Source organism: Cupressus sempervirens, chromosome 2 (assembly GCF_028749045.1).
Source record: "Cupressus sempervirens isolate cs-2001-9-10 chromosome 2, ASM2874904v1, whole genome shotgun sequence".
Lineage (NCBI taxonomy): Eukaryota > Viridiplantae > Streptophyta > Pinopsida > Cupressales > Cupressaceae > Cupressus > Cupressus sempervirens.
Window position 1 is genome coordinate 398,838,840 of NC_143119.1, and position 72,089 is coordinate 398,910,928.

Here is a 72,089-nt window from a genome sequence, read left to right on the forward strand (position 1 = left end):
TTTGAGGGTATTTGTTAACTCTAAAAGATTTTCCTTCATTGTGCTTCCTATAGATGTAGGGTTTTCTTCTTTAACCTCGTGTGCGTCATCCCCATCGTTGCGAATCTTCTCATTTTGCTCTTGAAATGGAGCAGTGAGGGATCGAACCAACCAGCACAACAACAAGCGTGATGCAATTTTTTTCTTCTTTTTCATCTGTTTCATTAATGATGCAATAGGATTCAAAATGAAAATTTGTATTAATTGTGTGTGGAGTTTGTGCAGTTTGATGAATTCAGCAAAATGGAGTATCTGGATGCCGACATTGAAGGCTTCGACAACATAGACAATCTATTTGACATGCCGCATGGGGATTCCTATGCTGTCATGGATTACTTTTGTGAGAAGACGTGGAGTCACACCACCCAATATAAGATTGGATACTGCCAGCAATACCCTAATAAGGTGACATGGCCTGCTTAGCTGGAGGATGAGAGCCCTGCTCTGTATTTCAATGCTAGAACGTTTGTGTTTGAGCCCAGCAAATGGAAACTCTAATGTCTACCACTCCAACACCATTTGAAGAGCAGGTATTGCATATCTTTTTTTTACTCAATCTTTGCCAAATAGTTTTGATTTTCCATGATTTGATACTCACCACAGAAAACCCTATTTTGTTGCAGGATTTCTTGAACATGTATTTCCAAAAGTAATACAAACCAATCCCTTTGGCCTAGAATTTGGTGCTGGCAATGCTATGGCGTCATCCAGAGAATGTAGATCAGGATTTTGTCAAAGTAGTTTACTATTGTGCAGTTGTGAACTATTGTGCAGCTGTAAGTCTTTGTTCATGCCATATTATGGACGAAATCAGGGTTTCTTTTGTACATTTCTAAAAAACTAATTTAAACTGAAAATTGATGGATGTGTGCAGGGTTCAAAAGCATGGAGGTTTACTGGGAAGGAGGAAAACATAGATAGGGGAGATATAAAGAGATTAGGCACGAGGAGCTTGTCACAAACATAGTCATTAGCTGGTTTATTTAGCTATTTCATTCATTAATAATTAAATTGTGCTTTTTCTTTAATTTGGATCAACACTATACATAGTAAATCTTGAAGAATTACATATTGAATGCTTTTCTCTGCATTAGCTAAACATTGTTTAACCCTTTTTTAATGCTACATAGGGTATTGTACGAGACATGAAGCCTCCATTTTTAAGTACAAATTTTCCCAGCTTAATATAAATAAATAGTTTAAGGTATTTTCTAGTGAGGGGGAAGGATTTGGTTTAATTTATCTATGGTTATCTTGATAAGTAGCAATATCACAATATGGTTATCTTTTTAACCATTCCTCATGGTGTTGATAAAATAATAATTTGACATTATTTTAATTTATTATGAACAAAATCACACTATTTGCTTTCATAATGCCTTCCATTTATTGCACATGGGTTTTCATTCTTTTGGGCCAACATGCCTCAGCTTGTGTTGTAAGTGACTGAAATGGGAAGGAAGACAAAATGGCATCCTAATGTAGCATGTCTGTGGAAATGGAAATGACGATGGCAGAGCAGAATTATGATGATGGTTGATGTTGATGGTAGCTGCTATTGCTATGTTGGTAGGACACAACGCTCCTATGGCATTTGAGACCAAATATAGAGGAACCCACATGGGTCATGCATATGACTTCTATAAGCCCAATCTTGCTAGCAAGTATCTGGTTAGTTCCTCCTTTCCTTTTAGTTTTGAGGCTATAATCCATGCATTTCTACTTTTTATAATATTCTTTGTTGTATTTAGTCTCTGGATGGGATGGAGCATTAGAGTTTTGATTTGAAATTATATCTTGCTCTATTTTTGGTCCTTATCAACAAGGAAATAGCTAGATTGTCTGGGGCATTAGTTATAGGCATTCCTTTAGAAATCCTATTCGGTTTCATATTTTTAGTGCATATTTAGACCATGGTAGATTATATATACAGACTCTTGTATGAGAGAAATACTGATACAACAAAAAAATTGCACCTGATTTGACTGTTTATGCAATTATGTTGTAGGCATCTCCTCTATGAAGTTGAGAGGCTCCTTTTGACATCCAACAGTTGACAGTCGTGGAGAGCAAATGACTGCCATTGAGATGCTTTCAACCGTTGATCTTTTTTAAACCAATCTTTGGTGCACCTTTTCTCTACTTCACACATCAAATTCGTACTCTTTTTTCCCATGTTCTTCATTGCATTTACTAAATGAGATGGAAGCGCTAACTTTGCAGATCAACGGTTTCTAGCATTGCACGAGAGTGGACAACCATTGGAAGCTTAAGCATTGTCCGATGCTGAAATCGTATTTTTATCTCCGAGCTCAATGTTTTCATTTGTATGACATTTGGTTTAGGTAAGGCATTGAAGCCTGCTTTCATTTCACTGTTGATGTCATGCTCTTTGTCTTTTCAGTTGTCACTTCCTCCGTATATAGAGTCACGTTTTCTCTCGACCCACACTTTGACCTGTTTGGGAAAAAGTGGATTACCAGGACAAGCAGGGTGGGTGATTAAGGTTGAAGGCTTGCCAAGAGGAGTGGAGTGGAGGATAATGAGTTTTGGCATTCTTCCTGCAAACACTCGATCCATTTCTCTGCTCAGGCGAGCTGCAGCCGATGGCGGAAGGAAGTAAGTGATTTCTAGAAGATCCAACGGCTTCCACCATTTCTATCTTCTTACATTGAATTCAGTAAATATTAATATAGTTTTATTTAATATGAATATAATATGTTAAATTATTATTTAAAATTTAGTTTTGTAATTATGATAATTAAAAAAGGTTATTTTTTTTCCCTGACATCCTATTTTGCTATGTTCTTAATTTAGTCCCTTTTTTGATTTTCTAAAAGTGCTTTATTCTCCAATTTCCATTGGCTCGTACATTGAACAGTAGGGATCCCCTCTTTTCTTATGGCAGCAATATTAATGTGTTCAATGTTTTTTTTAAACTTCGAAATAGATTGAAAATAATTTTTCCTCCATGGTTGAATTGTCTGACCTCTAGTCTTTAGAACAGTTGCCACTTGTCTTAATTGCAGCTACTTCACATTTGGTATAAATTAATTTCTAACATGCTTAGACAGTGCATACAGTGTATGCTCGGACAATTAATTTAGAAATAAATTAATTATATCACCTACTTGTTCAGTCGCTCGCAGCCGTCTATAATTGTCCACTACTGACTAAAGCCATTTTTCTCACCTAAAACCATAAATGCTTATCCTAGAATGTACCTAAATTTTTCTTATAAATTCAATGGCTTGGGCTAGGTTTTTCAGCGCTCAAGTTTGGAGTGTTCAAGTTTGGAGTTCTTTTGTGCTTTAGTTATATTTTTTCTCATGGTATCAGAGCATACACAACTACAACATTTGAATAATAACCATTTTCAATCATCTTTTGATGAACCTGTTTACCAAATCCCAAATCTTTCATTTTTGCATAGGCTGAAAGTGTACAGGCGAAGGTTGTTGGGTTTGACTTTACAAAAGCCAATTGCATTAGCTTGAAGATCTTTACAGCTACTTCAACAAGCCTATTTTGTACATATCTAGCAATCATTGTTGTCCATGAGATTACATTTCTCTATGGCGATGGCTGAGAATTTGGCATTACGCTTGCCAATTTTTGAAAATTATTAAGCCTTTTCAACAAAACCACTTTTGTATTTATCACATTATCTTATATTCCAATGTTCTGTCTATGTGCCCACATTCTGCATGAGTGGATTCAAAGCAAGGTTGCAGTTTTACAACTGCCAATTGCATGTGTATAAAGGTTTCTTTAATAAAACCATTTTGTACATAGCTTGCAATCATGGTTTCTATTGATGCACATTCTGCCAAACAGTTTATTAAGCACTGACTATATTTTGACATTTGTATATATTTAATGTGTAGCTATTGTGTACTAAATCTTTAATGATTGATGGATGTCCATTCCCATTCCTAGGCCATGAGGAAACTCCAAAGTTGCAAAATTTGGTTTTATAATTGCCAATATCGTTTGCTTGTGAGTGTCCACGGTATTTTTTACTTTCTCTATTGATTTTAAGCTTATTATTTGAATTGGAAAATCAATATATGTTTCACTTTGTGGTGGATAAACATTATTAAGCAATACTATCTTAGTATGGATAGTTGTAGTGACTTTGTTTTTTTGTTAATGTTTTTAATAATGTTAACTTAAGGTATTCTTTGCCATATGTGATATACAAAAGAGTTGTAAAAATTAAAAGGAAGCTTCCAAAATAAAATAAGGAGTCTTTTGATTCACTTAGAAATCCAAATTTTGTTAAACATTAGAAACTATATATTGCTTATGAAAATTTAGTTTTCAACTTTTCTAATTGAATAACAATTACTAAATTGAATGATTATATTTGTCATATCTAAAGTTTTATTACCAAAAGTTTTATTATTAAATTAATAATTGAACTATTGAAAGAAATTGTAATTTTTAGTATGTCAAATATTACAGTAACTTATGTTAGTTAAAATTGACAACAGAAGGCACTAAAATTAAAGAAAAACATTCAAATCTCTTCTCTCACTCTTAATCATATGAACTAACAAACATATAATTTTTTTTTAAAATAACACACTATAAATAACAATAATTGAAAACAACTTAGGCAGGAACTAGATGCTTTGCGTCCTTGTTTTTTTAAGTAATGGGTCAAAACCTAGATTAATTATTATTATTTCTTGAGATTAATTATTATCATTATTATGTGTTAATTCGAGTGGATTTGAACCCAAGACCCATCTGACGAGAGGCTCACAAATTACCATTGTGTTGTGGGCTCTTACCCATTATTAGATTAAATATTAATATCAATTTTATTTCTAAAATATTAATTTGACTTCTATTTAAGTTCAATATTATTATTTACTTTTCTTTTAATTCATAATGCAACTAGAAGTAGTTCAAACTTGAAATTATAATTTTAATTAAGTTATTTATAATTTCTTTCATAATATTATTAAATATTCACTACTAAATGATTATATAGTAAACTCTACTATAACTTCTCTTAAAATATAACTAAGTCACAATTATATATTTATTAATTTATAACTCCACTTGCATTAATAAATATATAACAAGCTATAACCCACTAAGAGTTTTTAAAGTAATTAATATTAAAATATCACTTAAAAGAAAATAAATAGTATTTATTTATTTAATTTTAAAAATAAATAAATAATATTATTTGTAAATTTTTGAAATTAGTATTTTTTTTTTATAGGTAAGAGGTCGAAGCCAAGATTACTTTTTATGTTATTTGATTAATTGTTATTATTTATTTAATTCAAATAGGTTTGAACCCAAGACCTCCCAGATAAGAAGCTCACAATTTACCATTGTGTTGTAGGCTCTTGCCTAAAATTAATAATTAATCATTAATTTAATTTTTTTAAATAAATTTAAAAATTATATTATATTTGTTATAAAATAAAAATAAACATGCAATTAGTATTTTCACATACCTTTGATCTCTCAATTCATGCAACCATAATATAATTAGTTTTCTCTCTTTAGTATATTTGTTATCACATGTACGTGTAAGTTTAGTTACGTCATGCTTTCCTCTCAATTAATCTTTTGTTTTTCCAATAAATTTAGCAATTAAATTACTTTAGATATAAAAAGAAAATTTATCTTTATTGAGAAGATTCATGATAATCACATGGTTCTAATAGAAAATTTTAAATTGAAACCCTACTTGTTCAATTTGTTGTTTTCTTCCAATTTTCTATAATCAAATTTCCTTATATTAGAAACGGTTTTAAAAGAGTACAATTATAATAATTTTCTAATTTTTTCTACAATTTTTCTCAGTCAAGTTTTCTTGATTAATAGGTTTTCCTTTTTCAAAATCTACAACATAATTCTTTATCCAAAAATTAATACAATAAATTAATAAGCAATTATGCATGCACCCAAGAAGACACAAAGTAGATAGATCTTTCAATAAAATTCTATGATGAATTTCAAACCCTACCTCAAAATCACAACTAAAATAAAAAATAATTTCTGAACACATGCAAATTCAAACCCTCTGAAACTTTCAACAATTCTTTTGCTCCAATTCTAAATTTTTCTCTCCAATACCTTTGTGTCCCAAATGAACTACAAACCTTATAATAAAAAACCATAACCCTAACTAGGGTTTCTATTCTCCAATTACTAAAAGTCACAAACTTTATTACATAATAATTACTTTAATTATTTAATCCTTTCATGCACACTTAAAGAACTTTTTAATTAAAATATTTTTAAATTTATTTTTCTCCACTTTATTAACTACTACAAGCACCATTTAAAGCATAGTTTATTATTTAAATTAATAACAATAATTAAGGCTCATTATTTAAATGCAACTCTAATTTAATTATTACTAATTAAATAATTATATTAAATTAATATTAAATCTTTAATCTTTTAATATTTTAATTTTTTTTTATCTAACGTCTTAAATTAGACCTTAAATTAAATCTTTTAAACTGAAGCACATATTTAATTAATTTATAATTAATTAAATATTCTAATTTTTTTTTTTTTTTTAATCAAATGATATTTGATAATTTATATGATTAACCCAAATATTATAATAAAAGCATTTACCAAATAAATCACCTAGTCAAATCTACATAAAAACAACATTACCAAAACTGACCAAAACTCAAAATTAAACATTACAAACAAATATAAAGTCATGGGTTTAAAAATGGTGGAAAGTCAGATACATTTCCTCCTCAAGACAAGTAATTAGTAAATGGTTGGGATTGGACCTTAGCATTATCTCCTCATTCTTACAATTGAGTTATTGCGATAGGACACACTTAATCTAACAATTCAAAGAAGTCGATGCTTGGTACCTACAAATTTGTATAAAAGATGAGCATGTACTTGTGCATATATATCTAAGCAAAACAGACAATGATGGGGAGTGGTACATCATGTAGATTCTGATTAGCAAGTGACTATGACACCCTCCCTCAACCATATCAGGCACCTCAAACATAAATATAAAATAGACACACACACCATACACATGCAAGTATGGGTTAAGTATTATAGTAAATCTTAAATATAAATAACATTATATTCTAAAATGAACATCTCATCATTATGAAGATATAATAAACATCTTTCTAAGACACATCATTAAAGTAATTTCATTAACTAACTAATAGCAATTAAAACATCATCACTACAAGTAGGAAATTATTACAACCTGACATAATTAGCTAATCAACATATCAAAGTATTGCATTTCAAATATCAAATAAGGGTTAACACATATATAGAAGAGTCATATAAAAATTTAACAACTAAGTCTATAATGATAGCAAAGGAGGGGTATTACAATTAAACAACTTTTACAAAAAAACTTAGTAGTGTTTGTGGACCCTCAATTGAAACAATGAGAAGGGATAGGAACAAGTTTAAGCGGGCTAAATCGTGCATAAATTTTTTGAGTTGTTGAAACAAAAAGTTAAAGAACAACTTGTTTTAGCACTTTCATATTTTAATAAGGTGTTTCAAGTAGATTATGATGTTAGTGGTGTTGCAATAAGAGTTGTTTATAGCTAAGAAGATAGACTTATTGATTACTTCAATGAGAAGTTAATGATTCCAGGAGAAAATATTTTGTTTATGATAAGGAGTTTTATGCTATAGTTCAAGCATTGAATAAGTGGAGACATTACCTTCTACCTAAGGAGTTTGTTTTATATACTTATCATCAAACTTTGTAATATTTGAATAAACAAGAAAAATTAAATTAGAGACATTTGAAAGGGGTTGACGTTTTGTAGAGTTACACATTTATTTTGAGACACAGGAGTGAGAAGTCTAACTAGGTTGCAAATACTCTTAGTAGGAGACAAATATTTTTGATAGAGATGCAGACTAAGGTTGTTGGCTTCAAGGAACTCAAGAGTTTGTATCTAGAGGATATTAATTTTGGAAAAACTTGAAAAGCTTAGCTTGTGTAGAACTTGTTACTCTAGATAGAACCAAGTGATTATATTTTATCATCCAAGATGGTATGGTATTCAAAAGAAGTTAATTGTGCATTTGAAGGAATTATAGGAGGGAATATATCATCAAGGAGAATCATAATGCAGGGTTCGCTAGACATTTTGGTCAAGATAAAGCTATTTCTCTGGTTAGTGAGAATTATTACTAGCTAGAGTTGCAGCAAGATGTTAAGAAATTTGTATAGAGTTGTCGAGTATGTTAGATGGAAAAATAAGAAAAATATAATACATGGTTATATCAGTCATTACCTATCCCAAATAAACCATGGGAGGATATTAGTATGGAAGTTGTTATTGATTTACCAATGGCTTAGTGATGCCATGATTCAATTTTGTGGTAGCTAATAGTTCTTCAAAGATGACACATTTCATTTGGTTGAATTATTTTTTAGAGAAGTGGTAAGGCTACATGGTCTACAAAAGAGCATAGTTTTATATTGAGATGTAGTGCCTGCCCCTAAGTCGCATTCCTGATATCATTGCCAAACTCTTTTAGGCCAATTTATGTTTGATGATTAGTATTATTATTTTAGAGATTATCAGATGTTGTTTTACACTCAGTTTATTATATGATGAGATTACTTGGTACTCTATATTTCATGCATGTATGATGATTATTCAATGTTTTCAGTTATCGATGATGATAAGTTAGATGGTTTATTATCACATGTGCTTTCTTATGGATACTTACCCCATACTGCATGTGTATGGTGTGTGTGTTTGTTTTATTTATGTATGGTGTTTCTGATGTGGTTAAGGAAGGGAGTCGTAGTCACCTGCTAGTCGAGATCTACACGATGCACCACTTCCTGCCATTGTCTGTTTAGCTTAGAATATTGTGTTGGTACATGCGTGGATTTTATGCAGGTTGCAGGTATCGGGTATCGACTTCTCTGAATTGTCAGGATAAGCGTACCCTATCGCATTGTCTCAATGGTAAGAGAGGGGAGATAAACTCTTAAGTCCAATTCCTAAACCCTTTAGCCAATTGTTCTAATTGATAATTAGGACAAGTATCTGAGTTAAGTACCCTCCGAATGCATCAAATGATGTAATTTCTTGATTTAACACTTTTTGTTTTGATTTAGTATGTGTTTTTCTATATAGGGTTTTCGTATGTTGTTATATGGTTCCTTGATGTGTTTTCTATTAATTAAGTCTAATTAAAAGATTAATTAATGATTTAATTTAATGGAGAATTAATATGGTATCTTTAATATTTAATTAATTGAGAAATTAATTAAATAAAAGAATTAAATTTGGAAATTAAAGTTCAAAGATAAATTTAGAACAGGATAATATTTATTTAATTTAATAATAATATATTTGGAGTTCATTTTTAAATAAATGCTAAATATTATCGTTATTTAAATTAATTAAATATGTTATCAATTAAGTTTCTAAAACAAATTAAAAGTTGAAAGATATTAAATTATTAGGATTTTAGATCGCATGATCTAAGCATGAGTTTAAATTTGAGTAATAAATTAAAAGATTAAATTATAAAAATTAATAATGTTATTTTAATTTCATAAAGTGCATATGAGATTAAAGTAATAAATTAATTTAAAATAGAAGTCAAGTAGAATTTTAAATAAAGTTATTTAATAAATCAACTTAATGTGCATAAAAGATGAATGCAAATTAAAAGAAAAGATAAGAAAGGTTAATTTGGAGTTAACTCAGTTGTGCAAAGAGTCTTCTTGGGTGAACGCACAATTAGTGCCCCGATTTGAGGAGAAAATTGCTTATCACAACTTTGGGGGTTCATTCCTGAAGGGAGGATTTGGGACACGAATTTGGACAGGAATTTTTGGGAGACTACTTTTGGAAGCAAATTTCAGAAGGCTGATACCAAGAAAGTTTTCCAGAGGAAGGTTATTGAGAGAAGCGAATTCTCTTACAGTTCCTCGAGATTGCATAATAGCATCAGGATCAGGTAGGGTCTTGTGTTTTTGATTATCGATTTATTACGCAATTATCCTTTCCTGTCTTCTTCGTGTCTGGGGTTTGTAAATCTGAATTCTCTGTGATGAATATTTAAACATTGCAATATTGGAATTTATCAGATGCTTGTTTATAAACTTCTGTATACATGAGATTTAAATGGAAAAGGGTTGAATCTAATACCGAAATTCTAGATTAGAAGTTCGGATGGTTGATTATATTTCTATACCAATATATAAAAAAAAGAGGCAATTCTTTAATATATTTATATATTAAAGAGGAATTGAATTAGTATATTTATAAATATATATATATTTATTTATATATATATTTATATTTTAGCGAAATTAAATCTCAATAAAAATAAAAATAAAAATTGTTTAAAACAAATTCGTTGTTTTTAAAATTAAATTATATATAAAACTAAAAATATAAATTTAGTGGCGGGGAGGGATTTACCCCGTGCCCACCCCCATGGTCGGCCTAGCCGACAGTACCTGCGTCGCAGGTACTGCGATCATAGGTACAATGTACCTGCTGTCGTAGGCCCTATGTCCGCAGGACTGCGACAGGCCGTCGACTGGAATAGCCGACAGTATATACTTGTACGTTTTTTGTGTTATAAATATTTTTTTTAAAATTCTCTTTTTAAAAAAATTATATTATTTACAAAAAAAATAATGTATATTATTAATTAAAATTTTTAATTAATAAAATTATAATATATTTTAATTAATAATATTTTAATCTTTATTAATATTTAATAAATATTAAATGCTTTTAACATAGTTTGTAAATGTTAATTTATTAATAATTTTGGTTTAATATTAATAAATTAACAATTAATGAATAGATTAAGATAAGTAAGTAGAACAAGCAATTATTGATTAATTTAATTAAAATTAGTTTAATTAAAGTTTTTAATAATGAATATTATTTGACTAAATTATAGATTTGGATTAATGTTTTAATGGAAGTTATTATAGAAATGGGTTAATCGTAAGGGGTAGTTATGAAAACTTAGATACTTGAATTTGACATTAAATTGAAACATAAACTTTACCTTAACTCAATTATATACTTTCAAATCCAATCTCTGAGACTTTGATGTTTTCTATGTGTTCTCTGTATTTTAGGGTTGTTCTAGTATTGACCAGTTTAGGTTGTTACCAGAGGCTCGGGGTTGTGAGTGTGATGTCATGATGATTTGGTCTCGATCTTTCTTAACCCAACCATGGTAATGTGATGAAGTGCTCTATGACATGATTGTATTTACTATTTGTTATTGTTTTCCAGTTTCCTTGTGTGAAGCTGAGGTGTATGTATTTGAGATACCTGACTTAACCATTTTCAAGTCTCGATCAATTATATTTGATAACCATTTTTGAGTCTCGATCAGTTATACTTGGATTGCTTTTCGGTCGCTTGAGAGGACTGAAGTGTTTGTTATGTTCTTGATGATGTCATATTTTGACTTGACCATTTTGGAGTCTTCGATCAGTAGTGTAATTTACTATTGGGATACTTTCTGGTTGCTCATTGGAGGACCATTGGATTTTGTGATTTATCATTGATGCCTTCAGTTGCTGATAGAGAACTGTCGTGATCATATGATATTTATTTGATGCTTATCTATTGCTCATGAAGAACTGATGTAATTTTGTGGCTTATCTTTTATGATATTTTTCAGTTGCTTGTATAAGACTGAGGTGATTTTATTATGATTCTTTGATTTGTGAGTTCATGAGCCTAGGGTAGGTTATCTATGTGTAGTGTCGGGAAGTGGCTTGCAATGGGGATCGGGGCCCTAAGAGGCTGCCTGGAGAAACCCATTGTAAGTTGTTTTAATAAGTGAAAACATTTACACTAAATGAGAGAAAATGAACCTAACAAGATAATTGTATGTTCTCTCCCATACCTTGAGTGCTAGTACAGGCTAGGATGGGGTAGAGAGAATGCTTGGTTACGACCTTGCATTCCATAGTATGCCTCGTTAGTACGAGAGGATACTAGTGGCCGCAGGGATTAGTAGGGACCCGAGATTCCTAAGGGATTGCTCGGGTAACTTCTACGTGACTTTTGCGATGACACTTTCCCGCTTGCATATTAGGTTTCCTATGTGTCTTGTGGTACCTCTGGGTTTAGATGTCGATCTTTTTAGGAACCCTTGACCTAGCATACTTATAGGATTTCTTGGACTTAGAGAGTATTTATGATTATAGGTTTTGTTATCCTATTTGGGACTTGAGACTATCTCCTCAGCGCGGTGGGAGTGGACCATTTAGGTTCCACGCGGTCGGGTGGTAGTGCTTTTTACTCTTACCATTGAGATCCGTTCCGTGGTCACCGTGGCTGGAGTGTTCGTGATTGGCATTTACCTTCACTATGTTCTTAGATTATTATGATGGATAGTTAGATTTTATGATAGATGTTTTATCATTATGGATGTATGGATCTATCATGTATAGTGAATAGTTTCATATATTTTTACTATACTTTGTATTGATGGATTCGTAGAGGTTGATGCATTTCTATTTTTAAATATGTATATTCTTTTTAAGCCTTTCATACCCTGTGACTTGTATAGTGGATGATTGAGCATTCCGAATTAATTTGCCAAGAGGCATTCAGAACAAATGTATAATATGGACATGGGACTTTCTGTTTATTCTTTCATATGTATGTGATAGTTGTTAAACTTAGAATTAATTAAATTTAAACGTGACTCAACGTCTTGGGATCTTTAAGAAATGTAACTTGCAATGTATGTTTGTCGATGATTACATGTTATTGCTTCCGCTACTATGTGATTGATGTGTATGTTATATTTTCTTACTTTAAAAAAAAAAATGTTTAGCAAACTTAATGAAACTTTAGATTAATTCTTTTGGATCCCTTGGCGGGGCATTACATGAGACACTATTTTTGTTGGGTTCTTTTGGCTCACATTGTGGAAGAAGTTAAACATGAATTTGAAGTTCATCTCATTGCATTATCCATAGATTGATGAATAGACAAAAGTAGTAAATAGAAGTTTGGGAAATTTCCTGAGATGTTTGGTTTGAGATAAGACAAAAGGATGAATTTGATTTTATTGTAGGCATAATTTTTATATAATAATTTTATCAATAGGAGCACCGGTAAATCATCATTTTAGATAGTATATGGAAGTAGTCTTAGGAATGATTCTTAATTAAGGAAGTTAGATATAGAGGAGATAGGTAGTCTTGAATCTAAAGATTTTGTAGAAAACTTAAAGAATTTTCGTGAGGAATTGAGGAAGCATATCACTGAAATGAATACATAGTACAAGGCTAAGAAAAATGAGAAAATGAGGCATAAGGAATTTCAAATTAGAGATGAAGTCATGGTTCAATTGATAAAGGAAAAAAATTCTAACAAGAATATAGATTAAGTTAAAGATGAATAAGTTGGACAATGTAAGATACCAAAGGAGCATGATTCCATAAATGTTTATGAAGTAGAATTTCCAAGTGAGTTGAACATTTAACTACTATTTAAAATTTTAGATCTGACAAAGTATTATGAAGGAGGAGTTGAAAATGAGATAACAAAAGCATGGTAGAGTTTTCTAGCAACTACTTTAGCCACAAAGGAGATCAAAGATGTATTGGACAGTTGTGTTGATAGAAGCACAAGGAACATTTCATATCAAGAATATCTAGTCAATGGAAAGGAAGGCCTATTGAAGAATCATCATGATTAATAAAGGAGGTGGTTACCTATCTTGGGTTCCGTCTAAATACTTGAGACATGATAGGGTCACTTCTCCAATTACCTTGGGTGTCTGATTGTATAGGAGCATCCTATGTGTAAGGATAATCTTGCATCACCCAAAAATGTTTCTATTTTGTCTTTTTCAATAAGGGCTATTTGAGTGTAGAGTTTCTATTTTTGGAAACTTACTATTTCTAGTAAGCTCATCATTTAAGCTTAAAATATTCCAATTTCTTTCATGGAGATTCATTTTAGATATATCTATCTACTACTTGAGTTTCATTGCAATTCCTAGTGTATTGGTGAAGCTAATGAGAAGTTTTGGTACAAAAGCTTTAAACTCATTTTTGAAGGCCTTAGAGGTTCCAAAATGGACTCAAACCCTATCTAATAGCACTTACACAATTTCTTCATGTAGATCAGAAGATGTCATTTCTAAAAGAGGGTAATCACAGTCAATTAGAGTTATGGTCTCAAGAAGTTGTGCTACCTGGAATTATAAAACTTGAAATTGTTTGGGCAAACTCTAAGGTAATAAAATCTAAAATGCTGATAATTAATTAAGGCTAGTTAGCCTTGGGGTCTTAAGCTAAAATTATAGGACTTTCTTAGGTGGTGGAAAATGGCCTATATAAAGAAGGCCAATAGGGTTGCCTACTGTAGTTCTTGGTTGTTGGTGGCAGTTTTGGCATACAAAATATTATAAAGAAAAATGCCCATGAGGCTTTGCATGTTGTATTTCTAAAATTTATAGTTCTATACTTTTGGAGTTGATAATAAGAAGTCAAATTTTTGTTCTTACAACTTGTTGTTTCTCTATTTATTATACGTGTTTTTGTGTTTAAGGAAAGTTCCCTTCATTATTTGCATACAAATCCACATGATTCTTGAATAATTTGAATTCTTGTTGTCTTTTAAGATCCAAAGTTAATTTTTAGATAAATAAGAATAGTTTTTTTAAGAAAACTTCATAAACACAGTTAATAAGACATACATTCACACATAGCTCAATCTTCTTCAAAGATGAAAGAAAAGTCAATTGTCATACTTGTGTTGAGACTATGGGTGTTGCACACATTGCATAATATTGTTGTATTATATTATTTTATAATATAATGTTGCACCTATGATCACCTAAATGCGTGTGCAACATGGAAAGATCCCCATGGGATATACTTGATGAGTTGAATTGTAATATTGTGAGAATATTTGATGTAATTATTGAATATTGGGGAAAAAATTAAATGTCCAATATTAATGGGTTAGGTAGTGCATGGTTTTAGAAAATGGTTTATGTAATACCAATTGGTGATTTTGTGGGACTTTCTACTATATAAGTAGACACAAGGGTAGTCGTAGGAATAAGACAAAAGGGAAAAAGGGGAAAAGGAGCGTTGAGCAAGACAAGGTTTGACAGGTTAGCCAAAGGGAGCATTTGTGAAGGTTGGAAGTATGACATGGGATGTGTGGATTCATACTTCTTCACATGGATTACTTGGTTATAGCTATGGCTTTGAAGGCTTCCATGGTTGTATTAAAATGGTGTTTTGTTGAATAATACATGGCGATAGATGCTTTTGGATACTGGGTTTTTCCCTCAATGAGGGTTTCCTAGAGTATATTCTGTGTCACATTTTTGTGGGTATGTTGTTTGTTCTTTTGCATGTAGATTTTAATTACTTGTTTATTCCATATCTACTACGAGTTAGGTAAAAATGGTTGTATTTTGGTTGCAAGTTTCCTTACGAGTAGTATGAGAGCTATGGTTTTGTTATTATAACCCTAGATTAAATCCATAGAAACACATTAGAGGATAAAAGAAATGTCAAGATACATGAGTTGTTTATTGCAGATCTTAGCGTTTTGGGTTTGTTTTTATACTGGTATATTACAAGATTTTGGGCATGTGAAATTGTTGGTCAAAAGTATTTTTTGGATGTTTCACTTAAATGAAGTTTTTAGGAGGAAGCTTGCAGCAATGACCTCATGGGCAAAAAAAACCTCATAATTGGATCTAGGTTGATTTTTCCATAAATTTTGATATATAATATGCCCTAGTTCAACCATGTTGATAGAAAAATACAAAAGTTTTTAGTTTCATCTCATGACAGCTGTCAAATTTAATCTTGTCAGAATTTTTGTCACAAAAAAAAAAATTGTAGTGAAAATGGTAAAAATACTATCTTTGTAAAATGGTCATAGCTTTCACTCAGGATATCAGATTTTGGACTTCTTATAGTTGTTGGAAAGATAATTCAGAGCACTACAACTTGGTGTAGGTTGGACTCTATAATTTTGACATTTTGTTAGGTCTTAAGAGCCTGAAAGGTAGATGTTGTTTATTTTAAGCACATATTAGGGCATAACTTGAGCATACAAAGTTAAATTTTAGACTTTGAGTAGTCAATGGAAAGCTCTTAAAGAGCTACACACATTAGTTCAGGTTTGGTGTAGGTTTGGCATGATATATTTGATGATATATTGATCTGAATAGTTTATGATATAACATTGTGAGTTTATGACATTGTATGTTTTGGATATGTATGATGACTTGTTGAATCTACAAGTTGTGCAGTATTGTAAATGGTCTATACTTATAGGTTATATTTATGGCTTGATTACAGGTTGTATTTGCCCATTGATCTTTCATTATTGATGCATATTTATATTGGTGGCTTGAATTTCGGTTATTTATTTCCTAAGTTACATTATTTGCTAATTTTTCTTCATGTAGAAGAGATGAGATGTTGTTACTAGGTACAATCATGGTGGAGGATTGTGGTTAACTATTTAATGCTGACAAGTTGGACACATTGATATTTAGCTGCTCGGTTCATGGATGTGATTGTGGTTCTATGAATTTTGGCACGAGATTATTGGATTTATAGATACATCCTTGACATTCATTAGTTTGGCTTCCTAATTTGGTTATGGTGGTATATCTTCTTGGTTGAGGATCATGGTTATTGGGTTTCTTTTGAGGAGCTCATGATGTGCACTTTGAGTTCTTTGATGATTTGATGCCTTGGTTGATTCTCATAGTTAATGGATGCTTTTTTGCATTATGGTGTCATGGATAGCTTAGATACATAGTTTAGTGGGAGTTTGTGACAGTGATGAGGTGGTAGTTCAAGATTAGTTCCTAGTTTGGTTTGTATCTTCTTGGGTTGGAGATCTTGGTTTCACTTGGTATTGACACTTTGGTTGTGGGTTTAGACCTATCAGATCTTCATGTAGGAGATGGATATCATGATGCCATGGGTGACTTGATACCATATTTGAGTGGGAGTTGTTGGTATTGATATACTTATTGAGTGTTTGTACAGATGTTGAAGGTTTGTCTTAGATCATGTTGCTACATAAGAATAATTGACATTTGTATGATTCACTTATTATCTTCATGGTGTGTGGAGATGGTTGCATCTTGAGAACTCATGGTGTTCTTGGTAAAGGCATGGTTTATGCTTTCATTTGACATCTTATCCTTGGTATTAGGATGGTTTCAGTATTATGTCATGGTATACTCTTGATACACATTTAGAGTTGTGATTTGTTATGGTATGTTCATATGGAGCATGTTATATCTTTGATTGAGATAGTTAGATCATGTTGTCATATTTATGTTCTTGAGGCCATGGTTGAACTTTGACATTGATCTTGGTTTAGTTTCTTAGTATTGAGTACAGTGATCATTTGCTAGATACTTCATGATATTGATATGTTTTATTTGGATTTGGCATGGATTGATTTTTTGTAGGTGTTCATGGATACTTAGAGATGGTGATGATGTTGATTTATCTTAGATTAGAGAAGCATTTGTTGGGATGATTGACAGTTTCAGTAGGAAGTTTATCAAAAATTCACTTGATATGGACTTGAGAGGAGATTTTTCTTAGATTAATCTTGATTAGAGACTTGGATATCTTGATGAGCATTCTCATTGTCCACTCTTGGTCTACTCGTCAATTTACTACTTGATAGGTATAGCCCATTGTTTCTCTCAAGTGTATTATATTTATACTTGTCTTTATTTATATGGATCTTGAGCTATGGTATATGAATTAGTTCTAGAGGGTTCATTTGAGAGATGATTTAGCATTGATTATCTTCATGTGCATAGGTTGTTGTTATTGTGGTTGAGTTTGGGATATGGTTGTATATTGGGCATATTCCTTGGATTAGGAATGGTTATTCCTTGGTTTAGGAATGGTTTATGAGTTTGATCTTCTTGTGATAGGCTTACATCCATGATTAGTTATATGGTATGGTTTGGGTGTTGTTGTGGCTTCTTGATTGAGGTTTTTTATGGAGGAGATCTTACTTGGCATAGTTTACATCTAGAGGTGTGTGTAGGATCTGATACATGTTATGATATGCATGGTTTCTATTTGGTCTTGGTTATCTTCTTGGATATTTGGTTTCACTTACATTGGATTTGAGTTTGGTTGGATATTGTGATCATTGGTTTGTGTTCATGTATGTCTTGTGAAATATGACATGGTTATTCCTTTATCTCTTTCCTTTGTTGGTTGTGGAGAACTTGGGAGAGTGTTAGAGACTTGTTATGAGAGTTATTCTTGCAGGTTACTAGTTTATGTATTGTGGATGTCCTTGATACTACATGGATTCACTTCTTTGAGATTTTGTGAGTAGATTGGTTATAGATTTTACATTATCTTTTACAGTGGGAGGTTCTTGGTATATATGTGATAGGTATTTCTCTTGAGGCTTATGATTGCAGGTTATTGATTGGATATGTTGATATTGTGACATTCACTTGGTATACCTTTGGAGGGATAGATAGTTGGATGGATTGGAATTTTTTGTGGGTGTTATTTCAGATATGGAGTTTTGACAACTACAGATACATGTGACTACCTTTGGATCATGTCTTTATACTTGACATTTTCAATTGGCATAGGATTTTATGATTCTTATGTGATAAGTTGGGTGGCTTTCTCTTTGGATGGCTTCTATGTATGTCTGGTGGTATTGACATAATAGGAGGTGGGATAATTCATGTTTTAGATATTGGATACTTTGATTTTGTTGTGGGTACCAGGATGGAGCAGATGGTGTACTTTGATCTATGATGGTGGATGTGCTGGGAGGGATTATTCCCTTGTTCATATATGTGACTATAGATCGACCCTATGCATTTTATACAAGTGGAAGATTTTTGAGATTATGAGTATTGCACACATTGCATAGTATTGTTTTATTATATTATTTTATTATGTAATGTTGCACCTAGGATCACCTAGATGGGTGCACAACATGTAAAGATCCCTATGGAATATGCTTGATGAGTTGTATTGTAACATTGTGATAATATTTGATGTATTTATTTAATATTGGGGAAAAAGAATTAAATATCTAATATTAAATATGAGATCAATGGGTTAGGTAGTATATGATTTATGTAATACCACTTGGTGGTTTGGTGAGACTTGCTACTATATAAACAACCACAAGGGTAGTTGTAGGAACAAGACAAAAGGGGAAAAGGCAAAAGGATAGTCCAACAAGACAAGGCTTGATAGGTTAGCCAAAGGAAGCATTTGTGAAGGTTGGAATCATGTCATGGAATGTGTGGATTCATACTTCTTCACATGGATTTCTTGGTTGTGGCTATGGATTTTAAGGCTTCTATTGTTGTGTTACAATAGTATTTTGCTAAATAATACATGGCAATGGATACTTTTGGAGGCTGATATTTTCCCTTAATGAGGATTTCCTAGGGTATATCTTGTGTCACATTTTTGTGAGTATGTTGTATATTCTCTTGCACATGGATTTTAATTTCTTATTTATTTCAAATCTATTATGGGATATTTGAAAATGGTTTTATTATGGTTGCAATTTTTCTTACAAGTTGAACACATGAATGAACATAAGAGGTCATTTTTTTTCAATTTAAACACAACACCCATGGTATTTTTTAATTTAAACATAGTGTAATGGTTGAAAATTTTCATAGATGTCTTTTGACTCCAATGTGTAGTTAGCAATTGATGCTTTCGGAGTAAAAATACTCGATGGGTGAAATTACCGTCTAACAATTTATTCTATTATCAAGGAATTAGGCAACATGGGAGCATGGTATTTCCGCTAGCTAGATGCAGGAGTGTGGTATTTCCCCCATAATTGGAACCAAAATGAATAGTTACCTTGACTAAAAAATTAATGTCATCCACCATTTTTCCTCTCAAGGAGGGTAGTTTCTAATAACATTAGCAAAAGATACATAATTTCACAAATGTTGTGGTGATCTTTCTACAAGAATGTGAAATAATTTTTGAATATGATCCTATAGAAAAGAATTTGTGGATCAAGATGAATAAATTCATATGGATAAGAAAGAGAAAGATATTTAAGTGCCTCACTAACAATAAGTAATTTTTATAGGATTGACTTCAAGGTGGTCTGAATATGTGTGAGGCCTCGCCCCGACCTATCATAGCATAGTTGATACTTTATTATTTTGATACTCATGACTTGATATGTCAAGACCCTACTAGATACATTGAACATATTTTGTTATTTCATGTTGTGTGATGTTTTACTTTCAGATATTTGATTTCGTCATTTAATATTTTATGAACATGTAAACTGATGAAGTAGTGTAGAAAGAGAATGCATAATTAACATTTTGACTATGCAATTGTAATGATTTAGTATATGAGTAGAAAGAGATTAACAATTGAATTACCTGAAAGATGAATGCTTTAATTTATGAGTTTTTCCCTGATATGCTATATACATATATGCTTGTGATTTTTTGGAGCTACTGATGTGTGCAATGAGTGTGCAGGGTATTTTAGTCGAGAAACCTATTGGAGAAATGAAACTAAACCCTATGTGTCATTTGTGGAAACCCGTTGTTCATATTTTATTCATATCATGAGATGTATGAATGTATTGTTCTGTATTCAGTAAATGTTAATGTTTGTAACAGTATTTTTATAGTGTTGCTTGACACTCGTGAATTGTATATGCATTCTTGAATGCTAGTAGGGTTAACCTAGTAAACTAGAGATCTAAGTCGGACCAAGTTAGTGCCCTTTTTGCTAATCTATTTTTAATCAAGTTTAGTTACCCCTAATCCAGATTAGTACTTAATCTACATTTTGGAGTTGTTAGATAGTCCTAAATTTTTTTCCTAGCATTTGTTAGGTCCCAAATTTACCCCTAAGGCTTAAAATCATGAAATCTTAATACCCAAGGGGTATGGGTATGGGTTGGGGGCATTTTCCACCCCCCTAGCCCCTTTTGTTGACTTTTGAGGTCATTCAAAAAGTCCATTTTTGCTTTAGTGCGAAAATAGAATGATTTCACCATGGGTTGAATGACCCTAACCCCATCTTGAGGTTAGCCTTAGGTTTAGTTGAGTTGGAAACCTCTAGATTTTTAGGCAAGTGGGGGAAGTTATTGCCTTTTTAGGTGCTTGAGTTTGGATCTTATTTAGAGGCATTTTTGAGTAGTTTTGGTTGTTACCCAATCTCTAGTTTTAGAGTGAAGTTTTGGGAAGATTGAAAGCAAGGAAGGAAAAGCTCTTCTCAACTTGTTCATTTTACCATAACCTTTTTGTGAAGGTAGGAGTTCTTCATCTCCTTTATTCATTTTGTTCATGTTGTTTCATTACTTAGTTCATGCTTATGTTATTGTGTTGTTCATTGGTATGCTTGTATGTATGTTGGGTATGCTTGGGAAGGATTGAAACACATTTTTCTTGAATTCTTTTCCTTCATGTTTTTTCTTGAATTTTGAAGTTTTCTTTTATGGGTGTTTTGACATTACTCACCCTTAGATAGGGCAGAAGTGGCCAATTTTGGGAAAGGTATTCAGTTGGACTCCAATAGTGTAGAGTCTCTTCTGAGGACAAGAAGAGATAGAGAGGGTAGGGTGTTATGGGCCCCTACCTGTTAGCACAAACCATGTATGAGTTTTGGCATGTAAGAATGGAAGAACGGAAGTTTTTGAGTTATAGCCCCGATTGGGCATCTATTTTGATGTTGTGTCTGACATCTCCTATTGGAAAAATCCACCTTCTCCCCAGTTTTGATTCAATGTTGAATCCTATTGTAAAAACCCAGTATGGAAATGAATGTTTGATTTTGTTCCTTGTTATGCTTGTTGTCACCTAGTCAGTTTACATTCCCTCCACAATCTCAGTGATGTATTGTAGAAAATGATATGGATCCCTTGATAAGGGTCATTCAGGAAATTTTGAATTGCTTGTTGAAATTCAATTATATTCGGGATTAAAATCCTGTGCAGAAATGTATTTTGAACTTTTGTTGTAGTCGCAACGATGTTGGGTTTTCTTACTAGTTCTTTCTTGATGGGGCTTTGAATCAGGTGGTTAATAAAATAAGGATTGGATAAAATTCTTGCATTGGAGTCATTTAGTATTTCAGTTTTCCTTTGCATATGCTTACTTCAATTTTGATGTGATGATGATTCACCTTATTGTGACAATTCTACACTTTGAAATTTCATCCACCGGATTTATGTTATTTGGATAAAATAGTGGTATATAAGTAAGCTATTTAAATTCAAATCTTGTCAAGTAAATTCCAAGTTTCATGCATAAAAATCTAGTCTTGCTTCTTTCATATTTATTTGAATGGAAATTAATCCTACACTATTGTACCCTCAATGCGTTATAATCCCATGTTTTTAATCCAACCGGAAAGCAAAATTAATTCATGATAATATTCCCCTTGGTCTAATAGGGATGATGGTATTAATTCATTATTAAAAAAAAAGATAATATAGGTCTCAAAAATATTCCCCTTGGAAAATTCTATTGTTAGAAATTCTAACACTTAGAAAAAATTTTGCCTCCAAAGAGTAGAAACTCTTTGTTTTTTGTATGGGCAAATAAATTTAATTGTCCCTTAGAGTAACTGAGAATATGCTCTGAATACCTTATTTTTGAATCTTAGATTTAAATAAATAAAATTATATTCTTATATCCTATAAATATCCTAAAATCCCAACAATAAAACTTTATGACTTAAATCCCATCCCCCTATACTTCTAAACTCACCTAAGTATCTTTTAAACTTAATCCCTTTCTCCTCCCTAGGCGCAGACTCTTCCAACTTGGAATGGCATTAAATGTTATTCTAAAATTTTTATTGGTGGGGGGGTTTGTGTTGTAAGATGGTACCTACAAATGGTAGGTGGGGGCAGGTTGAGGTAGTGCAAGTGTTCTGATATTAAAGTTTTGAAAATATGTTTTTGTTCCTTAACTTTTTATCTCCAAGCTCTCTTGGGCTGTGCACGTTTCATGGTGCCTAGGTCAGTGCGCTTACCTTGGTGGGTGTGAGCAGGCCTAGGGAAGCACTACCTGCTTGGTAGGGGGTTGATAGGGTAGTTAAGGGGGTGGGTGTATGTTGGGAGTTGAGTTGGATGTAGGGGGATGTTAGGGGTGTAGGGTGTAGGGTAGTATAGGGGGTTAGTTGTAGGTTTATATTATGTTTATTTATCTTAAAAGTAAGTGTTTATTATTATTATTTTTAGTTAGTTTTGGTAAGTTAGTACATGTTGATTTAGTATTAGTAATGAATGTTTTAGTTAATAAATTTGTTGTTATAAATTTGTTTCAAGTTAAAGATAATTAGTTTTATTTAAAATAAGTTTATTCTTTTTATTATTAGTTGTTAGTTAAGCATTTTTTGAATATATATATATATATATATATATATATATATATATATATATATATATATATATATATATATATATATATATATATATATATATATATATATATATATATATATTGTAGTTAGTGTTTGGTGTATTTAAGTATTAGTAAAGAGTTGAAGGTTAGAAATCATTAGTTGTAGCAAATGTCTAGATTAGTTGATAATGATATTTTGTTGTATTTTATTTACTTATAATGTTATTGTTTGGGGTGTTTTATTTAATATAGATTAGAGATTAAAACTAAGCATGTAATTGGAACAGAGTTTAATTATGGATGAAATGTTAAAATTAATGAGTTCTTTTATTTCCTATTGTTTCATAGTAAGTAGATCTATAATCATTTGAATTATTAATCAAATAATTTAGTACACTATTCCTTAATATCTTAAGATGAAATTAAACAAATGTCAAAATAATTTTAACAACGAATGTTCGGATTTAACAAATTATTTATACTCATAGATTATAAACTTAAATGGAAATGTCAGGGCACTGTTAGGGGAACCTTGTTGTCATCTAGTAATTTACCTTTGTCATTACTATTTTAAATATATCAAACTTAGTAGTGTGATCAACCTTAATTTGAAAAAAATAAATAAAAAAATTCGTGTGTTTTTGCCCTCGTATTTTGGGCATGACAATATGGGGCATTATTTTTGTGGTTACCCACGAGGAAAGGGAGGACATTAGTGCATCACAATACCTCAACTGTGAATTGGAGGTAGAGCCTAAGGGTGATCCATGTTCATCATTATTGGCCTGGGCCTTGATCCAGGTTATGGAGGAGGATCATTCCTAAACTAAGGGGTTTATCCTCCTCATTGCTACATGCTTCAAACATGTCCCTTCAAAAAGTATAAATAACCCCAAATGATAATGTAAATTAAAATTGCACATTAAATAAATTATAAATGCAAATACCTCACTAAATAATTACAAATTAAAATATTGCATTTGACTATTATGTACTACACTTTCAGAGCTATGCCCTCATGTAAAAATATACATATGACTATGTTAATTCATCTTCCAATTTCACATACAATCAATTAAAATATGTAGCGTGAGACACAAACTTAAAATCATATTTAGCTTTGCACATTTGAGTACATTTTTAGATTTTACATTGGACTTTGCTAAATTATTTGTTGATCCTCCTATAGTCATCCATGAGAATTTGAAGTTAGAGGAACTTTATTTCTTGGATTGTTTGCATATGAACCCATTCATCTTGTTGGTATCTGTGAAATAAAGAATTAAAAAATTTAGGTCACAAGAATATAAATATTTAGGAGTATTACGTTTAGTATGAGATTGGGAAGGATCATGATTTGACACATACAATCAATAAAATATGAAGTGTGAGACACAAACTTAAAATCATATTTAGCTTTGCACATTTGAGTACATTTGTAGCTTTTACATTGGACTCCACTAAATTATTTTTTGATCCTCCCATAGTCATCCATGAGAATTTGAAGTTAGAGGCACTTTATTTCTTGGATTGTTTGCATATGAACCCATTTGCCTTGTTGGCATCTGTGAAATAAATTTAGGTCACAAGAATAGAAAATTTTTAGGAGTATTAAACCCAGTATGGGATTGGGAAGGATCATGATTTGACATGTCAAGCTTCATAATTAAATATAAAGATGATTAAGTTGAACACACTTTTCACGAATCTCAGACAAAAAAAGTGTGGAGTCTTATTTCTTATTTCTTATTCGCAACTTCTTTGGATGATTTTTTATAATACAAAATTAGATTTGATTTTATAAAAATCATATATATTGAATAATTGGTTTTTGAGGTGGATAGGATGTTGAGATCTGATTTTGGCTAAAAAAACAAGTAACTTTGTGACTCTTTTTTGTATGAAAAGATGATCTTATTTCATTCTCTACCAATTATGAAAAAATGGTAATGGTTTCAAGATTATAAATTTGATACAATTGTGCATGACATATCAAATAGAAAAGTGATTATTATTCATGAATGATGATTCTAATGCACAAAATACTAAATTTTGTAATCGACATGTGAATGCAAAATAGAATTGTTCAAGAGACAAAAAAGTTTCACTAGCAAAAGAAAAAAATAAAATAAAATATGGCATCCTAAATCCATCATTGAAGAAATAGTCTCTAAAGCATCCAAAAGTGAAGAAAAATCTAAAGCTATATGGATTCCCAAGTCTCTTTTGAAAGACTTAAAATTTGAAAGAAAATCAAAATTGACATTCCAGCTTCCAAAGGCTTTCGCTTCATCTTCTTCTAGACATCTTCTTCAAAAGATTATGAAGCCTTCCACTACATCTTTGTCATGCCCAAACTACGAGGGCAAGAACACAATTTTTTTTAATAAAAAAATTAATAATTAAAATGCTCTAAGTTTGAAATGATTGTGATAACAATTTAAGTACAGGTTCTCTACATTATGTCTTAAGTTTATAAACTCTTGAGGAGGAATACATTGTTAAGATTTTGAAACTTTCGTTATTAGATTGATATCGACATTTATTTTGTTTCAAATTAATCTTAAAACAATAGATTTAAATTTCCTCTATAACAATATAATTAAGAAAGATTTAACATTTATTACATAGCATCTTTCATTTCATACAAGGATAAAAAAATAATTTTTATAATCTCTTTGCTATATAAAAAAACATCTATCAATGAAAATTTAAGCATTTTAAGAAAACTTTATGATTAAAATAAAGAAATCATAATTAAATTTTATCTAAATTGAGAATCTAACTTAATTAAGATAATTCCATTAAAGATAACGATTATCAAAATCAAGCCAAATAATAATTAAATAATTCTTATATATACTTTGAAATAAAATAATGCTAACTACTAAATATAATTAATTAACTAATTCTTAATGCACAAATCTGTAATCATCATCTTAATAATTCAATAAATCTATTACTAAACTAACTAAATCTAAACTTCAATTTATTTAAACTAACTAACTATCCTTTATATTAAAACTAGATAATTAAAAAAAAAAACTAAATTAACATAAATATAAAAAATAACTAAAATTTTAACTTAATTTAAACATTTAATAAATCACAATTTAACATAAATAACTAAAAACATACTAACTAAACTTATTTAATAACTAACCTCTAACCTTAACCTACAACCCAAACTACCCACCCTACACTACTCCATGGGCAGTGTTTCCCAAGGAGTGCTTCCCAAGCCCTGTCCTTGGGACAGTGCTTTGCCCCATATAAAGCTAGTGCAGACCCACAAAAAGGTGGCATCCAACCAGTAAAGGAAGACAAGGATCTTAAAAAATTTATGATACTTGTTTTAAAATCAAATTAACTCCCATCCAAATCATGAAGTAAGCGCTGGAAGAAAAGGAGGTGGGGGATGGGACATGGGGCAGGGTGACGTCACCCCCTCCCATGATCATTCTGACCTTACCCAACAAACCTTTCTCATAAAACCATATTTTAATGCATTTACAAAGGGTGATGCTCAAGGGAAAAGGTGAAGCATTGATGGAATAAAGTTTTATAGGTAAGTTTGGATATTTAGCTATATGATGTTATATATATATATTTTTGAATTTTCTTTGTTAATTTATCATGTATATCTATGTTTTTCTCTATTTTGTTTTATTTCAAAATTTAAATAAAAAGGATAATTTAAAGAATATTTTTTGTTGTCCATTTCAAATTAAATTGGTCTCCCATACAAATTCCAGTGAGTAATTTGCTCCTGGGAGTGCTTTTTTTTTTAATCATATTTTTCTAAGTATAGGATTACAAGGCAATGTATATATTTCTTTTTGATCTATATTTTAAGGATTTTTTTTTTGAATAGATTTAAAACATTGATACCATAGTTTGAGTCACATTAACACCATAATCATTTGTTCTCCTATATAACTTGAATTGAAATAATTTGACCTTTGTCATTATTTTCTTTTTAATGAAAATCTATAAAGACTTGTTACAACCTTAACATACCAAGAATTTGAATTATTCGTTTTATTCAATAATGCAATAATTGTTTGATTCTAACAATCATGAAAACTGAATCTACATGCATGATCGTAATTTTCGTTTTCAACATATAAGAAAACTTGAAATTTTGCTAAATTGAACATCATCATTATTTCCATCCTATTTTTGATGTGCATCCATCTAAACTAAAATTATGATTAAATCACATGATAACCAATTATACTCAAACACCAATTTTATTGGCAGACCTGATTCAAAGGCTCAATCGGGAAAGAACCAGGAAGAAAACTCGACGTCGTTGCCATTACAACAAAGTTTTGAAATACAATTACATAGGATTTCCAATCCCAAAATTACAACAATTTAATTGAATTTTCTTCATGACCCTCATCAAGGGATTCATAACATTTTTTGCAACACATTTCTAGAACCATGGAGGGAACATAATCTGATCAGGTGACCACAAGCATGACCAAGAAACAAATCAAACATGCATATTCATACAAGATTTTCACAATAGGATTCACAATGAATCAACACTAGGGAAAGGTGGATTTTTCCAATAGGAGATGTCAGACACAACACTAAACCAAGTGCCCAATCGGGGCTATAAATCAAGAACTTCTGTTCTTCCATTCTTACATGCCAAAACTCATACGTGGTTTGTGCTGACAGGTAGGGGCCCATAACACCCTACTCTCTCTCCCTCTTCTCATCTTGAGAAGAGACTCTACACTATTGGAGTCCAACTAAAAGGACCTTTCTCGAAATTGGCCACTTCTGCCCTCTCCAAGGGTGAGTAATGCCAAAACACCCATGCAAGAAAATCTCAAAATTCAAACATAAACAAGAAAAAAAAAACATTCAAAAAAATATGGTTTTCAAATCTTCCCAACATACCCACAATCATAGAAGCATTCAACTATCAACAAGGTAGCATAAGCATGAGACAAACATGAAAATCTGAACAAGGGAGATGAGAATTCCTACCTACACAAAGAGGCAATGTCAAATGAACAAGTTTGAGTAGAGCTTTTCCCTTCCTTGCTTCAATCTTTCAAGACTCCTCTCTAAATGTAGAGATTGGGTAACCACCTCCACTAGACCAAGAAGGGTCTCTAAATAAGCCTCAAACTCAACCACCAAAGGGATCAATAACTTCACCCACCCACCTACAAATCTAGAAGCTCCTAACTCAACCCACACTATGGTTAACCACTAAGTGGAGGTGAGGTGATGCAACTCATGGTAGCCATAGTCAATTTTCGCACAAAGGCAAAACGAGACTTTTTGAGTGACCTCAAAAGTCAATAAAAGGGGCTTGGGGGTTGGAAAAGACCCCCAACCCATACCCATACCCCTTGGGTATAAAAATTTCATGTTTTAAGCCTGAGGAATAGGTTTAGAGCCAAACAAAAGCTAAGAATAAAATAGGACCATCTAACAACTCTAACAATGCAGATTAAGCACTAATCTGGATTAAGGGTGACTAAACTTGATTAAGAACCCAATTAGCAAACTGACACTAACTTAATTCGACTTAGGTCCAGAGGTTACACAGCTAACCCTAATCAGCACGCTGAAGAGCATAAACAATTTACGAGTGTCAAGCGACACTAAAAGAACAAGTTATGAACACTAACATTCACTGAACATAGAAAGATACATACATACATCTCACAATACAATACTTGAATTACGAACAACAAGGTTTCCAAAATTAGCACATAGAGATTAGTTCTGTTCCTCCGTAGGGTTTCTCGGCTAAAATATCTGCACACTCATTGCACACATCAATAGTCCCATAAAATCACATGTACATATATGTATACGTACCAGAAATTCACATAAATTGAAACATACATCAATAAGGGTTTCTTCATCCTACTTAATTTTCAACCATTTAAAATCTCTTAAATAAAAGTATCAATCCTACATTTACCGATTTCATCAACATACATATACATGAAACATTAAATGACAAACATCAAATATATCTGAAAGTAATATCACACAACATGAAATAATATAGTATGTTCTAAGCATCAGATAATGTCTCGACATCTCAAATCGTGAGTATCAAAATAATAGTAATGTATCACTATGCTATGATGGGTCGGGGCGAGGCCTCACAATCTTCCTCTAAAATTATTCTACCATCTCATACATCAAAACCTCAAACTATTTCATCCATATTTCCTCCATCATTCCACTAGCCTTCAAGGTGTGTGCCAATGTTGATCTTACCCACTTTTTCTTCTACACTTACTCATCCCTTTCACTATCCTATCCACTCCACCTTTTATCCTTCCATCCCATTTATCTCATCCATAGCCTAAAACCTTATCCTTCATATATCTTTTGTATTATCTCCCTTTCATCACCCCATCAACATCTTTGAGCATACCTTTCTATGGTCTTGGCTTATCATAACTTCTTCTTCCACTAGGAGTACTATTCAAATTGAAAAAGGCTTGGACTGTTTCCAAAAAAAAAAAAAAAAGTGCCTCAGGGAAAACATGGAAATAGGCACCTTGGCAAAAAAAGTACAGATAAATAAATCCATCCTATGGCAAAAAAGACTTCTTGTGGCACCTTGGACAAGTACCATGATAAAAATTGGCAAATAGGCATCATGCGTAATTCTTCCATAATCCATTCATTCCATCTTTCCTCTTTGATCTTGATGATTTTGAGTTATTTGTGAGCATGGGTTATCTTATCCACCAGACTTTATTTCACCATCCTTCTTATCCCAAATCACTCACTCATAGCCTCTATTACAAACTTTTCCCTTACTATGATTTTTTATCACTATCCTATCCACTTGACCCCTTGGTCTTGATCAAAAGAAAAAAAGAAGAAAAATATGGTTCTTAGAGGCCTCTTGACATATCCACTCTTTTGGATTACTTGCTTTCATAACACCATCCTATCTCACTCATTGACTTTAATTGATTATCCAAAACCCACTTCATATGGCTATCTTACATTTTCCCTAGCTTGGGTACTCTTGGAGAGCCAATTCTTGAGGATCACTTTCACTCGCTTCATACTCCTTCCCTATCCATCTCTACTTATCCACTAGCTTGCTACTACATCTTGTCCTACACCTTGCTAGACACTAGAACAAAATGATATGATCCTACTTGAGAGCTAGTAATTTTTATTTTTAAGTTCTAAAATTGTGAAAACCTGATAAACGTGTGCCTCTTGTTTCTAATGCTACATCTTGCGGCACATATTTTGGATCTTGTATAGTGCTTTCCTGCTTTCGCTCATGCATCCATGGATTGTATCTATTCATAGTCTTAGGGGAAATACCCTATAGTGTCATAGAAGATCTCTTAAGCTTCAGTCACCAGTTGTTCTAACTATTTCCATCTATTGTTGCTTAGTTCCTATTGAGATTCCTCTCAAAGAAGATCTCTTAAGTTTTAGTCACCAGTTGTTCTAACTACGTTTATCTACTATTGCTTACTTTACTATTGAAATTCCTCTTGAAGAAGATCTCTCTTGTATCAATTACCAATTTTTCTAATTGTGTTTATCTATTGTTTCATACTTTGATATCGAGATCCCTCTTAAATAAGATCTCTTTCATGTCAATCACCAATTGTTCTAACTATGTCTCTCTATTGTCACTTAGTTTCCTACTGAGATTCTTCTCAATGAAGAATTGTCTCCGACATCAATCACTAGCTTTCTTAACTAAGTCTATCTACTATTGTCCTCCTAATAAAGAGATTTCTTACACATATGTTCTAAACATTGACACTTGACATCAATCCCATAACATTGACACTATTTGAGTTATGTTGAGCTTTTCTTTGTTTATTTTTCTTTCACTTTATCATTTCCCTTTGAGAAACTTGAGGATGTCTCTTTTGAATAGAGAAGCGAGGATTGGAGGCATGATCTTTTCTTTGCTTTTTGTTTGCTGGTTTAGTTCCAATGATTTGAAGCATACATATAATAGCGATGTCCACTATAAGAGCCTCTATCTTGTATTGGATGACCGTGTGTACCTCGACTCATTTTATATGAATACTTTAGTGAGGTTGGTTCTTCTCCTTATCTGTTTGAGTGAATTCTCTATGCTACAATATAATACTCACACTCATCTTGCTAAGTGAATGTATGGGTCACTGTGAGTATACTTAACACATTTATGTGTCAAGTTACAAATGCAAGGGTCATTGCAGACATAATCTTTACTAAATACTTGGCATAAGAAGGATCTATCATATGTCTAGTGTGTTTTCATGTAAAAATTTTTTTGGTCATCCTAGCATTTATGCTTCGATGCTTATGTTAGTTTGTAACATTAAAAAGGGACAAATTTTTTGGTCATTCTGGCTTCTTGTGTCTTAATGCTTACATTTAATCCCAATAAAACTAAGACACATGTCATATTCATACTCTCATGATTGCAATGTCACTATGAATTGCATGACATTTGTGGGTCTAACTAAACACTTGATAATGATAATTTTATGAGTTTAGTAACCAGACTTAGGGATACATCTAGCATAGGGTTGCATTTGATACTCTACTTGCATAGGAGTACATTTCAAATACTACTTTACTTTCATCTTTCGACATGAGAGGTTGTTAGTTTCTTCAAAGTATCATAATTCTTCATGATTGATCCTTGGTTAGTCCATTTGACTTACAGAGGATACTTGTCATTAAAAAAAACTTGAAACCTGCATGAGATGCTAGTTCATTCACATTTTTCATTTCATATACATATTTTCATATTCATCTCATCTACACTACATTCATACATTTAATCAATTGGCATTCATCGCAATTATATCACTAACATCTCATGTATGAAAATTACCCCATAAGCTAATTTGGCTGCTTTGAACTCATTTTTGGGATCAAATTTGAAATCTGACACACTTAAATAGGTCAAAAACACACTTTAAAATTTTGGGACTAATGTGATTGAATGCTTGTGCAGTTTCACTTACTAATACTTTCTGACTTTGAGAATATTTTCAAATCACACATTACTTCAATTTTTTCAAAATTTTCAAAAACTCAACTCAAGTAAACCTTGGTCAAAACTAGTAAACCATGGTCAACCATACCTTCAAAATGCTTCACATCAACCTCATTCTAAATGTGTCATCTTTTGACTTTTCTCTTGAGGATTAAGCTTCGTTCTGGGGATAACTCTATGACTCATGATTAGGTCTTGTTAGCTTTTTATGGACCAGTATTCAGGTGTTCTATCTAGACTCTGGAGGATTAAACTCCATTTTGGAGATAATTCTAAAGTATTTCTTTCAGTCACTATTTAATGGACAAGTATCGGGGCAATCTAACTTGACAATTGAGGATTAAGTCTTGTTTTGGGGATAATCCTATGAATTGTGATTAATCTTGTCATCTTCTAAATAGATAGGTATTGGGGCAATCTAACCTTGACTCATGAGAATTGAATCTCATTCTAGGAACAATTTTGTGAAGTTTGATAATCATTGTTATTTCATCGTGGTATTTAGGTGTTCTATCTAGATTCTGTAAGGCTAAGCTATGTATTGGAGATAACCTTCAAAATCTTATAAATTGGCCTCTATGTCATCAATCTCAAAACAAATCTCAGTTCTTGGTCTATATTCTTAGACTTATGATTTCTTTGAATCAATGTGTTTCTTGCACATTCGTTCAAAGAGGGGCAAATGTAATACCCATAAATTGGCAAATCGGTATTCTAAACCAATTTCAATTTATCAATCTTACTTAAGTCCTATTGTACTAGATAATTTTGATTTTGATAATCTCTACTCGATTTAAGTGTCAAATCTAGAAAATCATTAATCTATATTAGTCACTTACTTTACCTAATTCCTAAATATTAATTGAATTAGCTAAATTAAACCTATTAATTTACTTAATTTAATTATAAGTCCTAAATACATTAATTTAATTAAATCTACCCCTTTAGCTAAAACACATAAAGAAGGAATTAAAATACTTTGGTTTATTAAATATATGTCATGCTTATTGAAACTAATTATTTATTTAATTGGAATATCTAATTATGACCACATGTTTGAATGTATCAATATCTTTTCCTATTTCATCTCACATGAAATAATATTGATATATTCAAATATGTCCTCATAGTTGTTGAAACTAATTAATTAATTAATTATAAAATCTAATTATGATCACAAATTTGAATGGATCATTGTTATCTCCTATTCCCTCTCATTCAACTCCATAAAAAATGGAGGACTCAATCTTCTCTTCAATCAGGATCATACTCTCAGATTGATCTTGACTATTGATCAAATTCTTGGATTCTATATAAGAAATCTTCAATCTCTCATTTTAGAGAATGCACATGTAAAGTATTGAATTAATGCTAATTTGATTACTCAAGTGCCTTGCATTTGAATTTTCTCTTGCTTCCATATGCTCATCATTTAGATTAAAATGCATTCATCTAGTTCTTACTTTCTATTGTTCTTAGATTAATTTCAATTTGATCTAGATTAATCTTTGTATCTTTGCATTTGAAAAATATCAAAAACATAGATTAGATTGCATCTGCATGATTTAAAATCCTTCATACTAATTGGGTTTGGTTGACAATCTTTCAATTCTGAGAGTGAATAGCAAAACCCCATCTAGTTAGAAGGCAATACATCACTTTGTTCAGTTATACCGAATGGACAATCCCATGTTCATTTCGGGATGTTTCTTAGCACTGACACAAGGAAACACATGAATAGACATAAAAATACTCTAACATGCATCTTGTTCCACAAATTGAAAACTTGAAACAAATATGGCTAATGGTCTTAAAAACTATTAGAAACTAGGTATCTTTTTAATCCACACACATCTATTCATATTTATGGGCTACTTATAATTCCCAATCTTGACATATATTTGTCAAAATTACATCATATTTTCCTTAACAATCATGGTGAGTGACTTAGCTAATTGATTCACCCAAATTTTGTCATACCATTGGCAATGCTATGGAAAAAAAGCAAGAGCAACAAAAAATAAAATTGAATGAACCAAAACTAATCTCTTTATAGATGCTAATTCAGTATAATCACAATAAATGAAAAGTAGGTTAAAAAATACCATTGCTATGGTTCTATTCAAAGGATATCCAAAATTTGATTATAAAGCAAGGAACATGAGTGGTTTACAAAATGACCACTAGAACATCTCCTAGCCCTTTAGCAAGATAGTTGTTTGTTATCTATGATAAAAGAATGTCATAAATACTTCTCCCTTGGCCCACAAAATTTTTAATAATAATGATTTTATTTTCATCTTTAAAAATGTGAATCCAATCAAACCAAAGATAAGATATTTTAGTAGCCTCTATATTGCAAGAACCAGCTCACTACTTTAGTTTAGTGACATGTTACACAATATATAACTAGCATTCATAAAAACTTATGACTTAAACTCACCTACCTACTCATACAAAATTATATATCTTAATCATCTAAAAACCTTTTGTAGCTAGTGAGTGCTCACTTAATTATGAGAATTTGTACAAAAGTAGTAAGACAAGTCTGAAAATTAGTGGAGCTATTCAACAACATATCCTCTCCTTTTAGAAACCAACAAAGATAAAACTAAATAGATCATATTTTGCCAAAAAGGATAGGAAAAAAATTATATATTGTAAATAAAAGTAGTGAGTAGAGGAGGGGTTCAAGATGAAATACCTTGTTAATATTAGAACTCCTAAGGTTGGGGGTTGGGTTTGAGTGCAAGCCACACTTATACCTAGGTATGAATAGTCAGTGACTTTGGAACTTGAAAAACCAAATGTTAATGATATTCACTAAATTTGAACTAAATCTCAATATTAATAAAGTTAATAGGGCTAACATGCCCTAATATGAGGGGTTTCCATCATCTTGGAGAGTATTTTGAACAAAAATAATAGTAACACCTATAATAGTGAAGAAAGTTAGGGATGAATACAAGCCTATAATGAAGAATGTCCAAAGAATTGTGGTAAAAAAGCATCACTTGGCTACAAAACATGGCATCAAATTAGAATTTCAATTTTGATTTAATATAATTAAAACCACTAATTTTTTTGTGTAAAAAATAGTAGCTTAATTACTTAAAATTGAGAATAATGTAGGAGAGAAAGGAAAAAGAAAAGCCAACTGAAGGTTGCATCCAACCAACATTGCTAATGCAACAGGGTTGCCTATACTACAATGGCATTTTCATAACTTTTAGTTGTGTTAATGGTGGAGGACCATCCTCCTACTTAATCTTTATTTCAAAGAAAGTTGATAATAAGGACTTACTTCTTACTGCAACAATGGAATACAAATGCTATTGGCTACCAAAGTTCTTATATTTGACTTCTACAGAAATGTAAAAAATATATACAATAATAACAAGATATCTATTTGAAAATATATTTAATTGTGTACTAGTAGGCATGAATTCCAAGTATGAAGGAAAATATTAGACATGTATGATGTATCCAAGCATGTCACATTTCTCAAGGGATTGATAGCACACATCAATTCAACATGCTCTAATTCTTCTCTATTCTTCTATTTGATTTTTCAAGCAAAAATGAAAAAATACCACCCACAAAAAGAACATATTTAATAGAAAAATAAATCAAAAATTCACTTTAATAGAAAAAATTGAATAGGTCATACAATTAGTGGATATTGCATATTTTTTGAAAGCTAGATGATTCTCATAGAGATAAATTTTCACCAATCACATTATTGATTTATATTGATGAAAATACTACCCACAAAAATAACATATTTAATAGAAAAAATAAATCAAAAGTTCACTTTAATAGAAAAAATTGAATAGGTCATAGAATTAGTGGATATTGCATATTTTTTGAAAGCTGGATGATTCTCATAGAGATAAATTTTCACCAATCACATTATTGATTTATATTGATGTATCATTGATGGAAGCACTTCCATTTAGGACTAGTTTATCCCTCTAAGTAGGTGGTTTGGGGTCATGTTAAGCACCTTGAAGGGGTCCTTGACTTAGATATGGCCTTTTCCATTGATTTTGCCCCCTTTTCCACTTTCTTTCTGCATTTTTCTAGCATTCTAGACTAAGATCCTGGGATTATGACCTCAGGGTCAAGGTCAATCTTGACCCTAACCTAGGTCCAATTCAACCTCAGCCTTGACCCAAGGTCCAAATTTCAAGATTTCTAGATGTTAGGTTTTAGAAAGAATTGTTTTCCCACTTCCAGGTCAGCTGTTGTGGTCTCTGAAATGGAAAACTCTTAAATTTCATTTAATCTAGGTCTATTTCTAGGGGTAAGGGCCCAATGGGAATTTATTTCTCATATGTTTTCCTCACTAGGAGTTTGTGCCCTAGATCTCTATAAAAGGAAACCTTCTCCTCTCATTTTCTCTATCTCTTTTGGAGGATCTCTATTTAATCTCTCCATCTTGATTTTTGGAATCAAGCATCCATCTTCAAGAATTCAAGCCTTCAATCATCCATCTTCAAGAATTCAAGCCTTCAATCATTCAAACATTCAATCCATAAGGAGATCCATTAGTATCCATCGAAGGATTCAAGCTCTATGGAGCCCTCTTGTTGAAGATTCATGCATTTCCATTCAAGCCTCTTCCTAATCCAAGATCCATCCAAGATTGGTGTTGAAGATCTAAGAAAATTGATTTGAGACATCCTACATCCTATTCTACATTCATTTGGAGCATCCATACTTGTGGATTCAAGGATTCAAATCCTCTACAAGGGTTTCAACATAAGTCAAGTGAATTGTTCCATTTACTTTGTTTATTCCAGTAATTTCAATTCAATTTCAAGGTTAAATTCTAGATTGGCATTTGACTGAGGAAAGCCCCTCCCCCCCAAGAAAAAAAGCCATTTTTCTTGTAGGTATAGGTATGGAATGATGAATATCAGTGCAAATTTGGATACCCTTTTCGTCAAACTTTTAGGATCCGTGAATAGAATTTTTGTCAAAGCAGTGCAGGTCAAGGTCAACTTTGTCTACCTAGGTCAAGGTTGACTTTTCCTAGAAAAGAAAAATATTTTTGGGTTTTGTAGATTTTTTCAGTTTAGGACCACAAAAATCAATAGTTTCTGATACTGTCTGATAGTTTTTCAAAGGGAAGTACCTTTTTATTTCTTCATTTAAATATTAGTCTATTATATTTACATCCCATATCATAAGAATATGTGTGTGTGTGTGTGTGTGTGTAATATTGGTTTATGGTCTCTTTCATGTGCACTATTCTAAAACTATATTCAGCCCCATATTTTACACATTACATTTTGGTGAACCTAAGAAGCTTACCCCCTCTCTTTTGTGGAATTAGATGCCCTACTTTGTTTTTGGTGTTATATTTCCCTTCACATTATCTTGTTTGTTCACCTTCATCTTACATATTGATGAACCCACGATAGAAAACTCTTTCTTTTTGGTGTTAGATTTTCATTTTATGTTAGATCTTACATGCATATAAAAGTAGATTTATTTTATGCTCTTTCATTTTTCAAAGATTAAAAAAAATTGCAAAATTTCTTCAAAAATACAAAATAATTTACATTTTTAATGCTTTTTGGAATTAGATTCCCTATTGTGTTTATGATGTTTGATTTCCTTTTCATGCTTATGAAGTCTATTTGAATGCATCTAGATCTACTTTCTATGCATTTCTTTATTTGTTATCATGTTGCACAAGTTGTTTCAAATGTTTTCTAAACATTCTTCTATTAATTTTTGGAATATACAACATTATCCTCTTACCTTACCATTACATGGTGTTACACCTAGAAAGACTTTGTTTATTGTGTGTGATGTTGCTTTGTCCTCTTTTGAATTACCTTGTAAGGATATATTCAAGCAAGAAGATGACCTTAATCTATCTCTCCATCATATTTCTCTTTATGGAGATGAGTTGAGGATTGATGTTAATTCTTCTCCTAATATATGTCCTTTCTATGAACCTACTTTAAAATATAATTATCTTTCTTCCCCCTTAAGGGATCAATCTTTAGTGGTTTATGGAACTCTTACAATGTGTTTTATTGATAGGGATGATAATCCTCCTATTTGGGATGAACTTTTGGATTTGGGTGTTGATTACTCTCTTCCTCATGAAACCATTGTGTATGATCCCTTGGATAAAGACATTGATTTATTCCCTCCTCTTGAAGAAGTTTTGATAAAAGAGGGTGATTTATTAATAGATGACATATTCATACATGATGATAACTCTTTTTCTAAAACACACTCCCCTTATCCAAACATTATAAATGCTTTACCTTCATTTGGGATTCCTTCTAGTGATGAGGTGTTAGTAAAGAATGATATCAATTCTCTTAATGCTCTTAGTTATGATCTCATAGAGAATCAAGATCCTACTTCATCTCCTCCTAGGATGTCTTCTTTGCTTCCTTCTTGTGAATTTGTTTGTAGTGTTGAGACAAATAACATGGTTTTATCCAAAACCTTTGCTAACTATCAAAGGTTGTCCTCACATTACTACCAAATTTATATAGCCCACACATATTGTACACGGAGTAACCTTCAACCTAATCCAGTGGTTTCTACTTAATTGCCATCTTCTCAACCCATTCTCCCTCCTCCACCCCATATTCCTAGCAAGGAGTATGATTTGATAAACCCATTGCAAAATACACATACCAATATTTCTTTATGGGAGATTCTTCAAACTTCATCTACCTATTATGAAGCCTTGCAAAAATATCTAGCAACTCTTCCCACTCCACTTCCTGCAATGCATGCATACTACCCCGAGTGCTCCTGACATTGTATTTACTCAAAAGGATTTATCTTCTAAAGAAGTTGAAAATGAATATGATGCTCTTATGATGGCTATTACTATCAATAAAATTATCATTCATAGGATCTTGATTGATAATGGATCTGGGCTTAATGTTTGTAGCATCGACATACTCAAAGCAATTAAAGCTAATCTTTCAATTGTTCAACCTGACAATGATCCTATACATGTATTTTATAACATTGCTAAAACCACTTTGGGAATCATTTCCTTACCTATCAAAGGAGGTATAGTCATCCTGAATACACCTATTCATGTTATGCCTAGACCGCTCAATTATAACCTTCTTTTGGGTAGACCTTGGTTGCATGATATGCATGCAATCCCTTTCACCCTTCACTGTAAAGTCAAGTTTATACATAACAACATGATGTATACACTTCATGTGGATGATGTGCCAAATCCTTGTTTGAATATTCAAACCCATGCTACTCCTAGTTCTAATGGTAATCCTTCTTCCTCTAATGCTCTTCCTAGTGATGATTGGAGAAACTTGGATTTTAATCCTTCCTTTATTGGAGAATATAAGGTTTCTAATCTTGATTTTATGAAGAAATAAAGAGAGTTTTAAAAATGAGCTTTTACTTCTAAAGCCCTTCGTAACAACTTTGTAGCTTCTTCTATCCACAACAAAACTATCAAACCTACTAATGATAACATAGTGACTACTAAAGTTCTTTTGACTCCTTCCAATACGGCTTCTCATTATTGTCTTGGTTGTCATTTCCTATTTAAACAAGGATTCAATGGTCAAGCATGTGGTAAGCATAAATAGGGATTTCAAATTCCCTTACAGAATGGGGGGCATGAGCATTCTTATGGATTGGGATTTAATTTTCAACAACAAATCAATGTTAACAACATCTCAAATAACACTTCAAAACATGATAAACCTATGAAGGAATTTGACCAAGAAATTCTTTTGCCTAAACTTCTTTGTTCTAAGATGATTACTAGACCTAATAAAAAAAAGAAACTTAGTCCACACTTGAAGAATCTTCCTTTTTGTTTATATCATATATTTCATGATCACTCTACTAAGGATGTCAAGCTTTATATTATAAGATTAGGCAACTCATTGATAGTAAAGTTATATATATATCATGTGGCAATGAGTTGTATTTCAATCCTATTTTCTCTAAATAATATTTATGTTTCTATTATACAGCTCCAACTTATGTAAACAATGTTAGCCTAATCTTTGGGGGATTGTTATCTTGTATAGTATTGTAAGAAACATAATAGGTCCCCTTCCATCTTTGTTCCTACACATGAGGGGAAAGGATTCCATCTCTTTCCTTTTGGTCTTTCTAGGATCTACTTTTCCTTGGCTAAGCAATATCTATCTATTATGTGATATCCAATCATACATGAAAATTATGATTTGCATTGAGGATCTCTATCCTTGATCATAAACTATTTTGTTGCTTGACATTGGGTTTTAATGGTTGATAAATCTCTCACTTTAGAAGCTGAATTGTGTGATATCCCTCACAAGGGTCACTTTCTCTCTTCTTGCATGATCCCTCTTTGCATTCCTCTCTTCCATGGCCTCATAGGAGCTATGAACTTCTTGGTTTGGACTGGGTGTTGTCTATGGATATTGTCTTGATGTTTAAGAAGGCTTTATCCTTGTTCTTTTCTTTCCTTAAAATGTCAAAATAGTATGTATTTTTGTCATCTTAAGGAGCAGGGCATATATATCTCCTCCCTCGTTCTCTATTATGCATTTTTGTTCTAACCTTTTGTTTTGCAGCATGCTATATCCTCTAAAGGTAAAACACATAAGTTACTAAACCCTAAAGAGATATGCTAAATCCTTGGAGGATAATGCACATAAGTTGATAAATCGTGAAGAGATATGCATTTTACAAATGTATTCTATGGTGATATGAGAATATATATCCATGTGTACTTTATAAAATCTATTGAAAGATGCATTGCATATATGCACAAAGCTGCTAGAAGGCACGAAACTTTATAAGGTGACTATTAAGTTTTTTCTTGGTGGGGCATCCTATCCTTTTGTGGTTCACAGTGAGCTACACACATCTTACTGGGAAAGCTAGCTACACCTCTCTCCTCCCTCTTCTCTTTTTTTTCTAGTGATGTCTCTCTTATTGTAATCTTGGAGTTGACAAAGACTTGAGTCCCTGGGAGCTTGAAGATCGCTTTGTCCCTTTGATTTCAATAATATTTTTTATTTCTTTGTGACCTCCTTTACCAAGAGTTTGCATCGAGTCCATAGTCTTGCTAAAGTGGGGACTAAATGTATCATCGAAAAATGGAAACACTTCCATTTAGGACTGGTTTAGCCCTCTGAGTAGGTGGTTTGGGGTCATGTCAAGCACCTTGAATGAGTCCTTGACTTAGATCTACCTTTTTCCCCTAATTCAAACCCTTTTTCCACTTTCTTTATACATTTTCTAGCATTCTAGACTGAGATCCTAAGATTTGTAACCTCAAGGTCAAGGTGGACCTTTTAGTCCAAGGTCAATCTCGACCTTGACCTAGGTCAACTTTGACCTCAACCTTGATCCATGATCCAAATTTCAAGTTTCCATGATTTTTGAATGTTGGGTTTCGAAAATAATTGTTTTCCCACTTCTAGGTCAGCTATTTTGGTCTCTAAAATGGTAAACTCTTAAATTAAATTTATCTAGGTTCATTTATAGGGATAAACACCCAACAAGAATTTATTTATCGTATGTTGGCCTCTGTAGGAGTTTGTACCCTAGATCTCTATAAAAGGAGACTTCTCCTCTCATTTTCTCTATCTCTTTTGGAGGATCTCTTTTTAATCTCTCCATCAAGTTTTGGAATCAAGAATCCATCTTCGAGCATTCAAGCCTTCAAGAATCCATCTTCAATCATTCAAGAATTCAATCCATCAAGGAGATCCATTAGTAGCCATTAAAGGATTCAAGCTCTATGAAACCCTCTTGTTGAAGATTCATCCATTTTCATTCAAGTCTCTTCCTAATCCAAGATCCATTCAAGATTGGTGTTGAAGATCTAAGACAATTGATTTGAGACATCCTACATCCTATTCTACATTCATTTGGAGCATCCATACTTGTGGATTCAAGGATTTGAATCCTCCACAAGGGTTTCAACATAAACAAGGTGAATTGTTCCATTTACTTTGTTTATTCTAGCAATTTCCATTCAATTTCAAGATTAATTCCTAAATTGGGGTTTGGGTGAGGCAAACCCCTCCCCCCAATAAAAAAAACCATTTTTCTTATAGGTATAGGTGTGGAACAATGAATATCAATGCAGATTTGGATACCCTTTTCTCTAAACTTTTAGGATCCATGAACAAAATTTATGTCAAAGCAGTGCAGGTCAAGGTCAACTTTTTGGAGTTAAAGTTGAATTTATATACTTATGTCAAGGTCAACCTTTCCCAGAAAAGAAAAAGATTTTTGGGTTTTGTAGATCTCATAGTTTCAGTTTAGGATCTCAGAAATCAACAGTTTCTAAGATTGTTTGATAGGGTTTTTAGTCAATTCTTTTTCAGAGGTAAGTACATTTTTATCTCTTCATTTCAATATTAGTATCGTATATTTACATCCCAGATCATAATAATTCATATGTATGTGTAGAATATTGGTTTAGGGTCTCCTCATGTTCACTATTCCAAAACCCTATTCAACCCCATATTTTACACATTACAATTGATAAGCTCCAATTTTGAAGTTATTTATTTTAGCAATATTTGGCCAATTCAACTTGAAATACTAAGTGAATTATGAATGCAATTGATGCACTCAACTTGCTCCTTTGTGTATTAGAATTGATAACCATGTCCTGGTTTCTTCAAAATTGTTCTTGATGACATTTTACATTGATGATTGCTTAGCATCTTTTCTATTATGGAGAGTCTAAATGGGCAATGAAATAATTATTGTGGGTTTATTTGTAAATTTGATAGTAACTAAATTTAGAGATGTGCCACCTATCTTATTCCCTAATAAGTGTGTTAAACTAATGATATTATATAAAACAAAAATAAAGATATGTGTAATGCATATCTATGACAATAAATTTTATATACAAAAAAAAGTTATTGTCTTTGACTTTGATTTATTGTTGTACTTGATTAATTATTGTGACATTTTTTCTTTATATTTAAATTTTAAATATATAATCTACAGTTAATTTATTTTTAAAAGATTTGATGAGGGAGTTTTGTGTCAAAATGTTTTACAAAAATATTTTAAGGAATTCTTTTGACTTATTAAAAAACAATAATTTCAAAATATTTATGAGGTAATCTTTGTCTAGTTATTTTCATGATAGAAAAGAGTTATTAAAAAAAATAATGAATGTATCACATGTCTATTACCAACTATATCAATAAATCAAATAAAATCATGTTTGATACTTGATTCGTGCATTATTTTATATTTGCTTCCTATGAAAATATTATTTTCAAAATATATAAGCATGGTCATTAAAAGAAAATAACTAAGCTTAAAGGCTTTGAAAAAATGTTTGGTATTTACTAGTATTTGCATTATGAATAAAACATTTTATCACTTGATTATTAGACATAAACTAAAGTATGAATAATATGAAGAATACATATTTAAAATTTTTATATTTTCAATCAGTTAGTCATCAATGTTATCTTTTAATATTTGAATCCTTGTAATGACATACCAATGTAAAAATATTGTCAATAATTTGTGTCTAGAAGTATTTTTATGACTTTAGAAATCTAACAAAAATATTTCCTGATGTTTATTTTTCATTGGCCATATAATAAGTTTTTAAAAATTTTGAATAGAAATTTTTTAAAAACCCTTGGCCAAAATATAAAGAACCAATTAGAAAAAATAAATAATATTAAAAAATTAAAATTAAAATTCAAAAGACTATTGGACATTAGAAAAATCTCTTCAATACATGATCTCGAAATAAACAAATAGCATAAAAGATAGGTGAAAACATAAGTATCCACCTATATAGATCAGACTAAAAATCTAAAATGTAGCATTGTAGAGAAAATTTTCAAATCCTAACTCAGTCAAAATTGAGGCAATTTGGGAATAAGTGGCATTCAAGATCAAAATTGAGGGAAACTATGTGATGTTAGAGATCAACATTTATATCCCTTTACAACAAGTGGGAAATTGGAGAACATCTCTCAACTAGTACATTCCCATATGAAAATTCCACCAAGTATAGGCAACTAGGGTTACCATTGAAGAATGTTTCAAAGTAAATTGCATTGTGATGTGGAGCCTAATGAGACTCAGAGGTTAATTTCTCTCACTTTTTTTTTGCGCAATTTCCTCCCATATTATTACTATAGGGGTTTGGGGAAGCAAGATAGGGTCAAGGAGCAACAACCCTTGCAGGGTGCTAGAGAAAATCCCTAGGTGTGCCCCTAAAGCCAAAAATGAAACTATTGTAAAACATGTTGACTATTATTTTTCTATCAAATGACTTATTCTAGCCCTAATTTTGTAAGAAACAAAAATCTTGTATAAAATATCATAGGGTTAGGGATTTCATAATGTATGATGAGATTGTAGCTTCTTGCAGTGATATTAAGTTGTAAGAGATTGCAAATTGTAATCACTGGGGGATAATAAGATTAGACTTGTTGTTTTATGATATTGGTTAAATTTGCATGTAATTGTCATTTCCACCTTTGGTTAATCCTAAAAATTGGTATTAGAGCTAGATGTCATCATTTAAAAAAAAAATTTGAGTTATCATACTACAGACAGGTCTCATTGTTGAGTGGGAGCAATGGAAAATGAGGGTAAGTTGAAGGTCGAGAAGTTTAATGGGCTAAACTTTTAGTTAGGGAAGATCCAAATGGAGGACTATCTTTATTAGAAGGATTTATGGTGGCCATTACAAGGAAAATCCAAGAAAATGATTTCTATGATAGATGGGACTGGGAGATTTTGGACAAAAAGACACTTGGAATTATTTATTTATGCCTGGTGCAATTGATGAGGTTTAATATTATAAAAGTGAAGAAGACTGAAGAGTTGATGCAAAACCTAGAAAAACTATGTGGAAAGCCCTCCTCTTCAAACCAAGTATTTCTCCTAAAGTGTTTATTTAATATGAAGATGGCAGAAGATGGATTTGTTGTTGGTCATTTAAATGAGTTTAATATAGTTACCAACCAGTTATCTTTCATAAATGTCAATTTTGATGGAGAAATCAAAGTTTTTTTGATTTTGTGTTCTTTGCCTAAAAGTTGGAATGGCTTGGTAATGGTTATGAGTAATTTTATTTCTAGATCTAATACCCTAAATCTTTATAATTGAATTGGTGTTATTCTGAGTGAGGAAATTCATATAAAAAGATTAGGTGGATCTACATGAGGACGTATTTTGAAAACACAAAGAAAAGGTACAACGACTGAAAAATGAAACAATTTAGGAAATTGTGGGAAATCAAGAGGAAAATCAAAGGGAAAGATGTCTCAATAAGGAGGACCAAGAGATTGCTTGTGCTATGGAAAATCAAGGCATAAGAAGAAAGATTTCTAGACCCTAAAGAATAATGAAGAAACCAAACAATATGGAAACAAGGAGGTAAATGTGGTAAGTAACAAATCTGAAGAGGATGCTTTGCTTCTTCATTTAGAAAGTATTGATGATTCTTAGGTTTTAGATGATGGGGCTTTATTTCATACTACTCCCCATAGAGATTATTTTCTTGATTATGTCCAATGGGATTTTGGGCTTTTTTATTTGGGAGATAATGAAACCTGATAGGTTGTTGGAAAGGGAAAAATTAAGATTAAGGTGCAAAATGGGAATCATTGGCTGCTACAAGAAGTAAGACATGTTCCAAGGCTGAGGAGGAATTTAATTTCAGCAGTGCAACTAGATGATGAGGGTTGCAGAGTTAATTTTAATGATAAAAATTGAAAGGTTACAAAGGTTCCCTTGTAGCAGAAAAAGGAGTGAAAGTAGGCACCTTATATCTTTGTACATGTCATACTATTCCTTCTACTTTAATTACTTAAAAAAAAAATGAATGTTGAGGAACAATTGCTACAATTGAGCAGGTAGAACACATAGTTGTTGTAGATTCTAAAACAATGCTATGTCACAACAAACTTGGGTACATGAGGGAGAAATGTATGAAATTAATTCATTCAAAGAAACTTTTACCAGGTCTGCAATGTGTCAATATGGATTTATGTGAAAGTTGTTTTTTATGGAAAACAAAAGAGAGCTAGTTTTGTGAAGAGTGGGAAGGAAAAGAAAGATGAGAAATTAGAGATTGTGCATATAGATCTATGAGGACTAGATCACATATCTTCCCTTGGCGCCTCTCATTATTATGTTACATTTATTGGTGATGCAACTAGAAAAGTATGGGTTTATTTCCTTAGATAAAAATATGATGTATTTCAAACTTTTAAGAAATGGAAATGCTTGGTTGAGAATGTGACTGGTAAAAAACTAAAAATTTTCAAATCTAATAATGGTGGTGAGTATTGCAGCAAATAATTTTAAGAGTACTATATTCTACTAATGGTATTTTTAGATAGAAAATTGTTCCAACAACTCCATAAGAAAATAGTGTGGCTAAACACATGAACAAAACAATAATGGAGCATGTAAGGAGCATGAGGTTGCGTGTTGGGTTTCCCTTGGTTGAGGTTGTCAATACTAGTGTATATTTGATTAATAGAGGTCCCTCTACTCCTTTGCGTTGTGGTATCCCAAAGGAAGTGGATTATTAAGAAGGTGATGTCATGCCCTAAATTTATGGGGCAAAACACATCTGATTTTTTTATTTTTATTTTTGAAATTAAAAATTTGGATGATAAATATGAAGGTAAGATACATAATCTATTCTTGTTACGAATGTATTCCACTAAACTTGGAGAAAATAAGGTTAGTTGATGGAACGAAGATTTTTCCATTCAAAATTTGGATTCAAGTATTTTATGAGGTGTTGCCCGGTTGTCTAACAAAGGTGCAATACTATGTTAAAATGATATTTTGGTTAAAAACCCTTCACAATGCATGTGAAATTCAATTTTCGTATAATGTGCTTGGAATGGTTCTAGGGCTTGCAAATACAGAGATGTTTAATATTTGTCCTAAATATTTTGGGTGAAAGTTACCTTATCACATATATACTTTTCCATATATATCCCTTTAATAAGCTTCTTACATCTTACCCCTCTTCCGATCTTGTTCAATTTAATACATTACTAGTTAGGTATTTTAATTATTTATTTGGTTATAGTTTAAGGTTATTTATTTATTTATCTAATTTTGATTAATGTTGAGTATTAAATATATTTATTCTATTTATTTATTAATTTCTTTTAAAATAAGTCCTTATTTATTTATTAAATTATTCAATAGTGCAAATAACGTCCCCAAAATGAATGAATAAATCAAAGCATTTAATTAATTTTGAATAATTGGGATATGTCATAAAATTTGAAAACTAACATTGCTAACCATCTTAAATTTCTTTTTTTTTTCTATTTAATTAAATCCTAATAATTTCTTGCTAATTTGATGCATTCCTAATTATCCTGGTAAACAACATATTTTATTAGTTTAGTAAACCCTTAATCTCACTTACATTTATTAAATTCATTATCACAATGTTGTATATCCTAATTAATATAATAAATTCCCATTAATTTTCTTTTTATTAGTTCCAAACATTATTTAAATCTCTTAAGACAACAATAGAAAATATCTATAACCTAACCTCTACTACACATGGCCCCCACTCCACTTACCCATATTCCAAATTCTACTCCCCTGATTCGAATTAGAGGCTATGGATCACATGCCACTAAAAATATTTTCCTATAGCATATTAAGCAAAAATTACATTCTACTCAACAAAAGACCTTACAAAAAATGATTAATAAGGTTTTACCTTGTCATGGTACATTCCCCAATACTTCACCAACTTTTCCACCTTTCCCAAATGCATGGTTCCCTTACCAAGGCAAGATGTGTTGTGAAAAGTCACTTTTAAACTCTTGCATAGTTTTCTTTTCCCCTTTATTGGTCCTCTCCCCAAATTTGGTGCCTAGAAAACCCAAAGGACATGGGAGAAACACATGTGACAGCTCCAAATTCGAATTGATGGATGAATGCATGGGTAAAGGGGCCCCCTAGGCTGTCTAGACACTCACATGATCAAAAGTAGGTTCCTAACTTGATATACTATCATATGGGTAACTTATTTTTACATAAAAGACATCTTGGGACAACTTAATGACACCTCAAAACCCTAACCAAGTCCAAATTCGAATTTCCTTTGATTGTGACCCATCCTACCCCTTGTTATGTGTGGTTACTTACTCATTAATAGGATAATTAGTTTTAGGGTAAATTGCCACCATGATGAAAACCCCACATGACATGTCAATTGTACACACAAAGTTCACAAGTGTCAAGTGACACATAAAGACACATTCACATTACCATGACATGCTCCTAATGCATCTTTATGATTAAACATTTCCACAAGCAAGTAACCTTATATTTATGAAGAAAAATACTTTCACAATGAGGATTTTTGAATCTTCCAAAGATTTGACTTGGTTAAACTGTGTTCATAAGGTTTGGAACTTGTTTCCCCCAAGAATTTCCATGGTTCCACTTCTTGCACATTAAACTTGAGCATAAATAGTCCAAGGGGGTCATATAAACATATATATCATAAATGCATATAACAACATCCATATTAACATAATTCAAATTAAATTTCCTTTCCTAGTCATCTCAATTATTTCATTCGAAATGTTAAAATATCAAAATATGCATATCATAATCATTCATCTGCATATCATAAATCATCATAACCAAATTAACATTTATCTACATATCATAAATCATCATAATCAAATTAACATTTTGCATCACATGAAAATCTAATAGTACCATGTCATAAACTGCATCCATATGTGTTCAATCATTTCATACACAACAACAGGTTCTTAGTGCATATCATAATGTAAAATGCTACTGAAGTATCAAAATCAATAGATAAACAATCCACTGTCCATCTAAGTCTTTAATAGTTATCAAAATATCAAGGTCTTGAATATCAAAATGTAAATAAAATATCTATGCTATGACAGGTCGAGTGAGGCCTCACATCCTCCCCTCTAGGCATGAACTTCCTCCTAGAGTTCATCAAAAAGATATGGATATTGAGTCTTCATCTAAGCTACATCCTCCCATGAAGCCATGACCTCATCATAAAAATCCAATTGGACCCTAACCTGGTCTAGCTCTTTGCCTCAAAGTGTGAGGGTTTGTCAAGCCAAAATGCGAATGGGCTCCAATGCTATCTGTCTGTTTGACTTCACCTGCAAAGCATCTCAATCTATGATGTGATACTCATCATAAATATACTTCCTTAATATAGATACATGAAATACATCATGAATGTGTGACAGGCTAGGTGGCAAGGCTAAATGATAAGCAACTAGTCCTATCCACTCCAAAATCTCAAAGGGACCCACAAAGTGAGGTACTAACTTAGAGCCTTTTCCAAAATGGATTGGGCTCTTATTTGGTCACACCCTTAGAAATACTCTCTCTCCAACCATGTACTCTCTATCCACCCTCTTCACATCTGCATATTTTTTCTGTCTATCTTGGGGTTCTCCAAGGTGTTGCCTGATCAATACCACCTACTACTCCATGTCCTTGACTAACTATGGCCCTATGGATATCCTATCTTCAATCCTATCCCAATTTTGGGGTGTCTTACAAGGCCTACCATACAAGGCTTGATAGGGTGGCATGCTTATGGAAGTGTGATGCCCATTATTATTTGCAAATTCTGCAAGATGAAGGTACTCTTCCTACATGGATTGGTGGTCCATCACATACATCTAAAGCATATCCTCTAAAATTTGGTTAACTCGCTTTGTTTCCCCATCATTCTAAGGATGGTAGGTTGTGCTAAAGTTGAGATTAGTACCCTGTGATGTCTGCAATTCCCTCCAAAATGATGAGGTAAATAAGGAATTCTCAACTACCTCCCTAAAGTGCTCAAAAAGGCTAAGCATACTAAATTTTGAAGAGACAAGTTAGGCCCCTTGTTGAATTGGTAGATCTGTAGCTTCTCATCCTTCATGTGCTTGACATAATTAAGGAGCTCTAAAAATGTACTCTCATACTGTGCTACAGTAAAGGTCATGGAACTCATCAATTTGACTCTATCTGAAATTCTTTGAAAGATACCTATCTCTGATCCTGGCTACAAATGCCTTCTAGGAAAGTGTGTCTATTCTAAATTTGCCTATGTTCTCCTCTTGTTTCTACCAATTGGAAGCATTGTCTTGTAATAAGTGAATAGTAAGTTAGGCCTTCAGATTGCTCTCATAGGGATGCAACCTGAAGCACCTCTCTAAGCTTTGTAACCATGCCTCTGCCTATGTACCATTTTTGGTTTTGGTGAAAAGAGGTGGTTTGAGTCACATAAAATCCATAATCTCATTCCCTATATCCCTAGGTGCTCTCACTATGGCTAGTGGATCTATGATTGGTGGTGGATCAATATGATGAACTGAGGCCTCTTCTTGATCAACTTGTCCCTCTGCATCTCTAGGTGGGTGACTCCTATTTCTTTCCCTATTATCTACTCTATGTTCCTCTATTCCTTACTATTTGAGATGTGGAATTACCAATGACATCCTCTCCTACACTAACCCAATAAGATTTTGAATGGATGTAAACAGCTGATTAAGATTTTGAGGCTACTCGAGTGGAGGTTCAACAATTCACGTCTTGCCCCTCCAGAGGCCATTCGTGCACCTCTAGGGCCTATAGCCCTCTAACAACCATTACAGGTAGCAACAAGCATCCTACACACTAGTTTTAGTTTTAAAGAGTTAAGCATAATGGGTTAGGCTCTAGTGTTGTAACCAATTGCTCTAATACCAAAATGTCATGCCCTAAATTTACGGGGTAAAACACAACCAATTTTTTTTGTTTTTGTTTTAAATTTGGATGATAAATCTGAAGGTAAGATACATAATCTATACTTGTTATGAACATATTCCACTAAACTTGGAGAAAATAAGGTTAGTTGATTAAACAAAGATTGTTCCATTCAAAATCTGGATTCAATTATTTTATGAGGTGTTGCCTAGTTGTCTAACAAAGGTTGCAATACTATGTTAAAATGATATTTTGGTTAAAAACCCTTCGCAATGCATGTGAAATTCAATTTTCATATAATGTAGTTGGAATGGTTCTAGGGCTTCCAAATATGAAGATGTTTAATATTTGTCCTAAATGTTTTGGGTGAAAGTTACCCTATCACATATATGCTTTTCCATATATATCCCTTTAATAAACTTCTTACATCTTACCCCTCTTTCGATCTTGATCAATTTAATACATTACTAGTTAGGTATTTTAATTATTTATTTGATTATGGTTTAAGGTTAATTAATTAATTAATTAATTATTTATCTGATTTTGATTAATATTGAGTATTAAATATACGTATTCCATCTATTTATTTATTTTAAATTAATTCCTTATTTGTTTATTAAATTATTCAATAGTGTAAATAACCCCAAAATAAAAGAATAAATTGAAGCATTTAATTAATTTTTGATAACTAGGATATGTCATAAAATTTGAAAACTAACATTGTTTACCGTCTTAATTTTATTTTTTTCTATTTAATTAAATCCTAATAATTTCCCACTAATTTGATGCATTCCTAATCATCTCGTAAAACAAAATACTTTATTATTTTAGTAAACCCTTAATATCACTTACATTTATTAAATTCATTATCACAATGTTATATATCCTAATTAATATAATACATTCCCATTAATTTTCTTTTTTATTAGTCCCTAACATTATTTAAATATCTTATGACAACAATAGAAAATATCTATAACCTAACCTCTACTACACATGGCCCCCACTCCACTTACCCATATTCCAAATTCTACTCCCCTAATTCGAATTAAAGGCTATGGATCACATGCCACTAAAAACATTTTCCTATGGCATATTAAGAAAAAATTACATTCTGCTAAAAAAAAGACCTAACAACAAATGATTAATAAGGATTTACCTTGTCATGGTACATTCCCCAATAATTCACCAACTTTTCCACCTTTTCCAAATGCATGGTTCCCTTACCAAGGCAAGATGTGTTGTGAAAAGACACTTTTAAACTCTTGCATAGTTTTCTTTTCCCCTTTATTGGTCCTCTCCCCAAATTTGGTGCCTAGAAACCCCAAAGGACACATTTCTAACTTTATGTTTGGTACAATACAGGGCCTTACATCCATGTTGCACACCAAGGAAAGCTTGAATCTTTATGAACATTGGTCCTATGCATAAGACACTAAGTCCAAGTGTTTGCTTTATCCAAGGTGGAAGGTGACTTGAGATTTGGGGGCTGACATATGTTAGTGATGTCTTCCCTCTCCCCCCATCCCCCCCACAAGATTTGCTTGTTACATGCGCCAAGTTTATAAGGACAAGGCAAGTGCTTGGATGGTATAATAATTTTTTTATATTTGAAAACACTTTATTATTTAGTGGTGACATTTATAGGTGCTCCCTAGGTTTGTTTTCCCTTTGATTTTGACATAGACTAATTATGTTTATATATATATATATATATATATATATATATATATATATATATATATATATATATATATATATATATATATATATATATATATATATATATGCTATTTTATTTATCATTATTAATATTTTTTGTTAATTTTTTTAATATGATGATCTGTGGTCTTGAGATTTGAATGACCTTTCCTTACAAGAATCTATGGAGAAGAACCTAATTATTATTTAGTTTTATTTTTAGTACATCCATTATTTTATTAATCCTCCAAGCTCATGATTCTGGGCATATTCTCTTGATTAAGATATTACTCTATATTCTAAGGGAGGGTTTTATTTCCCTCCCCATACATTTTTTGAGAGGAAATGTATGCCTACAACAAGATTTTCTCCTAGGTTTGCATTATGCATTTTCTCTTCTCTAGCAACCTTTATTTTATTCAACCATGGAATCTTCGCAATAGTATTGATGATATGATGAAGTTATTTGACCTAATGGCTTAATTTGACTTGAAATCTATTTGAACTAATATTCTAGCATGTACCATGAGCTAATGAATTTATTTTTTCCCATGGTATTAAAAGTATTTGTTTTGAGGATGTATTGGTGATTCTTAACCTATGAAATTGATAGGACTTGGAAAGCCCAAAGGACTAAATTTCCATGCACATGAAGTAGACTATGATATTTTCCCTTCATTGTAATGAATGCATAACTCATACATTTATACTACAACCACTTATGTAATAATTCAAACCATCCATTAAAAGAAAATTTGCAACTACTATAGAATACTCACACTAAAGGAATTGTGAGGAGAATTGTTCCCATTACATGATTTCCCATATTACATCAATCACCTAATGTAAAGACTTACAATTAATATTTCTTACAATACAACGTCTTAATCAATTCTTACACCTTTTTAACAAAATGCAATAATCTAAAATTTTAATTTTTGCATCACATTGAAATAACAATGGAGACTTAAAACACAACACATTTAAGATGATATGAGGTTTAATCTCTCTTTATACACATGAATCATTTCAACTTTATTAAGGGTGAAACCCTAATGACTTCAAGGGTTGCATCTTCATAAAACCTACACATAACACACAAACTAGGAACCATGGAGGCTCACCTCCCATCCTAGGCTTCTATGAAGTCACCCACAAGCAGGGGAAACAACACCCAAATGGGTTACACACATACATCACTTGCCATTGTATGAACACAACACATAAGACATAACAACTCCCTCCCATGGCTTGCACAATGATTCACCATTGGAATCATCTCACATTGGGTGAAGGTGGACTCTTCAAAGAGGAGATGTCATTACCAAGCATAAACATCATATTGCAATTTCATTTTTCCTCTCAAGGCCATCATAAAAATCTCCTCCTTATTCACACAAAACCCCTTGTATCTCCCCAAACAACAAAGGTATATGGCTTCAATGGAGCCCATATGCCATGAAATAAAACAATTCCTCAACATGAGGTAACTTTCTCAACTATAATGTTGAGCCCAACTAAGCCCTTCACCCAAGGCTTCTCTTCCCTCCCAAGGGTGAGCGAAGCCTTCACACCCATGAACACATTCAACACCCACATTCAAACGAGAAAATCATGAAGGAAATAAAACGAAAAGAAAATCTTCAAGAAAATATAGCACATTCACATTTCACAACATAAGGCCAAAGTCCACAATGCAAGATTTGTAATACAATGCATGCTCCGTTGACAAATCCTTCACATTTGCATATTTATTTTTCCATACTAAAAGAAAGATAGAAAGGAAACATGTTTTGAGACACCAACCTTGGTCAGGCTAAAGGCAATGATAATTGTAGTAGAGCTCCCTTAATCTCCCTCCAAATGCCTAACTGTCTCTAAAGTTGGAGAGTGGGCTAACAACCCACTAATTTGAAAAAGACTCTAATAAGGCCTTCCCACTAACTATTTTAGCAAAGACACCTAAACACTTCTTCTTACAAACTTGTCTCTAAATTTTCCATTTTTGACTTAGTGGGAACATGGGAGAAACACATGTGACAACTCCAAATTCGAATTTATGGAAGAATGCATGGGTAAAAGGTCCCCCTAGGCTGTCTAGGGACTCACATGATCAAAATTAGGTTCCTACCTTGATATACTATCATATGGGTAACTTATTTTTAACATAAAAGACATCTTGGGACCACCTAATGACCCCTTAAAACCCTAACCAAGTCCAAATTCGAATTTCCTTTGATTGTGACCCATCCTACCACTTGTTAAATGGGTTTACTTACTCACTAATAGGGTAATTAGTTTTAGGGTAAATTTCCACCATGATCAAAACCCCACATGACATGTCAATTACACACGATGTTCACAAGTACCAAGTGACAGATAAAGACAAATTCACATTACCATGACATGCTCTTAATGCATCTTTATGATTAAAAATTTGCAAAAGAAAGAAACCTTACATTTATGAAGAAAAATACTTTAACAATGAGGCTTTTTGAATCTTCCAAAGATTCCCCTTGGTTAAACTGTGTTCACAAGGTTTGGAACTTGTTTCCCCCAAGAATTTCCATCGTTCCACTTCCTACACATTAAACTTGAGCATCAGTGGTCCAAGGGGGTGATATAAACATATATATCATAAATTCATATTACAACATCCATATTAACATAATTCAAATTAAATTTCCTTTCCTAGTTGTTTCATTTATTTCATTCGAAATGTTAAAATATCAAAATTTGCATATCATAGTCATTCATCTGCATATCATAAACCATCATAATCAAATTAACATTTATCTGCATATCATAAATCATCATAATCAAATTAACATTTTGCATCGCATCAAAATCTAATAGTACCATGTCATAAATTGCATCCATATGTGTTCGATCATTTCATACACAACAACAGGTTCTTAGTGCATATCATAATGTAAAATGCCATTGAGGTATCAAAATCAATAGATAAACAATCCACTATCCATCTAAGTCTTGAATAGCTATCAAAATATCACGGGCTTGACTATCAAAATGTAAATAAAATATCTATGCTATGATGGGTCGGGTGAGGCCTCACATCCTCCCCCCTAGTCATGAATTTCCTCATAGAGTTCATAAAAAAGATATGGATACTGAGTCTTCATCTTACCTCCATCCTCCCATGAAGCCATGACCTTGTCATAACAATCCTATTGGACCCTAATCTGGTCCAGCTCTTTGCCTCAAAGTGTGAGGGTCTGTCGAGCCAAAATGCAAATGGGCTCTAATGCTATCTATCCGTCTAACTCCACCTACAAAGCATCCCAATCTATGACATGAGAATCATCATAAATATACTTCCTTAATATAGATACATGAAATACATCATGAATGTGTGAGAAGCTAGGTGGTAGGGCTAAATGATAAGCAAATGGTCTTATTCGCTCCAAAATCTCAAAGGAACCCACAAAGTGAGGTGCTAACTTAGAGCCTTTTCCAAAATGGATTGGGCTTAAATGTGGTCACACCCTCAGAAATACTCTCTCACGAACCATGTACTCTCTATCCACCCTCTTCGCATCTGCATATTTCTTCTATCTATCTTGGGCTTCTCTAACGTGTTGTCTGATCAATACCACCTATTGCTCCATATCCTTAACTAATTGTGGCCCTATGGATATCCTATCTTCAATCCTATCCCAACTTTAGGGTGTCTTACAAGGCCTACCATACAATGCTTGATAGGGTGGCATGCCTATAGAAGTGTGATGCCTATTGTTAGAGGAGAATTCTACAAGATGAAGGTACTCTTCCCACTCGGATTGGTGGTCCATCACATAAATCTAAAGCATATCCTCTAAAATCTGGTTAACTCTCTCTATTTTCCCATCTGTCTAAGGATGGTAGGATGTGCTAAAGTTGAACTTAGTACCCTAGGATGTCTGTAATTCCCTCCAAAATGATGAGGTAAATAAGGAATCCCTATCTGAGATTATCTAATGAGGAATACCATGGAGTCTAACAATGTCTCGCAAGAAAACCTATGCCACTATGGGAGCTGTGAAGGTAGTGCAAATCGATGAGAATTGGGCAACTTTGGTCAAAGTGTCCACTATCACCATGATGGCATCATGACAACCAGAAGACATCAAAAGACCAACAATGAAGTCCATGGAGATAGTGTCCCACTTCCACTCTGGTATCTCATGTGGCTACAAAAGTCCACCTCGATGTCCATGTTTTGCCTTAACTCTTTGACACTCTATGGACTTGGCTCTGATGTTGGCAATCTGTGTTCTCATTCCTAGCGAATGATATAACTATCTTAAATCTACATGAAGCTTCTTAACACCTAGATGTGCTGCATAGGGTGCTTTGTGAGCCTCCAAAATGATGAACTCACGTAAGCCACACAAGGATGGTATATATATGACACTTTATGGCATAGTAATCCATCTGAACCAAATGAAAATTAAGAAAATCTTTCCTCTAGGGGTCTCTGAGAGTGGACTAACTAGAAAACTTCAATATAAAATACATCTTTAGGAAGATGGTGCAATATGTTCTCTCTCAAGTTTGTCTCAATAATTATCGAAGATATCTCATGACATCTCCTACTCAAGGCATCTATGACTACATTCTCCTTTCCCTTAATGTAATGCACATCAAAATCATACTCACATAATAATTTCATCCATCTCCTTTGTCAGGAATTTAGATTTGGCTGTGTGAAAATATACTACAAACTTCGTTGATCTGAATGAAGCTCGAAGTGATGTCCTAGAAGAAAGTGGTGCCATCTTGCCATGGCATGAACTATTGTTGCAGGCTCCAAATCATGGGTGGGATAATTGAGTTCATGAGTCTTAAGTTTCCTAGACTCATATGCTATGACACAACCATTTTGCATGAGAATGGCTCTAATACCATTATGTGAAGGATCTATGCATACTACAAAATTTGATGAAGGATCGGGTACTTCTTGAATGGGTGCACTAGTGAGTGCCTTCTTAAGTTCTTGAAAAGCCCTCTCGCACTTGTCTATCCATTCAAACTTCTTCCCTTTCCTCTCAAGTGAGGTGATGGGATGAGCTACTCTGGATAATCCTACCACAAATCATCTATAATATCCTGCTAATCCCATGAAGCTCCTTACTTTTAAAACATTAGTCTATGCTGGCCAATCCATGATGGCATGGATCTTGGATGGATCCACTGTGATTCCACCTCCTGATATCACATGACCTAAATAATGTACTTCCTTCTTGAAGAAGGAACCCTTGGACAAACTACCATATAGCTAATTTTCCCTTAAGCATTGCAATACCTACCTCAAGTGTTCCTTGTGTTCCTTCTCGTCATGTGAATATATCAATATATCATCAAGGAACACTACCACAAACTTATCTAGAAATGCATGAAACACCCCATTCATAAGGCCCATGAATACAATTGGGGCATTTGTAAGACCAAATGGTACCATAATGAACTCGTAGTGGCCATACCTTGTACGAAATGCGGTCTTGTGAATGTCACTTTCCACAATCTACAATTGATGATATCCTGACTTCAAGTCTATCTTGGAGAATACTTGGGCACCCTGCAATTGATCAAATAGGTCATCAATCCTAAGGAGTGGGTATCAATTATTGATCATTACCTTATTTAATTATCGATAGTCGTTACACAATCTAAGAGACCCATCTTTCTTCTTCACAAAGATCACCAGTGCATCCCAAGGTGATACACTAGGATAGATATGCCCCTTCTCTAAGAGTTCCTCCAACTAAATCTTAAGTTCATTGAGTTCATGTGTAGCCATCCTATATGGAGATCTTGAAATGGGCTCAACTCCTGGCACCAGATCTATGTGGAAATCCACTGCCCTATAGGTGGTGACATACCTGGAAGCTCTAAGGGAAACACATCCCTAAATTCTTGTAGTATCAAGTAGTAATCTAGAGAAGGTTCCCTCTCATCATCTTCCTCCTTATTACTAATAGGTACTACAAAAAATTTACATCCCTTTCATAGACACTACTTAAGCTCCATGGTGGAGATCATACAAAGAAACACGTATAGGCCTTTTCACCCTCGATATCACCATAGGAGTACCACAATCATCAAAAAACTCAACCTTCTTCTATCTACAGTCCATCTTAGCATTATGTGCACATAGCCAATCCATGCCAAGGACTACATCATATGATCCTAGGGAGGTAACTCATAGATCTAAGGTCATGATCATGTCTCCAATTTGAATATGATAATCATGTATATAGGAATTAACTATCACCTTAGCTTGAGATGCCATTTCAACTTCCCAATTATCATTCTACCTAGCTACGACTAGCTTGAACTGCTCCACTATAAAAGGAGATATAAAAGAATTAGTAGCCTTGGAATTAGATGAAATAGAAACCTTAATACCCTTGATTATGCCTGCAGCCTCAATGACTGTAGCTTGATGCTCGGCTTGGTGGTTGTCAACCACTGCAAATAACCTATGAGATCTACCCATGTCTCCTACTATAGGCTGTGAAGTGGCTCCCCACTAGTTACTAGTTGTCAGTCCCTGAGGGCACTCTAGCTATATGTCTCATACCACTGCAAGCATAACAAGGCTGATGAGTCTGAATCTGAACACCCTACGATCTAAGCTACTACTAACCACCTATCCTATTGGACCTACTATACCCACCATAGGAGGACTCTTGAGTCCTAGATGACTATGCATATGGAGCTTGTGACCTCCGATCTCATTAAGACCCTTGGGACTACCACTACTTGGGCTTAGAGCCCTAATACCCTTGTGCTAACTTTTGTCCTTTATCATGTTGTGACTTTTTCTATACCTGTAGCCCCTTAGAGGACCCTACTGACTAACCCTAATTACCCTTCCATGAGGGTTTGTGTTGTCCTAACTACTAGGAGTAATTTTAGCTGTGAGATCGATCTTGGGATTCCTATTTGTTACGAAGATCTTTTGCAACCAATGTTGTCTCAACTACCTCCTTGAAAGTGCTCAAAAAGGCTAAGCGTACTAAATTTTGAATAGACAAGTTAAACCCCTTGGTGAATTGGTAGATCCATAGCTTCTCATCCTTCATGTACTTGACATAAGGAAGGAGCTCTAAAAATTTTCTCTCATATTGTGCTATAGTAAGACCCCTCTGCTGTAGGTCATGGAACTCCTCAATCTAACTCTGTCTAAAATGCTTTGAAAGATAACTATCTTTGAATCTGGCTACAAATGCCTCCCAAGTAAGTGTGTTTATTGTAACTCTACCTATGGTCTCCTCCTATTTCCAAAAATTGGAAGCATTGTCTCATAATAAGTGGATAGCAAGTCAAGCCTTCAGATTGCTCTCATATGGATGCAACCTAAAGCACCTCTCTAAGATCTGTAACCATGCCTCTACTTGCATACCATCTATGATTTTGGTGAAAAGAGGTGGTTTGAGTCAGTTCAAATCCATAATCTCATTCGCTATATCCCTGGGAGCTCTCATTATGGCTAGTGGCTCTATGATTGGTGGTGGATCAATCTAATGAATTGAGGCCTCTTCCTGATCACATTGTCCCTCTACATCTCTAGGTGGGGGACTCCTCCTTCTTTCCCTATTATCTGCTCTATGTTCCCCTATTCATTGTTGTTTGAGCTATGGAATTACCGGTGGCATCTTCTCCTGCACTACCCCAATAAGATTTTTAATGGTTGTAAAGATTTGATTAAGATTTTGAGGCTGCTCGGGTGCAGGATCAACAATTTCACGTCCTACCCCTCTAGAGGCCATTCATGCACCTTTAGGGCCTCTAGCCCTCTGAAAACCATTACAAGTAGTAGGAGGCATCCTACACACAAGTTCCAGCTTTAAAGAGTTAAGTGTAATGGGTTAGGCTCTAGTGTTGTAACCAATTGCTCTGATACTAGAATGTCATGCTCTAAATTTATGGGGCAAAACACAACTAATTTTTTATTTTTTATTTTTTAAAATTTGGACGATAAATCTAAAGGTAAGATACATAATCTATACTTGTTACTAACGTATTCCACTAAACTTGGAGAAAATAAGGTTGGTTGATGGAATGAAGATTGTTCCATTCAAAATTTGGAGTCAAGTATTCTATGAGGTGTTGCCCGATTGTCTAACAAAGGTTGCAATACTATGTTAAAATGATATTTTGGTTAAAAACCCTTTGCAATGCATTTGAAATTCAATTTTTGTATAACGTAGTTGGAATGGTTCTAGGCCTTGTGAATATGGAGATGTTTAATATTTTTCTTAAACGTTTTGGGTGAAAGTTACCTTATCATATATATGCTTTTCCATATATATCCCTTTAATAAATTTCTTACATCTTACCCCTCTTCCGATCTTGATCAATGTAATACATTACTAGTTAGGTATTTTAATTATTTATTTGGTTATGGTTTAAGTTTATTTATTTATTTATCTAATTTTTATTAATATTGAGTATTAAATATATTTATTCCATTTATTTATTTATTTTAAATTAATTCCTTATTTATTTATTAAATTATTCAATAGTGCAAATAACCCCAAAATGAAAGAATAAATCGAAGCATTTAATTAATTTTGAATAATTCGAATATGTCATAAAATTTGAAAACTAGCATTGCTAAACATCTTAAATTTCTTTTTTTATTTTATTTAATTAAATCCTAATAGTTTCCCACTTATTTGATGCATTCCTAATCATCTCGTTAAACAACATACTTTATTAGTTTAGTAAACCCTTAATCTCACTTACATTTATTAAATTCATTATCACAATGCTATATATCCTAATTAATATAATACATTCCCATTAATTTTCTTTTTTATTAGTCCCTAACATTATTTAAATCTCTTAAGACAACAATAGCAAATACCTATAACCTAACCTCTACTACACATGTCCCGCTCTCCACTTACCTGCATTCCAAATTCTACTCCCCTAATTCAAATTAGAGGCTATGGATCACATGCCACTATTAACATTTTCCTATAGCATATTAAGCAAAAATTACATTATGCTCAACAAAAGACCTAACAACAAATGATTAATAAGGATTTACCTTGTCATGGTACATTCCCCAATGCTTCATCAACTTTTACACCTTTGCCAAATGCATGGTTCCCATACCAAGGCAAGATGTGTTGTGAAAAGATACTTTTAAACTCTTGCATAGTTTTATTTTCCCCTTTATTGGTACTCTCCCCAAATTTGGTGCCTAGAAACCCCAAAGGACACATTTATGACTTTATGTCTTGTACAATGTAGGGCCTTACATCCATGTTGCATGCCAAGGAAAGCTTGAACTTTTATGAACATTTGTCATATGCATAAGGAACTAAGTCCAAGTGTTTTCTTTATCCAAGATGGAAGGTGACTTGGGATTTTGGGGCTAACTTATGTCAGTGATGTCTCCCCCTCCAAGATTTTCTTGTTACATGTATGAAGTTTATAAGGATAAGCCAAGTGATTGGATGGTGTAATACTTTTTTTTATATTTGAAAACACTTTATTATTTAGTGGTGACATTTATAGGTGCTCCCTAGGTTTGTTTTCCCTTTTGATTTTGACATAGACTAATTATGTTTATATATATGCTATTTTATTTATTATTTTATTTTTTTTGTTAATTTTTTATGTAATGATCCATGGTCTCAGAATTTGAATAGCCTTTCCTTACAAGAATCTAGGGAGAAGAACCTAATTATTATTGAGTTTTACTTTTAGTACATCCATTATTTTAATAATCCTCCAAGCTCATGATTTTGGGTATATTCTCTTGATTAAAATATTACTCTGTATTCTAGGGGAGAATTTTATTTCCCTCCCCATACATTTTCTAGAGAGGAAATGTATGCCTTCAACAAGGTTTTCTCCTAGGTTTGCATTATGCATTTTCTCTTCTCTGGTAACCTTTATTTTATTCAACCATGGAATCTTCACGATGGTATTGATGATATGATGAAGTTATTTGACCTAATGGCTTAATTTGACTTGAAATCTATTTGAACCAATATTCTAGCATGTACCATGAGCTAATGAATTTTTATTTGTTTTCCATGGTATGAAAAGCATTTTTTTTTAGGATGTATTGCTGATTCTTAACCTATGAAATTGATAGAACTTGGAAGGCCCAAAGGACTGAATTTCCATGCACATGAAGTAGACTATGATATTTTCCCTTCATTGTAATGAATGCATAGCTCATACATTTATACTACAACCACTTATGTAATAAATCAAACCATCCATTACAAGAAAATTTGCAACTACTATAGAATACTCACACTAAAGGAATTGTGAGGATAATTGTTCCCATTACATTATTTCCCATATTACATCAATCACCTAATGTAAATACATACAATTAATCTTTCTTACAATAAAACTTCTTAATCAATTCTTACACCTTTTTAACAAAATACAATAATTTGAAATTTTAATTTTTGCATCACATTGAAATAACAATGGAGACTTAAAACACAACACATTTAAGATGATATGAGGTTTAATCTCTCTTTATACACATGAATCATTTCAACTTTATCAAGGGTGAAACCCTAATACATTCAAGGGGTGCATTTTCATAAAACCTACACATAACACACAAACTAGGAACCATGGAGGCTCACCTCCCATCCTAGGCTTCTATGAAGTCACCCACCAAGCAAGGGAAACAAGACCCAAATGGGTTACACACATACATCACTTGCCATTGTATGAACATAACACATAACACAAAACAAGTCCCTCCCATGGCTTGTACAATGATTCACCATTGGAATCATCTCACATTGGGTGAAGGTGGGATCTTCAAAGAGGAGATGTAATAGCCAAGCATAAACATCATATTGCAATTGCATTTTGCCTCTCAAGGCCATCATAAACATCTCCTCCTTATTCACACAAAACCCCTTGTATCTCCCCAAACAACAAAGGTATATGGCTTCAATGGAGCCCATACTCCATGAAATAAAACAATTCCTCAACATGAGGTAACTTTTTCAACTGCAATGTTTGAGCCCAACTAAGCCCTTCACCCAAGGCTTTTCTTCCCTCCCAAGGGTGAGTGAAGCCTTCACACCCATGAATACATTCAACACCCACATTCAAAAAATAAAATCATGAAGGAAACAAAAAAGAAAAGAAAATCTTGAAGAATACATAGCACATTCACATTTCACAACACAAGGCCTAAGTCCACAATGCAAGATTCACAATACAGTGCATGCTCCATTGACGAATCCTTCACACTTGCAAATTTATTTTTCCATACTAAAAGAGAGAAAGAAAGGAAACATCTTTTTAGACACCAACCTTGGTCTAAGCTAAAGGCAATTTTTAGTTTTAGTAGAGCTCCCTTAATCTCCCTCTAAAACCCTAACTGTCTCTAAACTTAGAGAGCGGGTGAACAACCCACTAATTTGACCAAGACTCTCTAATAAGGCCTTCCCACTAACTATTTTAGCAAAGACACCTAACCACTTCCTCTTACAAACTTGTCCCCCTCTAAATTTTCCATTTTTTACTTAGTGGGAACATGGGAGAAACACATGTGACAACTCCAAATTCGAATTGATGGAAGAATGCATGGGTAAAGGGGCCCCCTAGACTGTCTAGGCACTCACATGATCAAAATTAGGTTCCTAACTTGATATACTATCATATGGGTAACTTATTTTTACATAAAAGACAATTTGGGACAACCTAATGACCCCTCAAAACCCTAACTAAGTCCAAAAGTTGAATTTCCTTTTATTGTGACCCATCCTACCCCTTGTTAAGTGGGTTTACTTACTCATTAATAGGGTAATTAGTTTTAGGGTAAATTGCCACCATGATGAAAACCCCACATGACATGTCAATTACACACAAAGTTCACAAGTGCCAAGTGACACATAAAGACACATTCACATTACCATGACATACTCCTAATGCATCTTTATGATTAAAAATTTCCACAATAAAGCAACCTTACATTTAGGAAGAAAAATACTTTCACAACGAGGCTTTTTTAATCTTCCAAAGATTCGCCTTGGTTAAACTATGTTCACAAGGTTTGGAACTTGTTTCCCTCAAGAATTTCTATGTTTTCGCGTCCTGCACATTAAACTCGAATATCAGTAGTCCAAGGGGGTCATATAAACATATATATCATAAATGCATATAACAACATCCATATTAACATAATTCAAATTAAATTTCCTTTCCTAGTCATTTCAATTATTTCATTCGAAATGTTAAAATATCATTCATCTACATATCATTAATCATCATAATCAAATTAGCATTTATCATCATATCATAAATCATCACAATCAAATTAATATTTCACACCACATCAAAATCTAATAGTACCATGTCATAAACTACATCCATATGTTTTCAATCATTTCATACACAATAATAGGTTCTTAGTGCATATCATAATGTAAAATGCTACCGAAGTATCAAAATCAATAGATAAACAATCTACTATCCATCTAAGCCTTGAATAGCTATCAAAATATCAAGGTCTCAAATATCAAAATGTAAATAAAATATCTATGCTATGATGGGTCAAGGTGAGGCCTCATAGGTGAATTATTATTTTCTCAAAACCTTTAGTTGTGAAGAACTCACACATATAGATTCTGAACATAGAACCAAGCTAGAAGCTAAGTCAAATAAATGTGTATTTATTGGATATAGAATTGATGAATTTGGTTACAAGCTTTCAGATTTTTAAAATCTTAAAGTTAGAAGAAGTAGGAATATCATATTTATTGAAAAAGTGTTGTACACAGATCTATTGCAGTAACATGAGAAGAAGAAAAATGATTATGTAGTTCTGGATGACACTCTAAAAGATAATGTTCCAATAGTCCCTCATGCTTCACAACAACTACAACAACAAATACTACACACCCTAGTGAATGTTAGATAGTCAACAAGGCTAAGTAGACCTCTAGAAAGATGTTCTCTCTCTTTGTATTCTATTTTATTAATAGATGTTGGTGAACCTAAATGTTATGATGAATTTTTGTAGGTGGATACAAAGATTTAGTGGGAGTCTGCAATGATAGAAGAAATGGACTCCTTGTTGAAAAATTAGACTTGAGATTTATGGATGTTGCCTGTTGGTAAAATCACATTACAAAATAAATTAGTTTATAGGTTGAAAGAAGAGGATGGAGGTAAGAAAACATTTAAAGCCATGTTAGTTGTAAAATTATTTGCATAGAAAAAGGGCATTGATTTTGATGAGATATTTTCTTCTGCCATTAAAATGACTTCTGTTCATATAGTTTTAAGTATTGTGGCTATTGAGGATTTGCATTTGGAGTAGCTTGATGTTAAAAAAAACTTTTCTTCATGGTGATTTGGATGAAGAAATATATATGGTTCAAAAATAGGGATTTTAGGGCAAAGATAAGGAGAACTTATTGTGTAGATTGAGGAAAAGTTTATATGGCTTGAAGCAAGCACCTCAACAATGCTATCTTAAATTTGATAGTTGTATGAATGAGCATGGTTATACTTGGTGTCATTATGACCATTGTATTTATTTTTAAGAGGTTAGATTATGATAGCTACATTATTTTATATTTATATGTTGATGATATGCTTATAGCTAGGTCTAACATGGATCACATTAAGGGGTTAAAAGAATAATTAGCACATTCATTTTCTATGAAGAATTTGGGGGAAACAAAAGAAATTCTTGGTAAGAAAATTTGTAGAGATAGGAAGAATAGAAAATTGATATTATCTTGGGCTGCTTATATTGAGAAGGTGTTGTAGTATTTTTATATGGAGAGTGATAAAGTTGTCAGCACACCTTTACCTGGTAATCTAAAATTAACTAAGGAGACATGTCCAAAGAAATCAATAGAGTAGGCTAAGATGTCCAAGGTACTTTATGCTTCAGCTAAAGGAAGCTTAATATATGTCATGGTATGTACTAGGCTAGATATTACACATGTGGTAGAAGTTTTTAGTAGGTATATGAATTGTTAGGATCAACCACAAACATAAATAACAATTACATGCAAATATTATCAATATTAGAAAAGTATAAATCACACAGAAGAGAACACAAGACAGAAAAATTTAGTTTGGTTCACCCAATCCCTGGGCTACATCCACCAACAACAAGTCCAATATTATTATTATCTAGTGATTATAATTTGCAATCTATTACAGCTCAATATTTCCAGAAGAAGCTACAATCTCATCATACATCATGGAATTTCTAACCCTAAGCTATTTTATACAAGCTTTTTTTGCTTACAAAATTAGGGTTATAATAAGTCATTTAATAGAAAAATAGTAGTTGATTCCTTTTGCTATTGTAGAGTCATTTTATCTTTAGGGACGTTGCTCTCGAAAACCCATGTGGGGGTGTTTCCCCTCGACCCTACCCACTAGAATAGGGAGTGCACCTAGGGTGCTGCCCCAAAACCCTACAAGGGTTGTTGTCCCCAAACCTCCATAGAAATAATCTAGAAGAAAAACATGACAAATAAAAATTGGAGTCCAATTAGGCTCCACATTACAACAATCTCCCACTTGGAGACCGATCAAACTCCACAACAATAACCTCCCACTTCGAGACTGATCAAAGCACCACTAAACTTGTAGCTCCCACAAGAATATCAAACCATCTTGGACTTTGTTGTTCTTTTATTTTGGTCAGTCTAGAAGACCAATTGAAGTCGAAGAGGAGTTTCACTTCTCCCTTGTTATTGCCTTGGTAAACATATCTTCTAGATTATAATATGTATATATCTTCTCCAGCTTTAACTATCCATCATCCAAAATTGACCGCATGAAATGGTACCACAACTGTATGGGTTTTGTCTTTGAATGTAGAGTAGAAATCTTGGTAAGATGAATGACACTCTACCTATCTATAAATAAATAATTATCCCTTCGTGGGTGTCTCAATTCTTCTATGAAGAGTTGAAGTCATATCATCTCCTTGGTTGCTTCTATAGTAGCAACATATTCTTCCTTCATAGTGGATAAATCATTAACCTTCTACAGTTGAGAAATTTAACTCATTGTTGTCCCACCAATAGTAAATGCATAACCTATAGTACTTCACCTGGTATCAATACCCCCTGCCAAATGTGAGTCAACATAGCCCTATCAATTAGTAGTAGAGCCCCCAAACTGTAAACCCTTTTTGAATGTTCCTCTCAAATATCTAAGAATCCATTTAACTACATTCCAATGCTTAATCCCTGGATGACTCATATACCTACTAACAACTCCCATTACATGTGCAATATCTAGCCTAATACATACCATGGCATACATTAAACTTCGTACAACCGAAGCATAAGTTTTCTTGAAAATTTTAGCCTCCTCTTCTGGTATCTTTGGACACATATCCTTAGTCAATTTCAAATGACCAGGTAAAGGTGTGCTGACAACTTTAGCATTCTCCATAGAGAAACATTGCAATGCCTTCTCAATAAAATCAACTTGAGATGATGTCAATTTTCTAGTCTTTCTATCTCTACAAATTTTCACACCAAGGATTTGATTTTTTGCCCCAAAATCCTTCATAGAAAATGAATGTGCTAATTGTTCTTTTAACCCCTTAATATAATCCATGTTAGACCCTAATACAAGCATATCTTCAACATATAAACATAAAATAATTTAGTTTTCATATCTAACCTCTTAAAATAAACACAATGGTTAGAATGACACCAAGTATAACCATTCTCATTCTTAACACTATTAAATTTAAGATATCATTGTCGAGGTGCTACTTCAAGCCATATATACCTTTCTTCAATCTACACATTAAGTTCTCCTTACCTTTGACCTCAAATCACTATGGCTATACCATATATATCTCTTTATCCAAATCACCATAAAGAAAGGATATTTTAACATCAAACTACTCCAAATGAAAAAATTTAGTAGCCACAATACTTAAAAACTACAAATAGAAGTAATTTTAACAATAGGAGAAAATACCTCATCAAAATCAATGCCCTGTTTATGTGCAAATCCTATTACTCTAACCTATCTTTAAATACTTTCTTACCTCCATCCTCTCCTTTCAACATGTAAACCCATTTATACTATAAATCTCATTTACCTATAGGTAACTCTCATAAGTCCCATGTCTAATTTTTTAGCTATGAGTCAATTTCTTCTTTCATTACAGATTCCCATTGAATCTTTGTATTCACCTACACAACTTCATCATAACATTTAGGTTCACCAACATCTATTCATAAAATAGAATAGAGAGAGGGAGAAAGTCTTTATGGAAGTCTACTTAGCCTTGTTGACCATCTAACATTCACTACGGTGTGTGGTATTTGTTGTTGCAATTATTGTAGAGCATGAGGAACTATTGGAACATCATCTTTTTTAGTATCATCCAACACTACACAATCATTTTCTTTCTTCTCATATTGCTGCAATAGATCTTTGGATGACACTTTCTCATTGTATATGCCAACCCTGCTTCTTACAATTTTATAATATTCAATATCCCAAAGCCTATAACCAAATTCATTAATGACATATCCAACAAAATACACATTTATTTTACTTAGCTTCTAGCTTGGTTCTATTTTCAGAGTCAACATGTTCAAATGCTTCACAACCAAAGGTTCTGAGAAAAGAATAATTCGCCTTCTTACCAGTCCATGCTTCCTCTAGAATACCACAACCCAAAGAAGTAGAGGGACCACTATTGATCATATATACAATGGTATTAATAGCCTCATTCCACATGTTTAAGGGCAGCCCAACATTCAACCTCACGCTCCATGCATGCTCCATTATTGTCATGTTCATGTGTTTAACTACTCCATTTTTTTGTGGAGTCCTTGGAACAATTTTTTGTTTATGAATACTATTAGTGGAGAAATAATCTTCAAATTCATTACTGCAATACTCACCACCATTATCAGATTTGAGATATTTTGGCTTCTTACCAGTCTCATTTTGACCTAGGCATTGAAATTTCTTAAAAGCTACAAATACATCAAATTTATGTCTAATAAAATAAACTTATACTGTTCTAGTTGCATCATCAATAAATGAAACATAATAATGAAAGCCACCAAGGGAAGATACCTGAGATGGTCCCCATACATCTATATGCACAATCTCTAATATCTTTTTTTTTTTTCATTCCTACTCTTCACAAAACTCACTCTCTTTTAATTTCCATACACACAACTTTCACATTAATCCATATTGACACATTTTAGACTTGGTAAAAATTTCCTTGAATGAAGTAATTTCATACATTTCTCACTCATGCCAAATTTTGTTGTGCCATAATGTTGAATCAAAATCTATAACAACTATTTGTTCTTCCTACTCAACTACAACAACAGTTCCTAAACATTCATTTTTCTCTAAAATAATCAAAGTAGAAGGAACAATATGACCTATAAAAAGATATAATGTGCCTACTTTCACACCTTGTGCTACTAAAAGAGAACCTTTTGAAACCTTCCAATTTTTACCATTAAAAGTAACTTTGCAATGTTCATCACCTAGCTGCCCTAATAAAATTAAATTTCTACTCAGCCTTGGAACATGTCTTACCTCATGTAGTAGCTAATGATTCCCATTCTGCAACTTAATCTTAATGTTTTCATTTCCAAAAATTTGACAAGCTTCATTATCCCCCTAAATAAATAAGCCCATAATTCCCTTGTACATAATCAATAAAATAACCTTAATGGGATGTAGCATGAAATAAAGCCCCATAATCTAAAACCCAAGAATCATCAACACTTTCTATGAAAAGAAGCAAAGCATCCTCTTCAGATTTGTTACTTACCATATTTACCTCCTTGTTCTCTTCTATTTTATCTCCTTCATTGTTCTTTTGAGTCCAACAATCTTTCTTCTTATGCCCTAGTTTTTGACACTACAAACAATGTCCTTGTCATCTGGATTGGTACCTCTTCCTCTTGATTTCCCATGATTTCTATAATTACTTCCTCTTAGTCATTTTTCTCTTGCTTTGTGCATTCAAATAACTTCCTAAGGTAGATTTGCATGAGATTTTCCTATGAGTTTTTCCACTTATAATAATAACAATCACATCATCATATTTTAGGGTATTAGATCTAGAAACAAAATTACTCATAGTCATTACCAAGCCATTCTGACCTTCAATCAAAGAACACAAAATCAAGAGAGCCTTAATTTATTCTCAAAAATAAAAATTCACAAAAGATAATAGACTAGTAACTATATTAAGCTCATTTAAATGATCTATAACAAATCCACACTCTACCATATTCATATTAATATGCTTCATGAGAAATACCTTGTTTGAAGTGGAGGGCTTTTCATACAGTTTCATTATGGTTTGCATCAACTCTTCTATACATCATACATCATAAAATCCTTAACCCTAAGCCATTTTATACAACTTTTTTGTTGCTTACAAAATTAGAGCTAGAATAAGTCATTTGATAGAAAAATAATAGTTAACACATTTTGCAATAGTAAATTCACTTTTGGCTTCGGGGGTGCACCAAGGCTTTACCCCAGGACCCTGCAAGAGGTGTTTCCCCTTGACCTTGTCTTGAGGACATTTCCCTTAAACCCCTATAGAAATAATTTGGGGGGGAACTACACCAAATAAACCTTCAAGTCTGATTAGGATCCAAATCACATGATTCATCTTGAAATTCAACATTAGAATGCAATTAAATGGATTCTCAAGTATTTTAGAGGAACATTCAGTAAATGTTTACATTTTGAGGCCTCTACCACTAATTTACATGAATATGTTGACTCAAATTTGGCAGGGTATGTTAATACCAGAATGAGTACTATAGGATATGTATTTACTATTGGTGGAACAACAATGAGTTGGATTTCTCAGTTGCAAAAAGTTAATGTTTTATCCACTAAAGAGGAAAAGTATCTTGCTACTAACAAGGCAACAAAGGAGATGATATGTCTTCAATTCTTCATGGAAGAGTCGGGGCACCCATAAATGGACAATTATTTGTTTACAAGTAGTCATAGTGCCATTCATTTTGCAAAGAATTATGCTCTACATTCAAAGACAAAGAACATACAATTGTGGTACCATTTCATTTGGTCAATTTAGGATGATGGATAGTTAAATTTGGAGAAGATACATATATATGATGAT